Source organism: Mus musculus, chromosome 1 (assembly GCF_000001635.26).
Source record: "Mus musculus strain C57BL/6J chromosome 1, GRCm38.p6 C57BL/6J".
Taxonomy (NCBI): domain Eukaryota; kingdom Metazoa; phylum Chordata; class Mammalia; order Rodentia; family Muridae; genus Mus; species Mus musculus.
The window spans coordinates 133,381,606-133,452,353 of record NC_000067.6 but is presented as its reverse complement, the minus strand read 5'-3'; the positions used below and the strand labels follow the sequence as shown (position 1 = coordinate 133,452,353).

At 49.6% G+C, this 70,748-nt stretch overlaps 1 protein-coding gene across 5 annotated transcripts; it reads left to right on the top strand.

Moving 5' to 3' along the window:
- Positions 1-27,894: 27,894 nt before the first annotated feature.
- Sox13 (SRY (sex determining region Y)-box 13) lies at positions 27,895-70,054 on the top strand. Of its 5 annotated transcripts, none has more exons than XM_030252397.1 (14): positions 27,895-28,478; positions 59,083-59,281; positions 61,514-61,625; positions 61,709-61,795; positions 62,858-63,030; positions 63,357-63,425; positions 63,794-63,905; positions 65,188-65,270; positions 65,426-65,588; positions 66,060-66,169; positions 66,264-66,360; positions 66,745-66,888; positions 67,681-67,897; positions 68,430-70,054. In XM_030252397.1, exons 2-14 carry the CDS (start codon positions 59,084-59,086, stop codon positions 68,701-68,703), a joined length of 1,839 nt encoding a protein of 612 aa, XP_030108257.1. In that variant the 5' UTR covers positions 27,895-28,478; position 59,083; the 3' UTR covers positions 68,704-70,054. The 5 variants fall into 5 exon arrangements, with proteins under 5 accessions (XP_030108257.1, NP_035569.2, XP_011246247.1 ...); NM_011439.2 differs by having other exon boundaries at positions 28,142-28,478; positions 63,791-63,905; XM_011247945.3 differs by lacking the exon at positions 27,895-28,478 and adding an exon at positions 29,627-29,711 and having other exon boundaries at positions 62,840-63,030; positions 63,791-63,905.
- Positions 70,055-70,748: the final 694 nt, after the last annotated feature.

Sequence of the window (70,748 nt, the reverse complement as noted above, 5' to 3'; positions counted from 1 at the left end):
AATACACTGCTATTTCCTAGTGTCTGGGCGAACAGGAGGTGGACAACATCACTGCAAGCTACAGCCGACTTTTAGCTCTGTCCCTGGGGTGCAGAGGAGCGTCCGGGAAAGAAAGTAGATCTGCCTCCTGTGTGTCTCCAAGACTGCCCTGAGCCACAGAGGGCCACTGTATAGTTATCCGTGATAATCCCACGTTTTGTTTTGATAGTGCTGAGACATTTTGGTTGATTTCATTTTGCTCAGAAGCGTGATGACCTCATCTGTCCCGGGCGAGGAGGCAGCCCAGATAGGAGCTCCCCTTGGAAAACAAGGCAGGCTGCTACAGCACTTTCCCAGGTCAAAATCAGAACCTGTGCCTGGGAGCTGGATCAGCAAGTAAAAGTGCTAGCCTGGTGGCCCAAGTTCAGTGCCCAGAACCCATACAAAAAGCAGTATGTCACCGTACTCCCATTGTTCCCATTGTGAGATGGAAGGCAGAGACAGGAGAGTTGCCCAGAAGTTCACAGGGCTCCTAGTCTAGAGTACATAGCCCAGCTGCAGAAACCCTGCCCAGCAAGTTAGCAGGTAACTTGAAAGCTGTTCTCTGACCTCCACATATAGACCTAGGTATTTGTGCACCTTCCCACACACACACATACCAACATAAATATTCAAAACTAGGATCCCAGACCCCTGGCTAACATCGGAGTGTCTAGCTTTACTGAGACAGTACTGAGGTCTCATGGAGGGGGTGAAAGTGGTAGAATTTTTACTTGAAATCCCCAAGTAAGACCACCTCCCCCCCATGAGAGATCTGGGTCTCCTGACCTCTCACAGGTCCTTCTTGAGTCTGAGTGCTGTCTTGCTCAAGAGTGGTGCCTTCTGTAGAATGAAGGATGTTCTCGGTGGCCATCACTACCCCCTACTTTAAGCCAGATTCAGTGCTTAAGTAGCCTCAATTTCCAAGAACGCTGGGTAGAGGGCTCTCGGGTTACTCTTGTTTTAGGATGAGGTAATAGAATCAGAGGCGTTAACATGCCCTGAGTTGCACAGCTAATAAGAGGCAGGAAACAAGATTTGAGACCAGGACTTCCTGAACTCTGAAGCAAATGTCTTTAACTGCGAACAATGTACCTGCCGTGGTTGGATACCCTCCTGGAGGGAGGCACCCGCCTCCGTTTGGGCTGCTGTTGCAAAATGCATAGACAGGATTTGTCTGAAACAACGGGCCTACCTCACAGTCCAAGACCAGGGTGCTCGCTGCTTTCTCCACTAGCTTCACCATTTTACCCTCCCCGAGTCCCTCCTTTCCCCCTCGCCATGTCAAAGGTCAGCAGAATCTATGATGAGAACCCTTCCCCACCTGTAAAGAAACTTGTGCTAAAACAAATCTCTGAAACCAAGCAAGAAAACATTCATTAAGTCTCACAAGAGTTTTGTTTGTGTTTTTTTGTTTTTTTGTTTTTTGTTTTTTTTTTTTTGGTTTTTCAAGACAGGGTTTCTCTGTATAGCCCTGGCTGTCCTGGAACTCACTTGGTAGACCAGGCTGGCCTTGAACTCAGAAATCCTCCTGCCTCTGCCTTCCAAGTGCTGGGGTTAAAGGCGTGTGCCACCACTGCCAGGCATACGACCTTATCTTTTCTTAAAAAGTAGAGCAATAAGAAAGAGGAGCTGGGGCAATGGCTTAGGAGGCAAAGCTCTTGCCACTGAAGCTTGAGGACCTTAGCTGCGATCCCCAGCACCCCAGAAGCAGCACTGAGGGGGTAATTCCAGTGCTGTGGTGGCAGGGACAGGAGGATCTCTGGAGCTTGCTGGCCAGTCACACTAGCTGACTAGTGTGACTAGTCTAGTGAGGAAACCCATCTCAAAAACTAAAGTACAGAGTGGGAAGACACTAGATGTTGATAACTGGCTTTATGTGCACACAAATGCATACACACATATGAATTCATACACATGCATTCACCACACATATATGTGCACACACATATGATTGCATACATATGCATACACCACACATACATGTGCACACACATATGATTGCATACACATGCGTACACCACACATACATGTGCATACACATGAATGCATACACATACACACACCACACATATGAATGCATACACATGCATACACCACACATATGAATGCATACACATGCATACACCACACACATATGTGCACACACATGAATGTATACACATATACACACCACACACATGAATGCATACATATACATATACCACACATACATGTGCACACACATGAATGCATACACATGCATACACCACACACACATGTGCACACACGAATGCATACACATGCATACACCACACACACATATGAATGCATACACATGTGCACACACAAATGCATACACACACATGTGCATATATTCATTACAATAAGTAAAAAGGAAATAATAAGCAAGAGAAATGAACAAGGAGAGGGAGGAAGAAAAATGGTGTCCCCTGTCATCTGTTATCCTCAACTCAGGTGGCTTCCACCCTGTTCTCTTCATCTTCCAGTCATAATTCCTTTTCCCACTTCCTTTTGTGTTTGAACCAAGGCAAAGAATCCCCCAGAGCTATGGCCATCATAGCATCCAACATACAGCAGGGTCCTGAGCACATTATACTTGCAAGTTTCGAGGGTTGGTGTGTTGGCACACCAGTGTTGGGTCCTGTGTCTTCACTTTGGCTTCTTAATGTCCAGAACTCAGTATGGTACAAAAGAGAAAAGTTCTCTCTCCGGTCTCATGGCCGCCTCAGCTTACTGACTGGGTTAGCAGGCCTCTGGTCTCCTGGAGTCTGTGTCCAGAGGGCAGGTGAGTCACGCTTGGTTTGGGATTGCTCAGGGAGGCTCGGAAGGGATCCCAGCAGCCCCAGTGAAACTTCCAATGAGCCTGTCCCCACGCTATGCTAGGTCACCAGATCTCAGGTAACACAGAATTCCCTGATTTGTATAGTTTACTGACAGTGATGGAATTAAGACTTCTACAACCACCACTGACATGCCACCAGGAATTAAACTCTCCTGAGCTCATCACACTTGGGAGTTTCGAGAGTTTGTGCAGTGTCACACGGGTGTCCCTTCCAATGCACCTGTTGTAGCTCCCAGGTGCCTCTGATCCAGGAGCGGCGTTTGGCTTTGTCTCAGTCCCCGGCAGGTGTGTGATGAACAGTCTGGGAAAACCAGACCAGACGCTCCATCTCCCAAAGCACCCTGGTTCCAGCCACAGGGGAAAGGCGCAAACACTGGGAAGCCTTGATGTCTGAAAGGTTTTTTTTTTTTTTTTTTTTCTTTTAAGGAGTTCAAAGTAGTTCTATGTCTGATCTTCCCCTTAGCCTCCCGATACCCTGAGGAGGTGGGGGAGACAGCAAGAATGATCTCGGTATGCCCCTGAAAGATGGAGCCACTGAGGCCCAGAAGTCTCAGACAGTTAGTTCAAGGCCACTAGCAGTTGATAACAGAGGCTGCCCCACAGCTCCCTTCCCCCGCTCCACCTGCTCATGACCCACGGAAGGAAGCCTGGGTAAAGAAGCCTGAGAGCTCGCTGTGGTTTTTCCAGACAGAACCCAGGTCTCAACTTCTCAGCTCCCATAGTCTCAGACCACACACCCTTAGTGCCTCCAGGGGAGCTGGCCCGACAGGCTTCCCTTGGGGCGGAGCCAGCTCTGTCTCCGCTCATTAGCAGGTCTGTTTCCAGGTGGATCTAGCACTGGGTCATTAAAGCAATAAACAAGCTGCTGATTGTCGGGTGGGCTAGACCTGGCACCCACGCTCCCTGCATTGTGCTGAGTTCCAGCGGGCCCACACAGCCCCTGAAACAATGCCTCACTTCCTCCCAGGAAGCTGCAGACCCAAGCCAGCCTCCTGGGCTCGCCCACGTGCTCTGGCCAAGCCATTGTCTCGGAGTCCTACGGATCCAGCCATTCCCATGACCAGGGTAGTTGTATCCTCTTAGCAGTCCAAAAGGAGGGGATCAAGTGGCCAGGACAAAGAGCTGTCATTTCCCTGCGGGTGCTATTGCCAAATCTCCAGGTCCCTGGTCAGGCGTTCCAAAGCTCTGGCTATGCGGGGTCCATGACCCAGCTTCTCCCTGGAATATAGATACAAATTATGATTTAGAAACAAATGCAGTGAAGGAGCCCTGAGCAAGCCTCTTAGTCAATGGGTCTCAACCATCCTAATGCAGCGACTCTTATTTTTATTTATTTATTTTTTGTTTTTTTTTTTGTTTGTGTTTTTTTTTTTTTTTTTCTTCAAAACAGGGTTTCTCTGTGTAGCCCTGGCTGTCCTGGAACTCACTCTGTAGACCAGGATGGTCCCGAACTCATAAATCCTCTTGCCTCTGCCTCCCAAGTGCTGGGATTAAAGGCGTGCGCCACCACTGCCTGGCATGCAGCGACTCTTTAATACCGTTCCTCATGTTGTGGTGACTCACCAACCATAAAATTATTTTCTTTGCTACTTTTTAAGTGTAATTTGGCTACTGTTATATAAGCCCTAATGTAAATATCCCTGTTTTCCGATGGTTTTAGGCGACCCCTGTAAAAACCTTGGGTTGTGATCTACAGGTTAAGAAACAGTCTTCCAGACTCCTTTTCCTTAGGCTTGCTCCCTGTCACCAGAATGTTTCTGAGTGTATCCCCTTCACACACATACATACACACACATGCACATGCACACAAGCACACTGGAGACACATGCACACACACACACACACACACACACACACACACACACACACACACAGGTTGAGGGCTGATGCAGGCAGGGTTAGAAAGAGGAAAAGGAGGCTCACCCAGGTGTGCAGTCACCTGCCTGGTGCAGGAGGAAGACTGGCAAACTGGAAAACTCAGGGGTTTCTTTCTCAAAATATTCTAAGGGGCATCCTTTTCCTTATGTCCAGAATTGAGAGGAGGTGTGCTATGCGGGAGTCACAGAAAACCTAGGGGTATACCTTTCCCTCTTCCTTTCTCTTTCCTTCTTTTTTTCTCTCTCTTTCTCTCTCCTCCTTTCTTTCTCTCCCTTCCTCTCTCTCTCTCTCTCTTTCTTCCTTTCTTCCCTTTTTCTTTTTTTCCAGTGCTAGATATTGAATCCAGGCTGCTATGAGTTCTGTGAGTGACTTTCACCATTGATCCCCATCCACACGGTTTGGGTTATGGATTTGTTCTTTCTTTTTTTCTTTCTCTTCCTTCCTTCCTTTCTTCCTTCCTTCCTTCCTTCCCTTCCCTTCCCCTTCCTTCCTTCCTTCCTTCCTTCCTTTCTTTCTTTCTTTCTTTCTTTCTTTCTTCCTTTCTTCCTTTCTTCCTCTTTCTTTCTTTCTTTCTTTCTTTCTTTCTTTCTTTCTTTCTTTCTTTCTTTCTTTCTTTCTTTCTTTCTTTTTGAAATGGGACCTTACCATGGTAGCTCTGAACTCTGAACCATGGTGGCTCAGAACTCAATGTGTAGACCAGGCTAGCCTTGAAACCAAAGCGATGCACCTGCCTCCCACGTGCTGGATTAGAGGCGCACACTGCAATGCTTTGGAAGCGTTGCTTTATTGAGACAGGGTCTCCTGATACGCAGCTCAGACTCACTTAAACACCCCATACTGAATCCATCTCTTGGGTGCTGGGATTATAGGCATGTACCTACCATGGCTGACTTTTTCTTCTCAACATCTCCTTTTGGGATACCTTATAGAATGATGCCTTAAGGCACAGGCGGGGCTTGGGACAGCATGAACTTGGGTCTAAAAGAGGATGAGATTAGGGTGAGGAAACCAGAAAGCCACAGCCAGGTCTGTGGGAACCTATGTGCAGTCTAGGTAAGGCTGTGCCAGAGGCCCTTAGGGAAGCGTTGAGGGCTGAGGTAAATGTGCCAGAGACGCTGTGTGCAGTCTTCCCCTCTGCCAAGACCCGAAGGAGCAGAGGACCCTGCTGTGTTTGACTGAGGCCCAACTGTGTATCTGTCCAACACAATGCACTGTGCATAGCTTGGCCCAGAGCCCTGAGGTAACTTATCCTGAAGCCAGCTGTAGAGCTGAAGTAAAGCTGTAGCCTACTAGAGGCTCCTGATTATGGAGGCAGGTGAGGAAAGGTCTTGGCTGGGGGCAGTGGGGCAGGCAAAGAACCTTTCACAGGAAAAGGAGCCCAGATATGGATGGCTCTGGGGGGAAAGAAAATAAAAATATGTGAATGAGTGTGTGTGTGTGTGTGTGTGTGTGTGTTTGTGTGTTTGTGCATGTGCGCGCACATGCGCCCAAAGGTGAGTCTAAGACTTTCTTCACATTGCCTCAGTGTAGACCCAGTAAGGTTGCCTCCCTCCCTCCCCCACCCCTGATGTATCCTAGGCTGGCTTCAAACTGGATTTAAACTAGACAAATAGCTGAGGGTTGCCTTGAATTCCTCTTCTTCCTCCTTCCACCTCCGAAGTGCTACGATTACAGTTTTGTGCAACTAAACCTGACAAAAATCGTATCATTTTTATATTATTAGGTCTATGATTCATTTCTCTTTCCTTCTTGTGTTTATTGTGAGATCACTTGAAATGGGCATGGTGGTGTAAGGCCAGCACTTGGGTGGTGACAAAAAGGATCAGGAATTTAAGATTATTTATTAAGTTTGAAGCCAACTCCAACTACTTAAGGTCAAGTCTCAAAAGTAGAGCAAAACAAGCAAACAAAAAAAAAATGAAAAAAGAAAAAAGAAAAACCATCAGGAAGACATGTAGGTTTATTTCAAGACTCTCTTGCTACATGTTCTGTAGAGGAACCCTCCTCTGGCTACAATGTTGATGACAGAGTTTCACAACAAGTTGACATGAAAGCTACTCTCCTTTCTCAAGATAACTTTAGATATTCTAGGTCCTTTGAGTTTCCAATTTGCCAACTTTAGACTTCGTGTGTCACCTCTTGCAAAAATTACTGAGTAATTGTGATTGCATCTAGAGTTCAAATTTGGAAGAGTTAACATTTTTAAAAGACTTTATTACTTTATGTATCTGAGTATTTTGCTGAGTATTTTGTATGTATGTAAGCGCACCAAGTGCATGCCTGGTGCCTGTCGAGGTTAGAAGACGGTGTTGTTCCTCCAGAACTGGAGTTATAGAAGGTTGTCAGCCTCCATGTAGGTGTTGGGAATTGAACCTGGGTCCTCTGAATGTGCAACAAGTAGTCTTAACCACTGAGCCAATTCTACAGCCTGAGAATAAACATCTTAATAATATTGACTCTTCTTGCGGCTGGACAGAAAACTTAGCAGTTAAGAGTATGTTCTGCTCTTGCAAAGCACTAAAGTTTGATTCCTAAGAGCTCACATTTGCCTATAACTTCAGCCTGAGGAGATGGCGGGGATTGATATGTGTACCCTACACACGTGTGCATGTGATTTCAAAAAATATATTAGGGCTGGAAAGATGGCTTAGGGGTTAAGAGCACTTGCTGCTCTTCCAGAGGACAAGCATTCAGTTCTCAGAACCTTTCTTTTCCCCCAGAGCCATCCATATCTGGGCTCCTTTCCCTGTGAAAGGTTCTTTGCCTGCCCCGTTGCCCCCAGCCAAGACCTTTCCTCACCTGCCTCCACAATCAGGAGCCTCTAGTAGGCTACAGCTCTACTTCAGCTCTACAGCTGGCTTCAGGTAAGTTACCTCAGGGCTCTGGGCCAATAACCACCTTGTAATTCAGGAGAACAGATACTCTATTCAGATGTTCTGGTCCACACTGCAGCCTAAACCCATGTTGATGTCCGTGGTCCGGGCTGCCTCTGAGGGCCTCGTCTGTGTCCATGGTCCTACTGCAGCCTGGGGTGGTGTTTGTGTGGAAGCCCATGCTCCACGCTCCCGCTGACTGCTGTGATATCAGTGACTGCAGCTGCCTAGTCGAAGGGGAGGGACATGGAAGGCCTCTGTGAGAATCCTGACCTCCCCCCAACCCAAAGGAACAGCACTGGCAAGAAGCCACCAAAGAAAACACTTAAAAGTATGATGGGGATGCTGAAAAGTAGCTCTCCACAGTTGATGGTTTCTGGCGGGAGTGAGGAGGGGAACTCAGTTCTATTAAAGGGCAGGCTCGCGAGAGTTTGACCCTGCTCCCAGTGAGTATATAGATAACACAAATTGAACTTATTTGTTTCTATTTTTTTAAAAATAATTTTTATTTTTACTTTTTTGGGGAGGGTAGGTTGCAAGGGTTGGGGACAGACATGGAAGGACTGGAAAGTGAGTGTGATCAGGGTGCATGGTGTGAAGGTTCCAGAGAATCAATAAAAAAATGTTATATTGAAAAAATAAATCTTTAAAGGTTCATGGTGGCTCTCTGGAGGCAGAGGCAGGCTGGCTTTTGTGACTTGAAGGCCAGCCTGTTCTACTTAGTAAGTTCCAGACCAAAGTAACTGTGACTCACATATATATACTCTCTCTCTCTCTCTCTCTCTCTCTCTCTCTCTCTCTCTCTCTCACACACACACACACACACACACACACACACACACACACACACACGGATTCTTGCATGACTTTGGACTTAACCAGACTAGAGCAACAGGGGATGGAGAAACAACAGATACACATACAGAGAAACTGAGATCTGTTAGGCTGTGCACTCTGATGGAGATGCACAGGCCATCAGGATTCAGTGTAGTTATTACATAAGCTTAATGAGGAGGCAGGCTTATTATATACAGCTGAATGGCAAGCTAGCCAGTCTTGGTAGGGGAGTCTCTGTGGGGGAGCAGTTCCTGAAAAGGTCATCCAGAGGAGGGAACTGTGGTTGATGCCCTCGCCACACATGGTCAACATAAGTACTAGAGCCTGAAGGCCTGGCCATTCCTATGGGTCTGAGGCGTTAGGGTCCCTGATGTTGGCCATGCTCAGGTCAACAATATGCATTCGTACAAGATATACTCTGTGTGCCTAGACTCTCATCCTCCATGAATATGGTATATCTCTTCATATATTTAGATTTTTTCCAAGGACCAGCCTCAGCTTGGAGAGGGGTTCTTGAGAGGAGTGTCTGGGAGCAGGAAAACAAACAACTCAAAGTCAAATCATAGCAAGCTGATGGGCTATGTTCTGCTTAAGATAGCTTTCTAGATAGCGCTCTGCTCTGTGTTCTGCTTTTCTCTCGATATTCTTGGTTTTTGTTTTTTGGGGTTTTTTTTGTTTTGTTTTGTTTTTTGTTTTTGTTTTGTTATTGTTGTTGTTGTTTTGAGACAGGGTTTCTCTGTGTAGCCCTGGCTGTCCTGGAACTCACTTTGTAGACCAGGCTGGCCTCAAACTCAGAAATTCACCTGCCTCTGCCTCCCGAGTGCTAGGATTAAAGGCTTACACCACCATGCCCCCACTCTCGCTATTCTAAACATTCTGGATCAAAGGCCCAGTCTTATTTACATATCAATTCAGTCATAACGCACGTTCTCTTTTGATTATTCCATGAATCAACATCCCAAGATCCCAGTCCCTTTACTCTTAGAAAGAGACAGCAAATAAGATAGCTGGGTGGGATCCTGGTCTGAAATTACCATTCCTACCATGCCTAGGCCTGGACCTAAACTCTCTCTGTCCTAGGCTGACCTTGAACTACCTGCCTTTGTAGGCATAAACAAAAAACTTAGCTGGATGGGATCTTGATCTGCACCTGCGTTCACCACTCTCTAAATCTCTTTATCTCCTTCCTTAATACCTATCTGATGAGCTGGCTCGTAGTGCAGCTGCCTCTGTTCTTTCAATCTTTGACGCTCCTTATACAATTCATATTGCATCCTTATATTTTGCATAGTTGTGAAATATGTATTTTTGAACTCAAGTTTTCAGAGTTCTTTCCCATAGCCTTAAGGGCTGTCCTGAAGATCACAGCATTCTCTGATTATCATGGAATCATTAGCCTTGACAGAGAGGATATTCCTCAAAGGAGGAACATGAAGTAAAAGACGTGTGTATTGAAACTTGTGGAGGCCCATACCCTGCTGGTTTTGCTCCAAGGGCAGGAACCACGTCATGCCATCCCTTGCACATGGCCAAGCAGGACTCAGCAGACTTTTAATTTCTCTCAGAAATGTCTTCAGTGTAAATGTCTTACTGTTTGTTTATTAAATTTATCTCTAAATAGTCCATATTTGATAATGCTACTATAAATAGTACCTTATTTCATTTTTCAATGTATATAACTCATGTGTGTACATGTGTATGTAATGTCAAAACTGGGAACTTATGAATGCTAGGCAAGTACTCTACCACTGGGATGGGATGGGAGCCACATCCCCAGCCTCTTACAATTGATTATCGTACAGTGACCTTATATTCTACAACCTACTTGAGTCACTTACTGGGTCTCAAAATTTGTAATTTGCTGAAACACTCTTAGTGTTTTCCATGTGTACTATATTAACTGTAAATAAATTTAATAAAATAATACCAACAGTCAATTTCTTTGTTTTCCTGTTTCCTAGTTAAGCAAACTTCTATAAAGCCTGAATAGCATGAAGGAGACATTAAATTCAATCCTCACCACAAAACAAAACAAAACAAAACAAAACAAAACAAAACAAAAACTTACAACAAACAGGGATTTAAGATATGGCTCAGTGGGTAAGAGTATGTGTTCCACAAGTATGAGGATCTGAGTTCAAATCCCCAGCACCCATGGGTGCTGGTCTGGAATCAGCGTGGGTTCCTGGGGCTTGCTGGCTACCAGCTTAGCTACAGGTTCAGTGAGAGACCCTGTCTTAAAGGGATAAAATAGAGACCAGTAGCAAAAGGTATACAACATCCTCTCTGGTCTTTGTGAACATGCACACAGATGTACTTACCCACCCGGCCCCTTACACACATGAGCATACGTCACACACACACACGCACACACACACCACACACACACATCGCACACATACCAAACGAAGAAACAGTCATAACTATTTTTGAGCCCTGCCTTCCTGGATTATTCCCACTTGACCCTAATGTTTTACTCTTTTTATATATTTCTGAATTCAATTAAAAAACAGTAAAGGCTTTGTGTCTGTGCTCATGGGAGATGTTAGTCTGCAGTATGCTTTCCTTATGTCATTGGCTTCCTTACAGGGTATTGTCTCAGAATGAGGAGAAATGTTTCTCCTGTCTTGAAATGCTGTGTGATTGGAATTATTTTCAACGTCAACTGTTTGGTAGAATGGTGTGTTGCTTTGTTGTTGTTGGTTTTGGCGAGGGACAGTGAGACAGGGTCTCACTCTGTGTGTAGCTCAGGCTGACCTGGATGGAACTCACTATGTAGCCCAGCCTGGCTTCAAACTCATGGTAATCCTGTTGTGGTTATAGGCATGTGTCACCAGGCGCCACCAAGTTCTTATTGTGAGAACAAGCCTTAATAGGTAGAGAACTATTTAAATTTTCTAGTTTTTCTGGGGCCAGTTTTGATAATACATGTGTCCCAAGTAGTTTGTTCATTTCATCTAATTTGACAAATTTATTCCACAACATTACTAATAGTACCTCTCATTGTTTTAGCTTGGCTTGAGGTTTAGGTAGTTCTGAGACTGGGTCTTACGTAACCTAGGCTGTCCTAAGATTTGCTATGTAACCAAAGATGACCTTGAATTTCAAATCTTCCTGCCTCTACTTCTCAAGTGTTAGAATTACAAATATTCATTACTATGCTGGTGCTTCACAAATTCTAGGCAAACGCTCTGCACTGAGCTCTACGTACGCCTAGCCTCAACACACCTTTTTTATTCTCTCCGCTCCTGTAGGATCTGAAGGACTGGCACCCTGTCTTTTTATTGCTGATACTGAAAGTTTGTGTCGCTTTTTGTTGTCAATCAGTCTGGCTAGAGGATTATTGATCTAATCGATCTGGTCAAGGAACCAGCCTTGGGCTCATTGATTTTCTTTATTTTTAGTCTGTTTCTTTTTTCAGTGATTTCTGTTCTTTTCTTCCAGCATTACCTTGGGGAGGACATGGAAGGGGACCGGCTTGGATTGCCATCCCCAGTTATAAACCACCAAGAGTCTGCATGAAAAGTCAGCTCAGAGAGTTCTGTGCATCCTCTCTGTTTTATAGGGGAACACAAATCTAGAGGTGGAAATCAGTATTGTTCAGGTCCCTCAGCCATGTCAGTCCTCCTTCACTGATAGATTCTTGCAGGAAAACATGTAAGATATACTGTGCGCCAGAGGCTATCTTCTAATGGGGAGAAAAGATGCACAAACCACTCTCTTTGCTTTTAAATTCATTCCAGTAAAAACAAAATGAAGCAAACAAACAAAAGCAAAACCACATTCCAGTTTACGGGGGAAGACAAGAAGTTCCCAGCCAACTCCACCTAGGCCCCAGAACAGAGTCTTCTTGGGGTGACCTGAGAGCTCCGTGGAGGCCATGGAAACTCCGATGGCTGCTGTGGATGAGGGTGAGGATGGGAGAGAAGGATGGTCAAGGCACTTTAGAGAAGACTTTTGGAGTAGATCCACCAGCGGTGGATACCTCTGCAGTGTTAGCCTTTGGGAGGCAGAGGCAAGAAGGATCAGGAGTTCGAAGCCAGCCTGGACTAGTGAGACTATCTCAATAAATAAATACGAGCTGTGAGCTGCAGTTGGAGCACAGTTGGTAGAGTGCTTGTTTAGCATGCAAGAAGTCCTGGGTTCCATCCCCAGCGCTGTATAAACTGCCTCTGATTGGAACACTCCTGCAATCCCATCACTTGGGAGGTGGAGGCTGGAGGATAAGATGTTCAACGTCATCTTCAGCTGCAAAGTGAGCTTTAGGCCAGCTTGGAATGCATGAGACCCTGAGTAAATAAAACAGAGCCAGTAGTGTGGTACTTAATTCTCTTCATGCAGAGTGGCCTTGACTTACCTGGACTCTGTAATAAGGTCTTTCCCTGGGGCTCCAGTCTCTTGACTGGATTGGACTCCAAGCTCACTGTGGGCAGGTAGCTTCAGTCTTTCCACTGGGCTGTCTGACACAGCAGGTGACTCAAAAGCCATCCTCCATTTATGGTCTGGTCTGTCGTACATTGTAACTTCTGTCTGTTCTAGGTATTAGAAATGAGCCATTCGACCAACACACACTCACTGAGAAGAGATTATTTTTTTTTCCATTTTTTATTAGGTATTTAGCTCATTTACATTTCCAATGCTATACCAAAAGTCCCCCTTACCCACCCACCCCCACTCCCCTACCCACCCACTCCCCCCCTTTGGCCCTGGCGTTCCCCTGTACCGGGGCACACAAAGTCTGCGTGTCCAATGGGCCTCTCTTTCCAGTGATGGCCGACTAGGCCATCTTTTGATACATATGCAGCTAGAGTCAAGAGCTCAGGGGTAGAGAAGAGATTATTTTTGGGTGCTATTGTGAGCACCAATTGGCAGGGATCACTGGACACTTACTGCCACAATATTCTCATAGACTGACTACAGGTTTTAAGAATCTGGTCCAAGAAGCATTGCCTTATGCCTTTAGTCCCAGCACTCCAGAAACAAAAGTAAGAGGAACTTTGTGAGTTCAAGGGCAGCCTGATCTACAGAGTTAGTTCCAGGATAGTCAAGGCTACACACACACACACACACACACACACACACACACCAACCCTGTCTCAGAAAACAAAAGAATGAATGAATAAAAGAGAGAAAGGAATAAAAGGATGAATGAATCTGGGAGTTAGGCTGGGTGTGGTGGCTCACACCCTTCATCCCAGTATTCTGGAGGCAGAGGCAGGTGGATCTTTGTAAATTCAAGGCCAGCCTGGTCTGTGTATCGACTTCCAGGTCAACCATGCCTACATTATAAAACCCTGTCTTTAAGTAAACAGACAAATGAGCAAACGTGAAATTCCCAGAGAACAGGGCATGAGAAACAGAGCAGAACTGCATGGATTCAGAGGCCCAGTCACACAGAGGCCATATCATCCCCCATCAGGCACCCTGATGACCACAGAGGGCCCCTCCTTGCTTACAGTAACCCAGTAGGGACAGGGCTGATTATTTTCTAAACGTTGTCCGAGTGATATGACTCTAGGCTGGTCACTCTTTAGCTCTTAAAATTTCGGGCATTTTTGGGGGGAGAGAACTAGTGTCTGAGGGGATTGATTCTGCTGCTGCTGCTGGAACAAAGGCTCCTGTCACTCAGGCTTACACAACACCAGTTTATTGTCCTATGGTTGTTGAGGAGCAGGCCTTACAGAGCTTTATGAGGGCTCCCGTAGCAGGGCCCCGGCCAGACTCCTCGCTGATGGTCAATACTCTTCTTTTATCTCCTGGCCTGGGAAAACGGCTGTAGCTCCTGCTGCCATGCCTACATTCTAGCCGGTGACAGGAAAGGGAGAGGAGAGAACACCCCGTTTTCTTCTGTGAGACACGACCAGGAAGTTGCATGCATCTTTCGGCGCAGGGCTTGCTGGGCAAAACCAGGAAGTATGCATCTCTCAGCTTTACCTGGCAGAACCAGGAAGCTGTGTGTAGCTTCTGCCTAGGGCAGCAGACCCCAGCCAGGCACTTGCCCATCCTCAACAGCAAGAAAAGGCTGAGAAACGCAATCGTTTTATTGATAGTCATTTTCTCAGCTACACTTGTATTAGCCAAGAAAGGAAAAACTGATGTTGGGGAGACAACCAGCAGTATTTTACACAAGAACCCCCACAATCTTGCCTGGAAGAAAGATGAAGCGCTGACAACATAGTCGGGTACATAAACTTTTACTGGGCTATAACTTTATTATTTTTCACCGCTGGGACAGAGCCCAGGGTCTCACACATGTCAGGCAAGCGTTTCACCACCAAACCACAGGGACATCAGCCATTTGATGATGTGTAACGTGAGAGAGCTAGGCCAATTTAAGGGCTCTTTGTTTAGCTTTGAAACAGGATCTTTCTGTGTAGTCTGAGTTGACCCACACTATGAAGAGCTGGCTAGCCTCTAGTTCACTGCCATCTTCGTCCTGTCTCAGCCTCCCAGGTGCTGGGGATTATACATGTGAGTTTGAGACTGTGTCGGCTGAAGCTGATCTAGAGCTGACCTTTCTGCTTCTATCTCCCAAGGTGATTATAGGCATGTGTTACACCCAGCATCTGAGTAGCAGTCCTACTGTGTGGCACTATAAGCAAGCCTCCTATCTTCCTGAGGGAATTTTATCCTTTAGTGTCCTGTACCACAGGTGGGAGAGGCCAGCTTTGAGGCCAACGAGGCATTAGGGGTTTCTGCAGAGCCAGCTAGGAAGGCAGCCTCCTCAGCCTCTTTCTTCCCTCTGGCATCTGGGCTAGCCTTCATCTGGGCTAGCCTTCATCTGGGCTAGCCTTCATCTGGGCTAGCCTCGAAGCTTCTCCTGGGGGCTGTGTTTCCATCCTCTACATTTAATAAGCTGAGAGAATTGAAAACAGTTTTTAAAAAATGGCAGATAATACAACAGATAATAAAAAGATATACGCAAAAGAAATAAGGAGATGGTTAAAAACAGTTAAAGGGGAGAGGGGACATCAGGCAATAAAGAGGGAACTAAAAATAAGCCAAATAGACTAAGAAGAAATTAAAAGATACAACAAAGACACGATAAGGCAAGGGTTAGAAATAAAAGACAGTGAAAAAAGAGATAATATAATAACAATAAATCTAGACGATAAGAGGAGATAAAAAGAAATAATATGAAGCAGCTAGAAGAAAGACGCAACAGATTAAAAATGACAGAGATAAGTAAAATCATTAAAACTCCAACAATAAAAGACCAAAGAGATGAAAACAATAAAATGTATCCAAAGGCTAAGACGGCACAAGCTCCAGCAGGTGTGGTAGCCCACATCTCAACCTGAGCACTTGAGAGACGGAGGCAGGAAAATTAGGAGTCCACGGCCATCCTAAGGTACAAAAGAGACCCTGGTTAAACCGACCCCTCGAGATGCTGTTTCAAAAAACAAGACAAAATGTGTACATACCTGTGTATGCAGTATGTACATGTATATGCTAAAAAACTGGGTTGCAGGGGAGGTAACAGGGTAATAGTGTCCTTTCAAAGTAAAGGAATGCCGCAACACAAGTACACAGCCCGGGCTCCCAAGGACAAAGCCTGAGTCAAGGAAGGCTGCTTATGCAGACCAGAGCCTCTGAGCATCTGTAACATCTGCCAAGGCACCCCTGAAGGAGCAGCTTACATGACAGAAGTTAGCTGACTCCCAGTCCTGGAGGCTGGCAATCCTGGTCCAGGGGAGTGTGGGGCTCTGATGGACGATCTATCTCAGGCTTCTCATTGTCACTTGCAGATGGCCCGATGACTTTTGTATGCTATCAGCCCCCTACATGATTCTCCGTCCAGATATCCTGGTTTCGCAAAGACACCAGTCAAACTGAAGTAGGGCTTGCTGGAATGACCATGTTCTAACTAAATCACTCCTGTAGAGAATCCTATCCCTGCCTGGCATGGTGGTACATGCCTTTTATCTCAGAGGATCTCTGAGTTTGAGACCAACCTGGTCTACAGAGTGAGTTTTAGGACATTCAGAGTTACACAGAGAAACCCGGTCTAAAAAAAATTGAAAAAAGCCAAACAAACAACAACAAACAAATAAAAAAAAGAAAGAAAGAAAGAAAGAAAGAAGAAAATTTTTTTCTCTTGTTCCAAAGCAAACATGCCAATTTGTGTAGGGTGCCGGAACAAAATTCCAAAGACTAGGTAATTTATAAACAACAAAAATTCCTGAGTACAAGACCAGCCTGGTCTACAGTGCGAGTTCCAGGGCAGCCAGGGCTACACAAAGAAACCCTGTCTCTAAAGGATGGGAAGGAAGTCCAACATCCAAGCAGCAGCAAAGTAGGAACCAGGTAAGGGTTTGTTCCTCAAAATGGCGTCTTCTGTGTGTTCTGACCGTGAAACCTCAGCCCACACAACACAGCTTCCCAAGTAGTCACCTCTGCCAGCTGCTGCCCTGTAGCTTTTGGCATGTAAATTTGTGTATGGAGGGGTTGTGTGTGTGTGTGCATGGCACATCAGTCCATGAGCAGAAAGTGCTTTTTCACCTTGGAGAGCAGCTCAGAATGGGATCCTAAAGGAGGTCACCCGAAGGCCATGCAGTTCAATCTCCCCAGTGGCTGAGGAAACCAAAAATCCAGGCAGCCAACTTGGAGTGGTGGCTCACACCTGTACCCCTGGCACTCTAGAAACGGAAGCAGGAAGATCACCAAGTTCGAGGTCAGGCTGGACTCCGTAGTGAGTCCGTCAACGGCGAAAAGACTCACCCCCAACGCAGTGTCCCATTTATACCCCTCACTCAGACCAACTAGGCCATCAGAGCGCAGGCCCCAGGCTGCTTCCTGGAGAGTTGGCTTTCCCACTGGAAACCTCCCGCTTTGATTTTACAGTCTGCCGTCACCATTTAAAACTCCTCCTAATTCTTGATCCGGGGACTCTACACTTCATTTTGCTCTGGCCCCTACCAGTGCAGAGCTGGTTCCCTCGGCTGCCTCATCCTATGACAAATCTGGAGAAGGAAGGAGGAAGTCGGCGCCATCAAGGTGGCTTTGATCAGGCGCTGCTGCCTTTGGGTACAGTTCTTAGGACATAGTAAGCCCTTCAGAGGAGGGGCTCGGGTGACTTTGATTTGGTCGTCCTTAACTCCCAGCGGGCTCTCAGGGATCCAACCTTGGAGCCACTCTGCACAAATCTCTCCTCTCAAGACTTGGCCAGTCCTAGCCTTGCTCCCTTTAGGATCTCCCTGGTCTCCCTGGCAGAAACCCAAAGTGGTGCGAAAAGGGAGGGACGGAAAGAAAAGTGAAAGGATCAGCCTCTCTGGATGGCCCCTACTCCTCCTCCTCCTCCTCCCTTGCCACCCCCTCGTTGTCATGGAGACCGGAACAAAGCCTCTCTTTCCCCTCTTTTCTGGATTGTTAATTGTCTTTACTCCATGGTGCCTTTGTTAATTGTTGCCCGTCCCTCCCAGTATGAGGATCTAGGCTTCCTCTATACAGGAAAGAGGGGTTTTTAAAAAGTTAGGTGATGGGGGTGGGGCACTCTAAGCTTGGCTGGTGTGGCAGTGAAGGGCCCCTGAAGCAGACAGAGGCAGCTTTCCCTACAGTGCTCAGGATTCTGGGAGCAGAAGGCTTTTTTCACCGCCCGCCTTTTACCTCCCCCTCCCCCTCCCTCCTCCTTCGGATCAGCCGCCTTCTCAGGTGGGAGGAAGAGGTGGAAGAGGAGAAAGGAGAAATGCAATCCACCATGACCAGCATGCAAGTGGGCGTTTCTGGGTGCCCTCTCGGAGGCAGGAAAACATATACAGCCTGCTTGTTACCCCAGCATGACATTTGGATGTAAGTGGCTGGAGAGATGGCACCTTCATTAAGAGCATTTGCGGCTCTTGCAGGGGACCCAAGTTCAATTCCCAACACTTATGCTCACAAACATTTGTAAGACTAGTTCCAGGGAATCTGACCCCCTTTTCTGACACCTCTGTGCGCTCCAGGCATCCACGTGGGGTACACATATGCAGGCAAAATTAAACACATACATACACATAAACAATAAGTGTGATGTAAAAATGTACAGAGTTGTGTTTCGGTGGTGGGAGGCAGATGGGGGCGGGGGGAAGAGGGAGAGGGAGAGACAGAGAGAGAACAAACGAGAACACATGTACAGGTCACAGTCCAGGCCCTAAGAATGACCAACCCTCAGTTCTTCATAGCTTCATAGCGACTAAGATATGAAGGATAGGGTGGACGTTTTTTAGAAGTGGTGTGTGTGTGTGTGTGTGTGTGTGTGTGTGTGTGTGTAATGTGTTAGGGGGTGGTATGTGTTGGGTCGTCCCATTGGAAGACAGAGATGACTGTCACATGGAAAGCAGAGAGCTGTTTGTTTTTCTAGGGTCCAGGATAGGATGTGGGTGTTAGGAACACTCCAGGGCTGATTAATATGGTTCAAATCCTGTACTGATTTATTCAATGTGGCCTGTTTTGCTCACCATACCTGTACTAATCACTGCAACATCAAGTTTTGCAAAAAGAGTTTATTTGTGAGCGGCCACACAGGAGGTAGGAGCTTCCAAGTTTCCAGTATGCCTCCCCAAGGAGAGTTGGGGCATTTCCGTGGTCTGAAGCATGGAGAAATGTGACAGGTATGGTGCCCTTAGCAAGCATGCCTTTAATCCCAGCACTTAGGAGGCAGAGGCAGGCAGATTTCTGAGTTCAAGGCCAGCCTGGTCTACAAAGTGAGTTCCAGGACAGCCAGGGCTATACAGAGAAACCCTGTCTCGAAAAATAAAAAATAAAAGAAAGAAAGAAAGAAAGAGAGAAAGAAAGAAAGAAAGAAAGAAAGAAAGAAAGAAAGAAAGAAAGAAAAGAGAAAAAAAGAAAGAAAAGAAAAGAAAAGAAAAGAAAAGAAAAGAAAAGAAAAAGAAATCCTGATCTCCTGAGGTCAAAAGGTCACCAGCACAGGCCCAAGGGAAGGGAGGCAGGGGTGCCAATCCTTGTAAAACAAGACAACAGAGCATCTGTAATTCTCACCTCCAGGAGAGTATTTGTTTGGTCAGTATTAACAAGACCTGATATCATCAGATAAGCCCCTCTAGGTGGGCCTGCCCAATCTAACCCAACCTGCTTGGTGGCTCCCTCTGAGCTTAGACAGCAGAGGACCAGACAGGTGCTGGAAGCCGGCAGGGCAAAAGCAGACAAAAATCCCATCCTTCCTCCCCTTCCTGCTCCTCCCTTCGCTTTCTGTTTCAGCACTTTCTCAGGAAACTGCCCCTGACTAAGAAAAGCCATTCAGACTTTCTCTGCATTTAACCCTTTCATGCCTTCCAGCAGAGCTATTGGCTTGTGACATCACTAACCTCAGAAGTTAAAGAGAACATCCATCAGGAGCCTTGAATGCCTGGGTGGTGCAACTGCACCATTTTAGGAGCTAGCTGCATGCAAAGCACATTGGAGATTGGAGTGGTGGTCCACTCCGTAATCCCAGGATTTGGGAGGTGGAGGCTGGAGTGTTCACAATGGTCAGTAGGCTCTGGATTGGGTGTTTCCAGTATCTTGGCATCTTATTCAAATGATTGAAATAAAGCTGAGTGCTTGCTTTGGCAGCACATACAGTAAAACTGGAATGGAAAAAAAAAGGCAAACACAGATTGCAAAGTATTAAGGAAACAATTGAAAAGCAAAAAGATAGTACAGACAGCTAAACTATGGCAGTCACTCAAAGTAAGAGACCACTCTATGGCTTGAAGTTACTACCTAGGGCTTCTTTTACGGGCCTCTTAGAGAAGGAGAGACTTAGTTGTTAAGGAGCATAGTTGGGTAGACTTCTTTATGACTGATAGCAAATGCCTGTTGCCAAAATGCATCTTTTGCTATTATAATAAGAACAGGAGATTCTTCCTAAAAGTTCCCTAAAAGTTCACAGTTTGCCTTGTGCATACATCTAAAACCAGTTCAGGCCAGATCAGCCAGCCCCTTACTACTGATATATTGAAATAGAAACTATACTAAAGTGAGGAGACAGCCTGCCTCGATTTTAGGCTTGAAAGCCATCTTATAGTAAAGACAAACTAGGTTCCCTCTTATTTATGATTAAAGATGTTTCTCAAGAATTGGGTTATGCCCCACCTATAACCTTAACTACAAATGACTCTGTACTGCCTGTTCCAGGACACGGCAACCATGACTTTGTTTCAAAAGGTTGTTATGAGCATCTACCTTTGTTTCAAGAAGTTATTATAGTCACCTGTTGTTATGACTACCTTGTTGTGACCACCCTGTTGTTCTGATACTGTAACCCCACCTATTTTGCCTGCCAAATCCCCCTTTTAGAACCCCTATCTCTGAGCTATAAAACCTTGTTTCCTTACACACAGTGCTGAACCCCACCTTAGGAGAGACAGCACATATACACATATAAAAAGCTTGTTTTAATTAATTTAGCCATGATGATTTGGGTCAGTGGTCTTTCTCCTTGCATCTTTGAGATTAACATTAGAAGACTCCTAAGTGGTTGTCAGGAACAGAGAGACATGTTCAAAGTGCTGCTCAATGCAGGTTGTTAAATATATTGTCAGGAAAGGGCATGTGTACATAGTACACGCAGGTGGAGATCCAAGGTTACCAAGTGAATTGTTAACCAAATGGAGTTCTAGGTTATTAAACCATGCCCTGTACTTCTCCGTCTTAGGAAGATCAGGAGTTCAAGGCCATTTTTAGCTACATAGAGAATTTGAGGCCAGTCTGAGCCATAAGAAACCCTGTTTCAAAAACAAAACTAAATAAACCAAATATACAAACACATTAGAAAAGGGCTTAATGCATGATTCACACCTTTAATTCTAACTCTTGAGAGGCTGAGGCAGAAGGATTGCCTCTAGTGTGAGACTAACCAGGGCTACACAGTAAGTTACAGACCAATCTAAACTATAGTAAGACACATTGTCTCAGAATTCTAAACCAAATGAGCAAAACAAAAACAAAACCAAACAAACAAAAAAACCTAAACCACAGCAGAGAGGTGCTCCCTGATGCCAACTTAAATCAACCCTTGAGTAATTATTATTTTTTAAAAGAGTTGTTCTGTTTTATTTATGTGTGCATATGCAGGTGCCCACAGAGGACAGAAGAGGATAACAGATCTCTTGCAGCCACTGGATGTGAGTCTGAATACTGTTCTCCTGGCAAGAACAGTAAGTACTTTTAACTGTTAAGGCATCTTTCCAGATTGGGTACTTATTTGTTTTAAAACTTTATTTATTTTATATATATACTGACACACATAAAATACATACACTGCAAAAGTGCCAGATCTCTTGGAGCTTGAGTTGTAGATAGTTGTGAACCACCATGTGGATGCTGGGAATGAAATCCAGGTTTTCTGCAAGAGTAGCTACTGCTCTTAACCACTGACCCATCTCTTCGACCCCCTTGGATTATTTCTTTGAGCATCTACTGTAGACTCTAGAAATTAAATGACACAGAGGGCAGATGAGATCCTCCTTCACAGAGCTTACAGTTTGAAGGGGAGCAGGAAAAGACAAAAACAAACCAGAAACAAAGTAAGTGCCCACTGTGGGCAACCTCTAGGGATGTCTTGTGCACTGTGTATTAAGATGCTGAGTTCTGTGCCCCAAGATCAGGTTGCAGTCTGGACATTGGCATTGTACTGACCAATGTGCACCCCAATAATCTCTGACTGGTAAATAAAAAGTTCGAGCCTGGGCCTGGGCAGGGGAGACAGAAGGCAAAACTTCAGATCAAGTGACAGGATCTCAGGTAGGGACCATGTGGAGAAAGAAGGACAGGAGAAAAGAAGGAGTTCACCATGAGGCAGGATGCACCATGAAGGTGAACCATAAGGACGGGCCATGAAGGTAAACCATAAGGATGGACCATGAGCATGTGGCCAAGAGAAGCTTGCCCTGAGGACACACATGAAACAGAACCATATTTAGAGGGCAAGTAATGGAACATTTATCTGATTATTAGTAGCCTAGCTGTATGAAAATAGCTCAGAACCTGATCAACATAGTGCCAACAGCTTGTTAATAAAATCTGATGTTTCTTTGTTTATTCAGGAGCTAAACAGGTTAGAGAGGAGCAGAAACCCTCTGTAGGTATTTGAGAGCAAAAGGTATAGCAACCCCCTCCCCCAATAATCCTACAATATTTGGCGCCCAATATGGGACGCCATTCCAGCAGTGCCACCAAAATATTGTAAGGAAAAGAGCCTTTTATTAGACTAATGGTAAGATGCAGAAATAGTTTCTTGTGCAATGTATGGAAGCTTCATCTGTCAATAAAAAGGCTTATGGCTGAGGCAGGATTAGAAGGTGGGACATCTGATAGAGAGAGATAGGATTTGGAGAAATCGTCAGGTGCGAAGATTTGCCTGAGCGCACTGGAGGAGACAGTCACATGAAACCGAGGACCAGGTAACCAACCTCATGGCACTCATAGAATAGAATAAATGGGTAATTAAGTTATGAGCTAGGCAGAGAACAATTATTGTTTGGTCTAGGCAATTATTCATAATGATTCAGTCTTAGAGCCGTTATTTCAGGTTAGGGTTAGGGTTAGGGGGAGGATGATAAAACTTTCAGTTATATCAGATGATGACAAGGAGTCTGATCTATAAAAGATGAAGTTTGGGGAAGCTCTGGTAAGAATAAATGTCTAGGGTTTGAAGTCAGTCATTTAGTCATCTTCCCATATGGCCCTCTGGTTGAGATTAAACATACATTGAGACATAACTGGATAGGATTAAAAGACACAAAGAGAGCTGGTAATAGTGGTATACACCTTTGATCCCGTCATTCAGGAGGTGGAGGCAGGAAGATCTCTGTAAGTTTGAGGCCAGCCTGGTCTATATAGCAAACTCCAGGAGTCCATAGAAATATCCTCTCTCAAAAATAAAGAAATAAGGAGAGAGAGAGAGAGAGAGAGAGAGAGAGAGAGAGAGAGAGAGAGAGAAAGAAAGAAAGAAAGAAAGGAAGAAAGGAAGGAAGGAAGAAGGAAAGAAAGAAGGAAGGAATAGAAGGCGTGAGAAGGGGAGATTAAGTCAGTTTTCATAGTAAAACAATTATTGAAAAAGGTGACATTTTATACAGTCAATTTTCAGGTCAATTATTTTCAAAAACTTACCGAAGCAAATAATGAAGTTACTTACCAGTTTGAGTGTTATCTTCTGGGACAAATATCAAAGTCAAGTGGAGGTAAGCAGGTGGCCGCAGAAGCAGGGAGACTGCTGGTTTATCCCTGCTAGGATGGGAAGGTGATAACAGAGAAATGGATGGGCTGGGATAGGTTTTTGGAGGAAGAACAATGCCACTCACTAAATCTGTGAGATGGGAAGACAGGAAGAAGGCAGGATGGTGGTTAGGTATTTGCCTTGAATCACACTGGGTGGGCTGTGGTACCATTAGTTGGTGTGGTGGCTATTGTCAACTTTACTACATCTAGAATGAACTATAATTCAGAAATGGAGGGCATACATGTGATCCAGATCTTGACATGGAATGACACATACTTTTGATCCAGATCATGAGGCATAGTGGCTATGAAAAGCTTAGGCTCAGGTAATGTAATATACACCTTTAATCCCAGGAGACAGAGGCAAACAGATTTGAGTTCAAGGCCAGCCTGGGATATCAAGTTCCAAATCCAAGTGTGGTGGTACACACTTTTTATGGGCCATATCTTCTGCTGGGAGCCTACATAAGAACAATTTTAAAAAATGAAGGGTTCATTTTTCTTTGCCTGCTTGCACTTACTGCCAGCACATCTGTTGGAACCTACTTCTTCAGGATTCCAGCTTTTACAGAAGACCAGCTGAAACACGTAGACTTGTGGGACTGAGCAAGTACTAGATTCTTGGACTTCCCATTCACAGCTGACCATTGTTGTGTTAGTTGGACTGAAGCCTGTAAGTCATTCCAATAATTTCCTTTAATATATAGAGGCATTCCATAACTTCTGTGATTCTAGATAACCCAAATATAATAGGTCTGTGGTGGTGGTAGAGTCAGTCTCTCTCTCTCTCTCTCTCTCTCTCTCTCTTCCCCGTGGTGTGTGTGTGTGTGTGTGTGTGTGTGTGTGTGTGTGTGTGTGAGAGAGAGAGAGAGAGAGAGAGAGAGAGAGAGATTGTCCTAGGAGGAGTTAGTAATCCTAGTTACTCTGATTATGAGGGAAAAGAGTCATGCATTCAAGGCCAGCCTGGGTAACTTAGTGTGACTTTGTCTCAAAATTAAAAACAAATACAAAAAAGGAATATAGTTAAGTAAGGGCAACTTTTGCTTGCCTAGCACACAAAAGCTTCTAAACCGTTTAATCACAGGTGGTGTGGAGAGGTTAGGTGAGTCATTGATACATTGTAATGTCGGGAATGAGTGAAAGGAACTTGTCCTAAGCACTGCCATTTTGTTTTTAGACTCCATTTTAATCATACAGTGAAACTAAGTTAAAGTTCCCAGGCCCTAGGAAAGCTGAGGACTTTCTAATAGCTGACCACTTTCCATTATTCATCTTTTACTCCCCCAAACATAATGACTGCTCCTAACTACAAAAGAACAAACAGACTTAATTGGTTGAACTGTAAAACCTACATTCTGCATTGGTTGACACAGACCAATCACATAAAGAAAACTCCATCCCTAAATCCTCATTGGTTGAAAAACGTAACTGTAACTCTGCTCAGATGTTTGTGGGTTTTCAGGCTTAAAAAGCTCTGAAGCATTGTGGCTCAGGGTCACAGTTCAGCTCCCCGAGTCAGTAGTGGCTTGATTTCAATTCATTTTTGTCACGTGGATTGACCTGGTGTTTGAGTTTGGACCCAATAACAGTACTCAACATTTTGAAAACAGATAAAATTTTGTCTTGGGGGGCTGGAGGTGTGGCTCAGTTGGTAGAGTGCTGCAATAGCATGCAGGAGGAACCTAGTTTCCATCCCCAGCCCCGCACAAACCTTCCCATGTTGTGATCCTCTTCTAATCTCAGCACTTGGGAGGCAGAAGCAGGAGTTCCAGAAATTCAAGTTCGGCCTATAGAGTTTGGGGATAACCTGGGCTATATGAGCCCTTGTCTCAAAATATTTTTTTTTCATCTTAGGATAGAAGGTAGACAGGCAGGAAAGTGGGGCATGGGAGAACACCTCAGAAGAACAGGCCCCTCGAGATGGTGCTTAGGGAAGACATAAACAAGGGAGGCTGAGAAAGAACATGCTGCAAGGCTGGAGAATATTCTGGAGTGTGGGGGTGCAGAATGAGTATTACAAGGTATGCATTTGATATTAGAGGTATACATTTGATGGTGTGGTCATAAGAAAGACCTAGCATCCTTCATTAGTTTCCTCCCTCCACTTACTGTCTCTAGCTGCCCACCCCCCACATCTAAAATGATGCCAAGGATACTGGTGCCACAAAGTCAGTAAGGTGGCACCAGACATTTTATGGGAAAACAGTGCCATGTCAGCAGCAGACACTTCATAGCTTAATTTGGTGGCAGTGACTGGGAGGGCTGTGTTAGAAATGAACTGCCAGGCGGTGAGTGATGGAGACAGGAGCATGCACTTCTAGGCTCCCTGTTGTTGTTTTTAGAGATGCCAAGGTTTTTATTTTGTCTTAACTTATTATGCTGTTATTATTGTTGATGATGATGATGACAGTGTCTCACTATGTAGATCAGGCTACTTCCAAACTCATAGAGATCTACCTGCCTCTGCTTCCTGAGGCTGGGGTTAAAGGAGAGTAACTGCACACCCAGTTCAAACTCCATTCTTGTCTGTCTCCATCTGCTGTAGCTAATGGCAGGGACAGGGAGGGGCCCACAGAGAAGTGCACCACTGAAGCTGACCAGGGGCCAGAGGGAAACCACAAGATATGGGTGCACAGACATGCTGTCTGGGAGGAGAGAAAGAAGGTGGCCCTTGGATAATTCTTTCCTGGCTTCTGAAATGATCCCACCCAGTCTCCCTAAAACCATACCCTCAACAGTTACCATTGGCCTTTCCCATCTGCTTTCCCACACTCTAGCCCTACCTTGGCTCAGGTCTTCATCCTTCCTTCTGAAGCTCCTCATTGGCCAACCTCTGTACCTCAGCTACACTGATTGCACCAGAGCCCTGCTTAGAACCCCTTTCTTTGTAAAGAGCTAACTGATAAACACGAATGTATTATGGGCCTCCTCTTTGCCAAGTCCCATCTAGACACATAGGATCTAACCATGAACAAGAGGCACATCCCTCCCTGTCCCAAAGAGTTTACCATCTCAATGTCACAGTGTAGACAGGCAAATGACCTGTGGGGTTCTCAGAGCCCATGGATGGAGCTCCTGGCCATGATTTGATCCTCAAAGATTGCCTGAGAAGCTGGTACCAGACAGAGACCCAAAAGACAGAAGACTATGGAAGAGTTGTCACCCAGGCAGGGAAGCAGGGACTGATGAAATGCATGCATCCTGTGGAAGCTTCCTGCTTGGCCACCACTCGAGAGGGAGAGGGTCATACAGTCCCACAATGGGCGTTCCTTCAACCAGCCCTGCTCCCACAGGTCTTCAAGACGTACTTCAAACTGTGGCCTTTCTAAGGAGACTCTGATCCAAGTCCCCATAGCTTAGCATCCTTGGTAGACCCTATGGCTCTAGCACTTTGTAGAATTAGAGTCTTCACAACATGGGAATCCAGAAAGGGCTGCCACTGTGTCATTCATCTTGGTGATCCCTGGCATCTGCTTGGGTCAGGTTTGGTGTAGACATTTAATAGATGGGCCGAATGAGGAGAAACCCTTCTTCAAACAAACCTTCCTCCTAAACGGGGCAGGAAGAAAGGAAGGACTTGTTGGAGAAATTCTAAAAAGGACAGGGCTAGGGAGTGGCTAGACATTAGGAAGCTGTCAGAGATCTGATCGCATCAAAGCAGGTCTCTCCTTGCCCTCAGGTTGGTTTCAAATTGAGATCCTCCTGCCTCAGCTTCCCAGGTATTATAGGCATGAGCCACTCCCAGCTCCAAGGGCAGTTCTCAAGGAGCATGCCTTTAATCCTAGCACCCTGGAGGCAGAGCCAAGCAGGTTTCTGTGAGTTCGAGGCCAGTCTGATTTACCAGTGAGAAAAATAAAGTTCAATCTCGGGTCTCTGGAGGAGGCTGTGAACTGGACTTGTTAAAAGGAATGAAAATTCCCCATAGTAACTCTCAAACCTGGGTCGAGGGGACTAGGCAGAATTCACCTTCCTCCCCCTATTTTCTCTATCCAGTGGGTCACTACATCTCCACAGGTCTCACTCTGGAGAACCTCTGCTGTCCCCTTCCCAGCACAGGTCTCCAGCTGTTGAGGCCTGGCTGGACCAGCTGCTGGGAGGAGGAGGAGGAGGAGGAGGAGGAGGAGGAGGAGGAGGAGGAGGAGGAGGAGGAGGAGGAGGAGGAGGAGGAGGAGGAAGCTCTGTCCCTCCCTCCTCCATCTCCACACCCTCCCTCCTCCCCCGCCCGCTCGCGCCCTCCCTCCCTCCCTCCCTCTTTCTCCTCGGAGGCTGTCGGAGTGGCTTTCGCAGAAGCGAGCGGCGAGCGCCCTGCTCCAGTCCCGCCTGGGAACTGAAGTGTACGAGCGCGGCTCCTGGAAGCCGAGCTCCGGAGCGGCCGGCGGAGGTCGAAGGCCGAGGCGGCGCGCTCAGCTTCGGAGGCCCTGGCTTTGGACCCAGCGGGCTCGGAGCTGCGCGGAGGAGCAGAGCGCACTGCCCGCCGGCCTGGCGGGCGCAGCGGCCGCGAGTCCGGGAGCCGGACTGCGGAAGGGAACACGGCGGCGGCCAGCCGGGGGCAGAGGGCAGAGTGCCGAGCGGCCTGGCTCGGAGGAGGGCGCCGCCCGACCCGTCCTCAGCTCGGCGACCGTGGCCAGCGGAGCCCGGCGGGCCGCGGGTCCTGAGCGCTTCCAGCCCACGGCGGGGGGCGTGCCTCCGCCCGGCCGCGCCGCCCCGGCCCGCTGCCCGCCGCGTTGCCGGGGCATGTGAGCGGGAAGGCCAGGCTGCTGGCTGCCGGGACGCACTGAGCAGAAGCCGGAGCGCGGAGTTGCGACCCCGGGCCCGCGCCCGACCGATTAGTAAGTGCGCCCCTTCGCGCCGCGCGCCCCATCACCCCAGCCTCGCGAAGTTTGACACGCGCGCCCCCGCGTTCCTAGGGACACGCTGGCTCTCTGCCGCGCGACTTTCCATCTTGGGCAAAGTTTTTGCCAGGCGGAGCCGATCCTACCAGACCCCTCACAACGCCGGCCGGTGGCGCCGCGCTGATCCCGCGTCCTTTTGGAGGGCAGTGGCTACAGGCCGTTGGGGGTGGCGTGCGCGCGCCACGCGAGCCGGGCTTCGGGGGTCCTCTACCCGCCCGCCCTTTGCGACCCGCCGGCCTTAGGTCTTTCGCCCCAGCCTGACCAACGCTCCCAGTTTAAGCACTCCCAGCCTGAGCTTAGATGTCCCCGTGCGAGCCCCACGTGGGGCTCGGGTACCCGCAACGCGGAGCTCCGGTCCCGGGGTGCATTGGGCAGCCGGGGTTCAGCGCGCGCCCTTCCCACGGCTCCGGTTCATTCCCCGCGGACCAGCCGGGCGCCGCCTCCCATTTTTTCAGCCCTTGCTGCTCTTCACTCCAGCCTGCCCCTTGCCACCCCTGCGTCCCACGGTGGAGTGTCGGAGAAGCGCCTTTCAGCCCCTTTCACTGTAGAAATAAATTGATCACAGGACTGATGGGATGGGGGTGGGGGGTGGTCGCGTAGTCCCAGCGGTTCGCCATTGTTTTCCCATCCCACGTTCGGTACGTAAACACACACTCACGCGAGTGTGTGTGTGTGTGCGTGCGTGTGTTTGCACGCGCCAGCTGCGGCTGCTCAGATTCCCCAGGAGCTCTAGGGTCGCCCGCGGGATCTCCCCGCAACCAACCTACATGTCCTGGCAGGAGGTGCCTCATTACTTGAAGCTGGGGGGGGAAAGGCACGGAGAGTGGGAGCTGTCCCAGAGTCCTTGGCGAGGCCGGGGGTCCGGCTTGGGCTGGACGTGAATTTTGAACTTCAGCCTTGGATCATTCCGGGAGGACCCCGGGCGCTTGAGCGGTGGCTCTAGCCTGGGAGGGTCCCCAGCAGCTGGCGCTCTTGGCAGCATCTCCGTGACAAGAGCTTAGAGGAAACTGAGGAGTTTTCCTGGGAAGTTTGCTTTAGCTCTGTGGGAATTTCCGGGCCCGGCGCCTTAGCGCTGGCGCTGGCAGAGGGGTCTGACCTAAGGCAGTCAGTCAGTGATGCTGCCACTCCGAGCAAGGTTCCCAGAGACCCTGTTTCCAACTTCTTGATGCGGTAGGAAGTCCCTCACTGTGTGCTAGATTCAACACACTTGGGTCTTGTTCTTGACCGAGATGGGTCGCTTGATCCTGGCGATGTCCAAACATCGCCTGTACTTTCTCAGTTTAAAAAAAGGGCGGATCTGTGCTTCTATCTTTGAAGCTGGTGTATGTTGATGGTTTGAAGGATGCTGGTTTGGAAGGCCTGTACCACGGAACGCCAGATAGCCTTGTAGTTAGAACCAGGAAGCTAAGCTGGAGTTGTACAGTAGTGCAGCCGCTGGTGGTGCCACCGAAGGCAATTTGACCCACCTCCCTTGCTCAGGTTACTTATCTGTATAGTGAGGTTAAATTCTGACAGTGGCCACCTCGTGGGGGTGGTCTTAAGGATGAAAAGTCTAAAGGCAATCTCAGCGCCATGCGGCACAAAGTAAATAAATGCTCGGCAACTGTTAGCTTTTGTTGTCGGGATGTAACTTAGTGGAAGAGCTCTAGCTCAACATGCAGGAAATCTTGGGTACTGTATTCAGTGTGTGCATTTGGGAAGTTAGCTGTTGTTTCTTATTACTAATCATATTTACGTCTATTATTGTTGTTACTATTAGTTTGTTTTCCAATACAGGGTCTCTGCGTAGCTCTGGCCGCTCTGGGACTTGTTTTGTAGACCAGGCTGGCCTCGAACTCAGATTCTTCTGCCTCTGTCTCCTGAGTGCTGGGATTAAAGGCACAGACACCATGCCCAGCTAGCTATTGTCCTTACTGTAATAACAGTATTATCAAGCCCAGGGCCTAGTTCATACTGGGGAAGTGACTACCACGGAGCAGTATCTCCAACCTGGGCCATTATAATTTAAAGGACCGTGTATAGAGCCCACAATCTTTGTGATTGTGTCCGTTTGATCGATTTTAGTAATTATCACTTATGGGGAGGAAGTGACCTCACTCTCCTTCCTACCTCTTCTGGATTCTGATCTACCCAAACTTACCTTCTTGTTACTTACCTGCTTCAACCTTTTTGAGTACTTTTTTCCTTCCTTCTTCCCTTCCTTCTTTCCTCTTAAAAATTAATCTTCACACCATGTAGCATTCTCCCTGGAAACAGCCCCAGGAAGGAAATGTCTTTGAAAGGGTATTCCCTGGACACCCTGGTCTGTGCTGCAGACCCAGGATTGGATGTGCATTTGTGTCTCAGAGAACTGGGTGGATTTTCACTAAGAGGATCCCAGGTGTCTGGGGCTCAGGGGAAGTCAGGTGGGCCAGGCAGACTGCCTGCCCTAGAGGGTTCTGTTCCCAGGGTAGGATCTGTTTCCTGTTGCTGGGGCTCACTTGAGAACCTAGCCTAGCTAGCCTGGCTGCCAAGCATACTGCATCTGAGACTTAGATAAATGAGAGCTGTCACCTCCAACTTTACAGTGACAGTTGGAGAGGCTACTCGGAATGTAGGGGAGACACAGGTTCTTGTCTTTATTGCGGCATAGCACAGGGAGGGGAGATCCAGGGGCACCCCTTTCTTCCTTCCCTGACCTTCTGACCCTTACCAGGCATGGGGGCTGGGGGTGGGTGGCCAGTGTGGGAAAACTTGGTGTTGGGAAGGTCCTGCAAGTAGGCGGTTTGCAGATGCAAAGTTTAAAACATCTGCTTCATTCCTTAACAGAAACTTGTGGAAGGAATATGCCAATCTCCTGCCGGGCCTGGGCTAGACAGTGTGATAGTAGGTGGACAAGTGGATTGCCTACCTGTTGTAGAGCGGCTGCTTTCTAATGGGGGTCCCGACCATTAGAGTACCAGACCATGAGAAAAAATACCCAATGTGGGGAGGTAGAGCACAGGGCAGAGGACTTGTTGGGAGGCCAGTGAAGACTGCCCTGGGAAGAACTCAGGATAGCATAGGCCTGAAGACAGAAGGATCCAGCTGCACACAGCTGGGAAGAGGAGCATTCCAGGCTGAGGCACCAGCAGATGCTCTCCTCCTCCCAGGTCAGAACCAAGTATGCGGCTTGGTGGTTGGAAAAGAGCCTGTAGGATCAGGAGGGTCAGAGCCTGGCTGGTGGCACCTGGTAGAGTGACTGGGGGTTGGGGTGGGCTGCATTTTACTGTCAGCTCCACAGGAAGCCGTTGGAGAGTAGAGTGATTTATGATTTTTTTAAGATGATTTGATACCAAAGAAAGTGATCCCGATTGCCCCAGGGCAGGAAATGATGGCTGAGGGAGGAGAGATTGTGTTTTTTTGTTGTTTATTTTGTTCTTTGTAAATTTAGTACATGTGCACACATATCAACAATGCCCCAACCCCCAAAATACTTTTAACAGAACACCTTAAAACCTGGAGAAAGTACAGGAAAAGCTGATATGTGTCCACACACTGATACATGTATGATACAATCTGGTGCAGTTAGATGTGTACATGTAGAAGGTTTTTTATGTTTGTTTAAAAATTTTTAATTACACTTATTTATTTAGTGTTTGTGTGTTAGTGGTAGGGACTTGTGGCACTGTATTTGTGTGGAGGTCAAAGAAAGAGATGGCCTCCACTTTACATATGTCCACATGGAGACATACTTGTAGGGAGGGGAGCATGGAACATGTGGAGTTCAGGAGAAACCAGAGGGGAGGGGTGTGTGTGTGTGTATAATTCAGAAGCACCAGGACCAGGAATCATGAAGAGATGTTGCCAACCTCAGGTCCACCCTGCAGCCTTATTTGCACATGGGAAGTAGCCCAACAGGGTCTTTTTGCTTTATAAACAAAGAAACAAAGAAACAAACAAATAAAAACAGATTTGGGAACTGTGTGTCGTATGAGAAGGACTTAGGTAGAGCAGATGTCCTGTTTCTGGTCCATGAGGTGAGACAACGGCCCAGAGAAGATCTGTCTCTTAGAGCTGCTGAGGCCCCTGGGCTGTAAGGCTGCTAGGTAGCTGTTGGTAGCTGCATGTGCTCCTCCTGGACACCCATGGGTCTTGCCCTTGAGGGCTCACACACTAAGGTTTTCTCTGGAGGTTTGGGGTGGCCTTTCTTGAGCTACCTTAGGTGTGCTTTCAGGAAGCTAATGCCGTGGTAAGGGGAATCCACACCCCTGTCCTGCACCCCTCTCCTCAGTACATTGATGGGTGAAGCTGAGTGTTTGCAAAGGCCTCTGTGCAGGGAGGGCTGCCACCTTGAATGGGAGTTATTTTCCTTTTGCTTAGGAGGGCCTGTTTCTGCCTGCACTTGCTGCCATTCCTACCCTTTGCTAGTCCCCTTCCTAAAATGCCCTGGGTTGCTGTCAGAACTCCTGTCACCAGATGAAGAACTAGCACCTACAGTCTCCCTGATGCAGGCAGCAGGCATGATCTGAATGCTGCTCCTTCTCTGTTGACCTTCGTGCTCCCAAAGACCTATCTTAGAGATTCATTATTTGCCATTTGGGCAAGGCCACCTCCACCCTCTGCCACTGTCCCTGAAGGGGATGTGTATCACCATGCTTTCTTACAATACAGATGCATCCTACATGACCCTGTTCTATGCCAACGAGACCCTGTTCCTCTGGACTTCTGGCCCTCATGACCCAGGCTTGGTACGAGGCTTTCCCAGTTTTAAGAAGACCTCTCTGCTTTGGTGGCTTTGGGTTGGCTTGGGGACCCCTAGGACTGTCGGGCTGTGATACTGTCAAGGACCCCAAGTCCCAGAGAAAGTGCTAGGTTGTAATCAGACCTATAGGCTGCGAGGGCAGGAGGGCAGGAGGGGAGGAAGTGGCTCCTTTCCCTGCTTCCATTCAAAAGCCAGCCACAGCTAAAGCTATGTAGTGTGTGGCCTGGTACCAGACCAGTTAGAAGAGTTCCAGATACTGAAGGGGCAGAAGCTTATGGGATACAAGACTAGGGAGAAGTGGGGACAATGTCTGCTGCCTTTTTCCTAAGTCATATTATCCAGCTAGGCCCTTCTGGTCTCTGAGAAGCTGCAAACCTGGCATTGGGAACCACAGAGAGAAACCCACATCCCACTCCCACTGGCCTTAGCAGTAAGCCTGGTAAACTGCCCGTGGGGATGGGGCAGGGATTGGAAAGGAGCATTGGGCTCTCCCTCTACGTTGCCCCTCTCCCGTGCTTTGTAAGGACAGGTCCTAGGTAAGGTTTCAGTGTTCTGGCTTGAAAGAAGAAAGGGAAGGGGCAGTCCAGGGCTCTCCGCTGGCGCCTGGCCCCTGGTGTTTGGGTCTGGAGTCCCCGCCAGGCCTGGCTCCCTGGGGACCCGCCCCAAGGCGGCCGGCCTGTCCTCCTAGCACCCCGCCTCCTGCCTGCGGAACCGGCCGGGCGGAGAACCGGTTCCTGTGGGCCGCCCCGCCCCTCGAGAGGACAAGGGGTCGGCGCCTGCGCGGAGTTGGGTCGAGGCAGGTGCCTTGGGGTCCAGGTGTGACCAGTGAAGGGGGCAGCTGATGTGGGGGCTCCCTTTGTCCCGATAGGCCCGGGGCACCGCAGGGAGAGCGGGAAGCCCCAGTATCCCGGTGGCCCTTCTGAGGCCCGCGGCCATTGCTGACTTCTTCCTTTTTTTTAAAGTTGTGGTTCATTTTATCTTTTTTTCTGTGCTGGGGAAGGACCCCAGTGCCTTGCTTGACCATGCTAGGCATAGCACTGAGCCACAGTGTCTAAAAGTAGCATTAGAAGTGTAGTTACTTTTTTAAAAATCAGAATGAAAGGATTTAAGATATATTGCAATTTGCCGGTGAGACAGAAAGGAATGGACCATTCCATGAGAGACCTGGAGGAGTTGGGTGCTGAAAGGGGCTTCCTGCCAGGCGGGTGACCATCACAGGACAAGGGGCCTTTGAGGCTGGGCCAGACCACTTTGTAACAGCCCAGGGGCCCCTGAAACACTCAACAGTACTGACTGAGGTGTAGTCAGGGACTTGCCAGCCTTATAGCTTTGGCCTTGGTGCAGTTTGATTAGACCAGAGGGATCTGGCTCTCCCTGCAAGTTTTCTGTGGGCCAAACCACCCCTCCCTCCTCAGAGCTCTACTGAAGAAGTCTGAAGTCATTCTACCAACCCAGGGAGGCCTGGGTTCTCAGCCTGTGTCTTGAGGGGTGGGGTGGGGTGGGGAAGGAAGGTTAAGAGGCTGGCAGGAAGCCTTGTGTGAAGGTACAGTGGGGCTCTGGGAGCAGGCTGGGTGTTGGGTGGGACAAGGCTAGGACGTTTTGAAGTCAAGGGGCTCATTTGTCTGGGTGGAGTAAGTGGGGAGTTTTATGTCTATTCACAGGGCCTGGGCCAGGTGGGGCATCTGAGAGCTCCAGGGAGACCCTGAGGATATCAGAGCAATATCCTCAAGGGAAGGGAAGAGTGACTGGAAGGGAAAGAACAGATCAGAGAAGAGCCCTTTGGGGAGGTGAGGTGGAGGAGAGTCCAATTGGGGTTTCACCTGTCTACTGGGGAGGGCCAGGCAGCAGGCACCCTCTTGCTCTCTGCTCCTGTCTTCTGCAATTCAGCAAGATAGCGTTGTGGAGCCCAGCAGGCCCCCCAGTAGGGGTAACGGGAGAGAGGTCTTTTCTGTAGGTTCAATATGTTCCCTAGCCAATAGTACTCTCCCCTACTGCTCATCCCATGGGGTGCAGGAGACAGGAGACAGAGGGAAGGGCTCTATGTTGTATCTTAGTGTGTAGTAGGAAACAGCAGCAGTTTCTCTTCCCTTCTCTTTGGTATGTGAGAAACAAGGCATGGATTGACTGCTGTCTGCCTGAGGACTGTTGAAATGAGTGTCCAACTCAAGGTGAGTGGTGCTTGGTGCTTGGGAGTTTTGCAGTGTGTAGTCCGCACGACTGTACACTTGACCCTGTTGCAATCGGCTGCTTCCGGGCCCTATCTAAACTAGGCGTTAGACTCTCTGGTAGGCAGATGAGAAGAGGGGCCTTGGCTAGATAGTCAAGATAGTGAACTTCCAGTATGGCCAGCTTCTTCGCCCAAAGCCTGACAGCTTGAAACAAAGGCCTTGTATGTAGGCTTTTGTCTCCCACCAGCAGGTCCCCTGCTGCTGGACTGGCTCAGCTAGTTGAGGCTGGATCAGTTTGTGTCACACAACAGTTTTCAAACTGGCTGCACGTTGACTTTCATATCGTTCCTTCCCTTTTCTTGAGTGCACACACGTGAGGACAACTTCCAAGAGTCAGTTCTTTCTGCCATGACCCTCTTTGATGGATCCAGGGATTGGACTCAGGTTCTCAGGCTTGGCGGGAAGCAGCCTTCCTCCTCAGCCACAGCTTGCCCTTACCTTTGCCTAGTTTTAGATCAGTGTTCTTCAGTGTGACACCTCAAATTGTGAGAGTGATTTGGGCTATTTGGCTTTTTGTTTCTTTTTTTGTTTTATTTTGTTTGAGACGGGGTTTTTCTGTGTAGTCCTGGAACTCACCCTGTAGACCAGGCTGGCCTCGAACTCACAGAGATCTGCCTGCCTCTGCCTCCTGAGTGCTGGGATTAAAGGCTGCACCACCATGCCTGGCCTGACTAGCTATATGGATTCTTCTTTCCTCGGCACTGATGTGAAATTGTGGGAGAGCAGAGCCGAGGGGAGGGCTTGTGTTCAAGTGTGGTACCTTTGGCGGTTTAAAGAGGGACCCTGGACTTCTGGCCCTCCTGGAGTGGTCGCAGGAGTAGACTCCTGGTGTCCAAGTCAAGGCTGATTGGCTAGGAATGCTTCGATGGGGCCCCAGCACAACGGAAGGAGAATGGGAGCTGAGGGGTTTTGCTTGCCTGCGTGGTCTCAGCACACGGATCTTGGCACCAGATCCTTCCTGCCTTCACCCATCATTGAAAGTTACCCATCCGTGTCCTTCATGGGGAGCGAGCCACTGTGTCATGGCATCTAAGGAGGTGACTGTCTGGTCAGATAGAACCTGTCTAGGCACATGGGGTGGTGGTAGCTTTAAAGGTTACACCCTAATAAGGTCTTAACCTGGAAGTCAGCTGGGGCCTCATGAATGCAAAGAATGATGTTAAAGGGAATCACGGCCAGGGTGGGGCTGCCTTTTACTGTGTGTGATACGCATAGGAACTAGGGGGGAGCTGCCTTCCTTTCTAGCAGAGCTTGGGCACCAGGTGACTGGATGCCTGGTCCACTCTCTCCCAGGCAGCCCAGGGATAGGATTGTCATAGTCAAGCTGGCGTAAAATGCTTGCGTTACTTGCCCACCCTTTGCTGCCCTCCCCAAACCTAGCAGTGGTGTCAGTGCGGGTAATCCGTGTTCGACTGGAGCCTCTTTGGACTGCCAGGACCAGGCAGGCAGGTGCTGGCCGGGGCTGCGGAGCCCCATTGCAGGAGTCAAGCTGCCAGTGCCAACACTGCAGGATAAACAAGGCTGCTCAGAGGTTGGGGGAGGGAGGCTACCAAAAGCAGGAGGGAACAGGTGTCTCAGGAGCTGCTGACACAAAGGGCTTCTTGTTCCATCTTCCCATCTCAAGGGGCACCCTGCTCCCTCCCTTCTGCCTGCCCAGAGTCCAATGACCAGGTCAACTGAGGTGTTGTCTTTCGGCCTGTGTTTATGCTTGCTTAGAACAGATCGTGCAGGTACACCCCAGGAGGAAGGGAACCTGCCTCTCATAATCCCATAGCTCAGCGGTCTCCATGGGTCTGAGGTTTGCCTTGTTGGGGCAGCGAGCCCAAGAGGCATAGGAGAGGAGAGAGCCTGGAGCTTGGCAGAGGACAGGGTATAGTGAGTACGGGAGTGGGGGATCACAAGGAATCCGTGGGCCTGGAGTAGCCAAGTGTGACAACACCCTCTCCTCCTTCATAATCATTCGTGAGAGACCTGTGGTAACCTTTGTTGTAGGGACTGGGGACAGTGCCAGCCGTCAGGAAGCCTCTGCAGCCAGACTAAGCCTTATTTCCTCATCTGTAAAATGGGGTGATAACAGGACTGTCTGCCTCACGCTCTTGATGGCTCACCTGTGGAGAGGTTTGAAATCCACACAGGATTTGTGTGAGGACAGGGAGGGAGCATGGGCAGGTATATAGTACCCGACAGGTGAGGGTGCTCCCTAAGATACACTTGCAGCACAGACCTGTCATGTCCATCAAAGGAAACAATGGTCTCTGTCTTTTCTTTGGCTTTCTAGAGTTGATGGCTAGGCTGTCCGTGGCCTGCGTGGATGGGTGAGGCTGGGAGATCCAGGACCTCTGGCTTTGTTGAGGATTCTGCCATTGTGCAGGACTGAACGGGGGAAGCCTGTACTCATGAGTGGGCATCACCAGGTGTGCGTCTCTGCTCGGGCTGCCTAGAGTTGCTCCTGTGCCTTTCTTATGAGGGAGGAGCCCCCTCCCCACCCCCCTCCCCAGCATCTCCTCTGATAGCTCTATGTGTTGCGGGTGGAGTGTGGGACTGTGGACACTCTGGGGTTTGTGGGCATGTGAGTTTAGGACTGTTGCCTGGTCTCTTGGAGGTTTACTTTGGAAGGCATAGGAGTATATAGAACCTTCTGGGCTCCAGGGGGCTCCACCCCAATGGCAAAGACCCAGACCAGCCCCCAGCAGACCCAGGCAGGGTCTAAGACCTAAAGTTGCCCACCCATGGGGGCAGGTCATTCATCATCCATCCTGTCTGGGTGACAGGGCCCTTTGGGTCATGGCTGTGTCCTAACAGCCACAGACAGCTCTTCCCAGACATCTGGAAGGCCGTGCTTGGCACGGGCTGTTGTTCTCTCCTGGCCTTTGTCACTTGCCACCATGGTCATGTCCAGTGTGAATATATGGCTCTTTCTCTTCCTCCCCTGAGTCATGTTTCCTAGGTGTCCCCAAGGTAGACAGAGACCAACGAGACGAGTTGCTCTGAGGGCAAATACTGGGGCATAGGGTGGGAACACGGCTCTGGGTTCACACAGCCAGGTGGTCAAGATGGCTTTGTAGGAACTCTGGACAAGCAAGAGAAAGGAAGGAGCAGCAGGCCCCTGGTCTTTCCACAGGACTTTGTCCATATTTAATGTAGTTAAGAGTACAGACAGTACATAGAACTCGAATTTACAGCCTTCGTCCAGTCACTTGGGTGTGATTCTCACTGTTTTTCTCAAGGTGGGTGCTTCTGGTCCTGCCTGTGACTTTCACTCTTGCTCTCCTCCCCTCTACCCCCCCCCCCCCGGCCCCATTACAGAACATAGGTGCTCCACCCCTCCCCATTACATTACAGAACATAGGTGCCCAGCCTCTCCCCCTACTAATAATGGCCATCTCTTTGCTGGGGTCAGGGCACCTTCAGGCTGTACTCAGCAGGTACTCAGTACATGTGGCATAAAGCAGGGTGACAAGGACCAAACTTACAGGGTTCCTTGGCCTGCCTCGCACCCATGAAGGAAGGCTTCGTGGTGAGGGGTAGCCACTAGAAGGGAGAGTCGGAGGCAGAGGTGAGCCAGCAGGAACCGGTTTCTCTGGAAGTGACTGGCCTAAGGGAGCCTTTCTCTCCCTGGCCTCTCAGAGACTCATGTTGAGGAGCAGAAAGGAAGAGGCCCGTGGTTTTGTTTTTCAGACTGAGTCTGTTAATAGCAATTTATTGCATCCGGGTCTCCAGCCAAGCACATTCTGTTCCCCACTTGGACATGGCAGGGCTAGACAGGAAGGAGGAAGGGATCAACAGTTGTGATTGACGACGGTGTCTTGGGCTATGAAGGAGGCGCCAGTTTCACCACAGGCTAGCTTGAGCCTGGCCTGGCCCATGTCGGGAGATAGATGCACGGGGAGGCTGGGAAGCAGAGTGGGCAGCTCCTGCCCTGCACCATGCCGGAGGGGCCTCGCACGTTCCACTTTCTGTTTGTCAAATGGAGTTTGGGCTATGTGATGTTGACCAGACCTGAAGTGTTTTCTTGAGCACCCTGGAAAGACCCCTATAAGGAAAAGGAGGGCAATCATGCAAGAGACCTCCAGAAGAGGGGGAGCGGGCAAGATGGCCGCCCCCGTGGAAAGAATGGCGCACGAGCAAAACACCCCCCCTTTTTGCAATGTGCTGAGCTGGTGGAATTTCACTCAGTGGGTGCAAGATCGGGCAGCAGATAGAGATCTGTGGGCTCCTGGGCTGTGTGTGTGTGTATGTGTGTGCAGACTGTCATGTGGGGGTCCAGGATGGAGAAAGCAGGGCTGGCACCCGGGGTACCCCATCTTCCCAGCTGCTCTCCATGGTTCCTGGGATGCATAACTGATCCCCACTCCTGGAGGCAAGCCCCCCACCTCTCTCTCAGGTAAGCGAACGTCCCCCTTCCTTTCTCCATCGTTCTCCCAGATGTTCGGCACTGACAACAGGCCATCTCCTCACTTATTCAAGCCCACTCCTAGAAACCATACTCGGGTGAGGAACCTCAGCTCAGGAAAGAAAGGTGGAGCCTGACCCCAAGGGTTGGGACAGTGGTGCCCTCTTGCGCGCCAGCTTCATCCCAAGCATGGTACCACTCAGTGGTTGTTGAAGATCAGGTTCACTTTTTGGTAAACACGGTGTGTGTTAGGCACCAGGCGCCTGGACATGCTTTCTACTTGTGAGGTTTGGCCCATTGTTGTTCCTAGGGACAGCTAGTGGCCTCTTAGACCTGTTGTTTGATCTCTCTTCTCTGGACTGAGAATCATCTTTCTCAGAGCTCAAGGCTCCTGCCTGAGGCTCACCAAAAGGCAGACTCAGCTCACCACACCCAGGCTTCATAGCTTCCCTAGTGCCCTTCACATCAGCGTATGTGGGACACTGTTGGGCCAGGGACTGTGAGGGCCAGTCCAGAGGCTCCGGAGGGAGCCGGGGACAAGGAGCAGTGGGCAGAAACATAGCCTGCACTTAGACAGAGTCCACCTGGTTCAGCCAAACGTTGGACCCAGGTCACAATGCTGGGACTTCGTTAACAATGGGGAAACAGAGGCTGTTTCAGAGAACTTTGAGAATGGGTGGCTGGTTCATTCAGGCTGAAGTGTCTCTCATTGTCCCAGGAAAATTCCCAGCAGTCTCTGTTCTTTTCCTTTCCATTTGAAGCCATTGTTGCTGCCTTCCCATTGTGTGAATGGCTGGTGACTGAAGGAGGGCCTTGCCTTTACTTGCCAAGGCTCAAGGGTGTGGGCTCAGGCTAGCAGCTTCGGAGCCATGTTGCGCTCCCATCCGCCCAACCCATGGTGCCCAAGGGTTTTAGGGTGTCACCACCTTGACTAAGATCCCTGCATGTGTAGGCTTTCTGACTCTGGCCTTTTTAGAAGGTAATGATTTGGTGGCTAGCATTTTTGAGACAGGGTCTTGGGTATCCCAGACTGATTTTGAGCTGTGATTGAGGGTGGCAGCGAACTCCTGACTCTGCCTCCACCTCTTGAGTGCTTTCAGGACAGGTGTGTGCTACCATGCCCTGCTTGGTTTGATGTATATTTTTTAAATGAATGACATTGCTAGAAACTTTAATCATTAATTAAACATAATCAAGACCTCATTGTGTAGGAATGATTGAATGTGGTGGGAGACGAGGCAGCCATGCTCAACTCTCTGGAGACTGTGTTCTGTGGGACCTGACAGAAGGGGGCTACAGCCAGGTCTCATGCCAGTGTTCCTGGACAGTGAGATGGAGTGGGATGCCTGAACTATGATTTCTGGCCAGTATTGGAATGGATCTCGCTGTCTCTGTCTCTGTTTCTTTCTCTCTCAGACAGATTTATTAGATTTTAAAAGTGAAAGCTCTGGACAGGTAAGCTGTGACTCTCAGCAGCTGCTCAGGGGAGGAGAATGGAGGAGCGAAGGGAAATGCTGTGCGACATGAGTTAAGCCATCATGGATGTCAGCTAGGCCCATGGCGGACAAGCAAACTTGCGGCAGGGAGGGTGGCTTTTGAGGAAAAAAATAAAGGACCCCAAAGAATCCGAGAAATCTTGCTTACAACGGAGACAGAAGAAAAGGAAATTGTTAACACTTTTTTGCGTGATTCAAGCAGGCACACTTAGAAGCTGAAGCCGTGCGGCCGCCAGCCTGGAAACTGTTTCCTTAGAGTAGAGTTTTCTCACAGTAGAAGAGGGAATCACAAAAGATAAAAGGATTCAGCGAAGGGATACCTATGTTCTCACTCTTCATCTGTGGCGAGTGTGGAGCTGGCTGACCACTGGCCTCGTCCTGAGCAGGGATAGAACTACCCTGGGCCCTGACAGGATGCCGCCCGGTACCCTGATCATGCTCTCTGGAAGATCTAGTGAGAGAGGTGTGCCTCTGCAGGGATGGTGGGCACAGACATTGCATCTCCAGTGTCGTCTTCAGCTTCCCACGGCCTTCTTCCTTTGGATGCAGTGCTGGCCACCAGGGCAGGCATGGGGAGGGTTCTTCAACAGGCGAATGTGAAAAGTGCCCACGTAGAGCCTGGCCTGGAGGGGTCTCATCAAGGTTTGCTGCTGTTACCCATTTGCTGCTGTGCCCATTGTGTTATTGATGATCATTTCACCCAGAGCCACCAAGGTGAGGCCTGCTATCCTGGGCATCTCCAGCAGGGCTGGGGTGTGGACCCTGAAAGAATAAACTTGCAGGGTAGGCATAACAAAAAATGACAGATTGACTCAGAGGACATTGCCTTGTCCGTCTCCTTTAGTTCTCGCCAGGTAGAAACCAGTGGAGGCTCATAGGCACGCTGGAAGCTGGGCCGTGCATTTTAAGAAGTTTCAATGGTCAACAGCCTATAGCTAACCTTTGGACCCTGATGCTGGATGCTGCAAGAGACGGCTTCCTCTTCAGACCATGGCTGCAGGGAGGAGTCTTGCTGGGTCACTGTCCCTGATACATGCAGGTTCCACCGATGGCAACTGGGGCCTGGAGAGTCAATAAGAAGTGACCTCTTCCAAGAGGGTCCTGGTCTGTGGTTTGGGATTTGGAGTTAGTCTCGTCGATTTCCTTGTCTGTGAAATGGGTCTGGCTCGAAAACCAGCCCTGTTCAAGATTCCAGGGATGTCCAAGGGCTGCATGCCACTGAGGACGGCTGTGATGGGGACAGACACAAAGTCATAAGCTTACTGAAAACGACGTGGATGTTTTGTTTCCTCTTGTAAGTTGGTTGTGTGGTTCCTTAGCTGACATGACAGTGAGCGGAGCCCTTTTCGATCACCCAGGAGACTGCCGTGCCTGCTATGCCTGCTGAGTCCTTTCCCCACGTGGCCTGCTTCTGGTAGAAGTTAGGGCCTTAGCACACTATCTTCACCCACCCCTTCCCTGCCTTTGCATCAAAGGCTGGAGCCCCCTCACCTATAATTTAATCATCTGGAGAAGTAATAACTGACTCGTTGTGCAAATGTCTGGGTGATGTGCGCCATGCCTCTGAGCTGAAGGTATCCAGATGACTGGGGGTGCATAGGGCCGTGTAAATCATTTGATGTATCAAGTACTTGGACAGAAAATAAGTGGGCTGAGCCCCTCCCCCACCCCTGCCTCAGGCAGGGAAGGGTCTTTTGACTACTTTTGTGTGGAAGGGGGAAAGCCAGGACTTGAAGACCTTAAGAGGTAAGGCCAGAATTGTATCCATCCGGAGGGGGCTCACATCTGGGCAGGCTCTCTCTAAACTAGAATGCTCACCAGTCAGGGCTGTCAGGGTGGATAGTCCCGAGCCGGGAAGAAGAGGGTTAAATTCTTCCTAAGTGCAGAGCCTGGCTTTTCCAGTGACCCCACCAATGACCCCCTGCCCTCCCCTGGGTCAGGTCTGCAGACTGTTGGGGGAGGGGAGCCACAGGAGGAGCTTCAGCACTCTGATGGATAAGAAATGCCCCAGGGTTGCCTACTCTCTCTTTCATCAAACAGGGATGGATGAAGGTGCTGGTGGCTTTCCAGTCAGCATAGGAAGTCCCTAGGGTCGTTGGGGTGGGCTGCCATCGGAAGGGCCTGCACTTTAATCAAGCTACAGAATGCAGGCTGTGGACATGGCAGACTCTTAGATGTGTTCTTAGCAAGGTGGGAATGAACATTGTATTTTGTCAGTAAAATACTAGATAAAAAAAATTAGAAAATGAAACTTCAGATGGCCCTCAGGGCTAGCGGGACTTGAGGGCCAGCTTGTGATTTGTTGAGGAGGAAAAGAGTTCAGGGGTAGCCGACGGAAGCTAGTGTACATGACCTCAAGTGGACTATTCCCTGAAAATTGGGACAGTAGCGGTCTGTCCTCCCCGGTGGCTCTTCCACACAGGGCAGCTGTGGTGTCACTTCACTGTCCCGTGTCCTCTGTAGACAGTGGGGCACCCGGAGGTAATGTTATTTCACAGCCCAGCGTGTGCAGCAAAGTCCACAACGGAGCTGTCTGGAAATCAGGGGTCCAGCTTCCAAAAGGCTGCCCTGTTTCAGAAGGGGTTTCCAGGAAAGGCAGCTTCCTGCCCCCCAGCTGGAGGACCTAAGTACACCTGTGTCTGTGTTGCAGGTCGAAGCCTTTAATCTTTCTTAGAGACAGCAGGGAGAGACCTGGATGGCAGAGCTGGGCGCACTCTGTCTGGCTCTGACCATTTCTAGACTCTTCAATTAGTGGCTTTAATTATGGCCTTCTGAGCAGCCTGCTGCCCTTCTGATGCTGTGTCAGAGGCTAGTCACCAGTCTGTGGAGCTCTTGCCTCGGCCTATATGTGGATTAAAGGTGTGTGAAATACAGTTAATAGAGTGTGTTAACTGTGAGCACACGTGTGCATATGGAAAGGGGTACAAGGTATGGAACCCAGGGCCTCAACACATACTATAAGGGGGTAAGGGGCGGGACATAATCCCAGTGCTTGAGAAACTGAGGCAGGAGGATTACTATGACTTTAACGCCATTTAATCTGGACTACAGATTAAAGCCTTGTCTCTACAAAGCATAAAAAGTATGTTAAAATACACATAGCATCAACGTTACCGCTACACATTATAAAATTGTAGTTCTCTGCCTTTACATTGTTATACAACAGTCACTAACTCCCTCATCCCTCCCCTGAATAGATACCCAGAAACGGCTGTTCATGGAATTCTCCATTATGCTCCTCCCTGTCCCTTTGACCCCTGCATTCCTAGTCCCTCACAAGTGACAGCATACGGTGATTTGTCCTTTACATGTGTAGCTTTTTTCACTTAGCGTGTTCCATGGTTCATTCAAGCTGCAGTGTGTCATTTCCTTCCTTTCTAAGGCCAAGAATCCGTTGTATCTATAAACTGCGTATTGTTGGTTTGCTTCCGCCTTTTGGTTGTCACAGTGTTGCTCTAGAGGAAGAGCTTTCTTTCAGTTCTTGGGGCTGTATATACCTGGGAGGGATTGCTGGATCAGATGGGAATTCTGTGTCCATGTATTTGTTGTGCATTTCTGTAACCCCAGCTCTGGGTGGTCTCCCCACTGTCTACCCGTGTGAAAACAGCCTTCCCAATGCCTGCTGCCTGCCAGTCTATTTCAAGATGGGGGCCAGGGCAGTCCCATGCCCTTCATTGGCCAGGAAGATATTGTGGATACAATTGGGGCTTGTTGCTTGACCCTGCAAGAGCTGTGAACAGGTCACAGAACTCCTCACCTGTACTGATCTGGGCTCCATGGTCTGGGAACCTTTTCTGCCAGGCTTGCTGTGAGCATCCCTAAGCTGGGGAGCAGTACTGGTCACACAGGAGTGGGGCTGGTTCCGGCTCTCTAAAGCAGCTCTCCTCGGCCCCTTTAGAGAGGGGCTCCATCAGCCAGTCTGTGGGCTCAGCCTCTGAGTTGCCATTGGCTGTGATTTTTGCCTCCTATCTTGTGTCTCATCAGTCGGGTGATTGATAGGAACTGTTTCACAGGGCTGATGAGTGACATGACAGGGCTGAAGCTGACACTCCACATTGTTAGTCAGTTCCTGTTTCCGGGTTGAGAGGCTGCCTGGCCTCAGATCTCCTGAGTGTCTGCTTCTTTCTCCTTAACAGAGGTGCCCACCTCAAACAATTCCTCTGAAGAATAAGGAAGTTAATAGGAGTAAAAACAATTTAAGTAATGCTGGGCATGAAGTAAACACTCAAGGAAAGTTAGCTATGGTTGGAGGTCCTCAGCCGCACATGCCAGGGTGACTCAACCTCTCACTGGAGCTGCAAACTTGCCCGATAGCCCAATACTCGCGGTTCTAGAAAACGTTTTGGATGTCAACACTACAGGTGTCTTTCTTCTTGGTGCTGCCTCAGGGTCCCTCCCGTGCTCACTAGTCATCCCACCCCTTTGCCTCGGTTTCCAAAGAGTGTCAGTGGTCGAAGCAGAGCCTGGGGCTAAAGCTCTGGGCCAGCAGAGTACACACTTCATCCAGTTCGTTCTTAGGTTCATTCGTTCATTTGTTCGTTTGTTCAACCAACCAACACTAAAGTACGAAGTTTTACTCTGTCTTCTGCAGACTTGTGCTGAGCGCTTTATATACAGCAACTTGAAAGCTCTCCAGCCTGCCTTCAAGAAGGTGGTGTGAGCTCCACCACAGGTGGAGACTCGAACTGTAAAGACTGGCAGTCTCAGTGTTCAGCAGGCAAGGTGGGCAGTTCCCCACTCCTGCCCTCAAGCCTCCTAATCTATCCAGTTGCTGTGGTAACAGTCATGACAGCAACCACCTACACAGCCCAAGAACCTTGGGTGCAGTAGTGGCACACGTACCTTGGTGGTTACCAACAGCTCTTTAATGAGATTTAAGAAGGCTCAGTAAGAGAGAAAATCATGCCTGGTACTAGAAATCTAGATGACTAAGCTAGTGAAGTCATGGATTTGGAATATTCATTCATTCTTTCTTTCTTTCTTTCTTTCTTTCTTTCTTTCTTTCTTTCTTTCTTTCTATCTATCTATCTATCTATCTATCTATCTATCTATCTATCTATCTACCTATCTATCTAGTGTATGTGAGTATACTGTTGCTGTCTTCAGATATAGCAGAAGAAGGCATCAGACCCCATCACAGATGATTGTGAGCTACTGTGTAGTTGCTGGGAATTGAACTGAGGACCTCTGGAAGAGCAGTCAGTACTCTAACCACTGAGCCATCTCTGCAGCTTTTTTTTTTCTGTCATGGATTTTGAAAGGAGAACCTCCAACTACCAGTCTACTAAACCAGTATAATCCCTGACTACATTCTAAATACCTATCCTTACACTCACAGATAGGTGTTCCTTTATCAAGGAAACTTCTCTTTGCAACAGATGGGAACCGGTAAAGAAAACTACAACTGATCAAAATGTGGAGTTGTGGAGCCCAGCCCTAGTGGATAGATACATTTACAACTCCTGCACCTAAGGTTTGGGGATCATTTCCAGAAGAGGGGTTGGAAAGATTGTAAAAGCCAGAAGAATAGGAAATGTACTGTAAGATTTTGTCTCCTAGAAATGTTAGAAACCACAGCCATGACGTCTCAGCAACATGGCTGCCTCATGTGAACTGAATAGAGATGACACTGACAGACATGCCAGTGTGGAAAGGAGAAAGCTCACAAGGCCTCAGCCAGCCCACACATGGTAGAAGGTCTGTGTAGCAAAGATGAAATTCTTCTTGGATGATGGGTAAACACAGCTTATTGCAGATTGTCTCGATCATTCCCCTCTGTGGCCATCCTTTTGTCTCCATGTTCCCCTTGTTCTTGGGCTTGGCATGCCGCTGCCTGGGTTAATAGAATGGCGATTCACGCTGATGGGAGGCAAATGAGGCTCTTCTGAGGAGCTGGTGAGTTCTGACATGATGTGTCATCCCAGGCAGGGAAGATGCAGTAGTTCATGCTCGGTGCAGTGATTGGTCTGGATAAGCAGGCCTTCTGCTTACTTGGGCTTCCTTCACAAATCTGTATCCTGCCTGTCCCCACTGTGGGTATCTGAGGCCTCAAAGTACTTGTCAGAGAGATATTACATTGTTGGGGATACCAAAAGGACATTTAGGGCACCAGTTCTGGGGGTACTCCTGTTACATCAGTCACTAAAGAGGCAGGAGTATCAAGGCCAGCCTGAGGTCTTACCTTAAAACTATAAAGGGCTAGGGGGTGCTTTGACCAGAACAGGATTAAACAGAGAGAGGAAGTATAAGAAGGAATAGCTAAAATTAAGGGCCCTTTGAGGGGTACTGTGGAAACCTACTATAGTAGAAGTGTTTGTTTGTCTGTTGAGTCAGGGTTTCTCTGTGTAGCCCTGGCTGTCCTGGAACTCTGTAGACCAGGCTGACCTCAAACTCAAATCTGCCTGCCTCTGCCTCCCAAGTGCTGGGATTAAAGGCATGTGCTACCACTGCCTGGCTAGAAGTGTCTTAAAAAGACACACACACACACACACACACACACACACACACACACACACACACACGGAATCACCAAATAATAGAGAGACAAAGCCCCAATTAGACATCTCCTTGCCACCAAATGAAACCTCCAGAGTCTAGTTGCATTGTTGGCCAAAGAGGCACCATGGAAACCCCAGACAACCTAGGCCTTTAGCTGTTGTCCAGAGTGGTAAAGCACTGTTGCTGAAGACAGCACCTACAGAACTCACTGACCACAGGGAAGTAGGGCTGGTGCCTCCCTAGAGCCCTCACCCTACTGACTCACGTTCACAGTACTGAACACTACTCTGCACTCTATCAGGGGAGAAAGGTAAACACCAACGTAGATACAAACCCTTCATCTAAAATGGTGACCTGCCCACAAGATACACCGTGCAGTCATGACCCAGTTTGTGTGACTAGCCAGCTATCTCATGAGAATCCACGCTCCACACTGCTTGGGGTGGCAGAGGACCTGAGGCTTGTAGGCCATGAGCCTGAGGGAAGCCAAACACCACGTTCTGCTTAAGCAATAAAAAGACTCCTAAGGACATGGTTTTCTTAGCCATCGTCAGAGAAGTTTCCTCCTGCAGTAGATACAAAATACAGAGACCCAGAACTGGACAATGTGCAGAGAGCGAGACCTTGGAACCTTCAGTCCTCAATGACTCCATCAGATCGCTCCCCCTCAGGGTTCAGGGGACTCTGAAGAAGAGGAGGCAGAGAGTGTAAGAGCCAGTGGGGATGGAAGACATCAAGGGAGCAAGGCCTTCTAGACACAGCTGGACTGATGCACGTATGAACTCAGAGACTGTGGCAGCGTGCACAGGTCTGTGCCAGGAGGGATCCCAGCGCTGAGAGGGAAGTGGGCGCAAGACCCCATCCCTAATCCGGAAGCTATCTGTAGTTGATAAACTGCTTGCAAGGGAAACGCTAGTTCTCTTCAGCTGCGTCCCACTGGATGTGCAAACCGGCCTTAAGGGTAGGCCCTGTGTCCAGTAGTAGATGGCCCACACTAAGTGAACTAACTGGTATTTTTTGGAGTGGTTTTTGGTTTTGTTTTGTTTTTCCTTACAGGTCCTTTACTTACATATACTTTTCAATTTTGCGTTTTCACGAGATTTCTGTATATGCAGAGTGGTTTTTCTCTGTGTATATGTTTCTTGTGCCTTTTTTAGCTCTTTGTTTTCTGCTAAACAGGTTTTGTCCTATTATAGTTTGTTTTTATTTTATTATTTATTTTAGATGCCTGTTTTCTAATGAGAACGAGAGAGAGGATGTGGGTTTGGGTGGGTGGGAAGATGGGGAGGTAAACTTAGGAGGAGGACAAATTGATTAGAATATATGCTACAAAAAAAGTCTCTTCAGTTTAAAAAAAGAAAAAAATTACAAAAATAATACAAACCTAAACTCAAAAACCAAAACAAAACAAAAGGGCAACAAAAAAAACCCAAAAACCCAAGGGCTGGGATGCTACAGCTTACTAACGGAGCTCTTGCAAGCATGCATTAAACCCTGGGTTCCATCCTTGGCATTGCCTCTGTGTGTGTGTGTGTGTGTGTGTGTGTGTGTGTGAGAGAGAGAGAGAGAGAGAGAGAGAACAGGGATGGGGGAATGGATACGTTGACAGAAGTCATCTTGAGTAAGGGTGTGAGATAGAACCAAAGGATGAGAACCCACGTGGTGAAGCCAGACTTGTATCTTTGCTTATCTGATCATCTAAGGATAGCCTTTATTCCCTTTTATCTTTTCATTTTCTTGCAGTGTCAAGTCTGGAACCTCATACCTCGAGGGCCAGTGCTCTACCAGTGAGGTCCAGAGGTTGGGGATGGAGAGTCTAAAACTGTTCCATTCTTGCTGCTTAGGGGCCAGAAGCCCCCACCCAGATCTCTAGCATATAAATGGGGGGAGGGGGGACGTCTTGGAGAGTGCAAGGATCTTAGGAGTCATGTGCCTGGAGACTGAAAAGACCAAATATTCATCTCAATTCCAGGGAAGGTCTAGGGAGCCCTTCTCACTTCTCTTACTCTCGGGTCCCCAACCATGCATGTTGCCAGATTCTTGAAGGATATATCACTCTTGTAACCACAAAGCAGGTATTAGATACTCTGTGTACAGGAAGAAGCAGAGGGGTTTTTGTTGTTTTAAAAAGGGATTTCGGGTAGCCCAGGGTAGCCTGGAACTTCTAATCCTTCAGCTCCGCCTCCAAAGTGTTCTGTTAATACTGTCTGATTGAAACTGGGGTTTTGAGAAATAGTCTTCCCTCCAAGTTCCTTTCCCCTCCCCCCTCCTCCTCTTCCTCCTCCTCCTTGAAGAGAGTTTAAGCAGCCTTGGCTGTCCAGGAACTTGCTCTGTTGACCAGGTTATCCTTGAACTCATGGAGATCCCCCTGCCTCTGCTTCCTGAGTGCTGGGATTAAAGGTACATGTCACTAACCATCCAAGTGTCTTGGCTTCTTTCTTTCTCTCTCTCTCTCTCTCTCTCTCTCTCTCTCTTTCTTTCCTTTGTTCTTTTGTTCTTTCATGACTTATTTCATTTTATGTGCATTGGTGTTAGCGTGTCAGATCCTTTGGAACTGGAGTTACAGACAGTTGTGAGCTGCCATATGGGTGCTGGGAATTGGACCTAGGTCCTTTGGAAGAGCAGCAGTGCTCTTAACCACTAAGCCATCTTTCCAGCCCCAGCCTTGGTTTCTTTTGATCACCTTTTCCTTACCCAGAACTTATCAAGACCGACCTTGTGAACCTGGAACATAGTGGTCAGTTTGTCTTTATTGGGTTAAAACATAGGGGTAGTGGGAGAATGAGTGGGCACCAACCAGAGGATGTAAGATGTAGGCTTGGTGTTAATGAGTGACTTCAGACATCCCTCCTTTGCCAGATAGGATGTCCCAGACTCTGGCTTCTGTAGTGTTCTTTTAAGAAAGAGATTGCAGCATCCTGTAGTGCTTGTGGCCAAGTAAAGGTATACTGTGACTGCTCACATTTTAAAAAAAAGATTTTATATTTATATGAATATACTGTTGCTGTCTTCAGACACACCAGAGAGGGCATTAGAACCCATTACAGATGGTTGTGAGTGACCATGTGGTTGCTGGGAATTGAACTCAGGACGTTGGGAAGAATAGTCAGTGCTCTTAGCCTCTGAGCCATCTCTCCAGCTTGACTGCTCACATTTTGTTTCTCCTTCCTTTGGCTAATACCCAGGCCTGTTCCTGGTGAACTTGTGATAAGGTTGACCAGTCCCTGCTGCAACAGCCTAGAATTCTTCCCTTCCTGGGAGACAAGAATGGCCCAGTCAAATTCTTGGTTCTGTTGGAATGACGCACACCTGAAGATACATACCGTCAGCTCTTCAGAGAAGATCTCTTGGGGACGGATGCATCACAGTATCAGCCCCAGCAGCACCTCTCTCTTGGGTCTAACTTTGTATTGATTGACAATGCTTTGGCGCCTTTCTGTTGCTGGAAGACCATGTGGCGGTTGGGGGAACCACCTCAAGTACTGACTCTTCCAGGCCACTGCTCTCCACTCTATGGGACTTGTATCCCTCAGAAAGCCCAGTGCTGAGTTGGGTTCTGAGCTAGAGGCACTTGCTGGGTGGCCACCACCTTTCTCAGGCTCTGGGCAGGGGCTAGAGTTTCACTGAGCCTCCATCTGCCGATGTGGATAGATACCACTTGGCCAGCCAGTGGGATCCATCAGTCCTGGGGCTGGAGTATTGTCTGTTCATAGCCAGCTGAGAGACTTAAAACAGCCACAGCTGGACCTCATCCACCATAGGTCTGCTGCAAGGGGCACGGGGACCATCAGGAAAGGGTTGCCCTCAGCCTGCAGCCTGCCCAGCTCCCAGCCCTGAGTAAACACAGAGATAGGATCGGGTGGAGTCAGGAAGGGTGGCAGGGTGCGGCCTGTGGGAAGAATGGCAGGATGTGGCACGGGGCACCATTCTGGGCACCCACGCCTTGGGACCATTGTTCAGGGCAGCCCGAGGCTCTCAACTCTCTGGGGTTTCAGAGGAAGTGACATTCCCTTTGGGACCAGGGCCTGCCCCACCCATGTTACATGGATCTCTTTCCCTGACGATGCCCTTGGCACCAGCCACTCTTGACAAGCAGGGGGCGGGGAGGGCAGCCATGGAGGTTTGCTGTGCCCAAGTGGCCCTCTCTCTGAGGGTCTGCCTGCCTGTTGCATATGTCTTCCTGTGCCCTGGGTCTGAGTCACAGTCAGTCGACGATAACTTGAACCTCTCTCTGCATCTTGTGCGGAGGGAACGGGAACTGTGCATCTGGAGGGAGGAAGGGCTGAGAGTGAAGACTTTTCTTTGATCCCCATTCACCTGGGTCTGTGGCTGGGTGATTAGAAAAGGAAGTGGCTGGTGGCTTGTTTGGGGCAGAAGGGGGTTGGCAGAGAGTGGGAGTTGGAGTGGGGAAACCGGCTTGTGGGGAGAATGGGGGGGCAAAAAGGTGGCACTCTGCCCCTCCTCATCCTTGGAGGGGCTTCTCCACCCCTTTATCCAGACACTGGATTCAAAGTCCCAGGCAGCAGTTCAGAAACTCAAGGGAGAAGATGGCTGAAGCCCCCTCCTGTGAAGGGATGGCACCCTTTGAGGATGCTTAGTGAGATAAAGTTAAAGAGGAAGGAGTGGGAGACCTGCGAGGTGGGCTTCCTAGGAGAGAAGGAAGGTAGAGGAGGCGCTTACTGTTCAACCTCCTTGTTGGTGGAAGGCCTCTGACTGTAGTTCTGAAGTAGGGCTATCCCAAGGAGCACACACACTTGACTTCTCTAGGCCTCGCTATCTCCATTTATCTAAAAACTGGGATGCTGGACAGGAGGGAGGGCCACAGATAACACAGGAGAACTTCCACTGAGCTGGGTGCTGATGAGCGGTATCTGATTGATGGCTCCTGGCTAGGACTTGGGGTTACAGAATAGGGTAGAACTGGGGGATCCCATAGTTGTCTCCTGTGCACTGAGGGCTTTGGGTTTGGGGAATCTGGAAAGAGGGAAATCCCCTGAGAAGGCATGGCATGCGTTTTGCAAGGAAGGCGTTATTAAGGAGATTGATAGGGTCTTTAGCCCCTGGAGAAGAAGGGGCTTCAGGGAGGCTCCTATCAGGTCTATAAGAAAGCGCTTGTCCCAGCAGGGGAGAAAGAAGGAGGAATGAGCTCGCTCTGCTACTGCTGGTGTCCTTCACACAGAGGAAGTACAGGGAGCAGCATCAGTCTCCCTTGCTCCAGGCACTGTGCTAGGACCTGGGGCTACAGTGATAAGTGTAAGGTGCATGGGTCAGGTTCCCAGGCAATGGGGGAGAGCCAGAAACATCCTCAGGCATTCTGAGGCATCACCAGCTGTGATTGGTCCTTTGAAGACCAAGTTCAAGGTACCTTGAGAATGTAAAACAGGCACATTTGATAGGTTACCTCTTCATCTTGGGTTCTCTTATCCCCATTGTGCAGTGCAGGGAGTCCCAAGATGCCATTTCCTGATATCAGATAACCCTGTGTATGACCTGAAGGTATTGGGTGCGTATGGGAAAACTGGAAAAGGGCATCCACGGGAGAAGATGGCCTGAGGGACACGCTGGAACTCAAGTACGTGCTGCTGTGTCTATAGATAGATAGATAGATAGATAGATAGATAGATAGATAGATAGATAGAGATGAGATTGGCTGTGCTGCTCAGTGGTAGAGTACACACTAGGCTGGTGAGGTCCTGGGTACAATCCCCATCGAAACCCCAAACAAACAAAATGATAAAACGAATTAGGTGACTCTTGGGTGCTGAGGCAGGTGGATCTGAAGGTCAGTTTGCTCTACACCGTTAGGCCCTGTCTCAGGGAAAGATATTTTAAAAAAAGGTGAGCTCAATGTTTTGTCTAGTGCTAGGAAAATGGCTCAGAGATTGAGAGTGGTTACCGCTCTTGCCAAGGACAAGTGACCAGGTGGCTTACAACCACTCACAGTTCCAGCTGTAGCTCCAGGGGGATCTGATGCCTCTGCCTTCAGCATGCATTTATGAGTGCACACACACACACACACACACACACACACACACACACACACACAATTAAAAATAAAACAGATCTTTAAAAGATGTAAGAGAGGAACAAAAAGAGAGGATGTCCTATCTAACCTAACCCATCAGTTTGTACCCACAACTCGTTAGCTTTGGGACCCTTGGTGTGTTTGATACGGCACATTCCTACCGGCACTAGCTGCATTACTGGGGCTCAGTAGCTAAATGTAGCCAGTAGGGCTGGTTCTGGGCAGTCAGGACAGGCAGTGGACTCTTCTGTTTCCCCCTCAGTGGGGTGGATGGATGGTCACCACGTCCAGTGGGGCAGCACTTGGCCTCGGCGTTCATCTGACCGTGCTCTCTGGCTGCGGTGGCTGTGACTGCTTGCACTGAGGTAGGAGTTGGAAGCCCAGAGGCTGGGCCTAATGAAGAAGAAAAGCCCTTGGGATCCAAGTGTGGCCAGAGGAGGCGACCTGGTGGCAGCCAGTGGGTGTGGGACAGAGGTGGCTGAGAGCCGAGGGATCAGAAGCCCACAGGCCTTCATTGTGCGCCTGTCACACTTCCTCTGGCTTTATTGCTTTTGTCCAACACCCTATTGTCTGGTTTCCTTTTGTCCCGGCTTTCAGCACCACTGCCTTTTATTTTCCAGCCAGCCTGGTTGTTTTCATTTCTTTTGTCTGAAGTTCCTGAGAGGAAGGTTTTATTTTCAGCGGTTTGATTAATTCACAGCTTGAGCCCGGGTTTGTTTGTTATGTAATTGTTGCCCTCAGCTCCGGGGTAATACCCCGCCCCCACTCCTGCCCCCTGCGGGGCCTGGCTCCCAGCCCCTCCCCAGCCGGATGGGCTGAGCTGCCTGCTTTCTGCAGGTTCTCCAGGCACCCCCAGAACCCCTGGGCCTAACTGGGCTGGGGTCTCTTTTTTTCTCTTCATCCAGGTGAGATGGGGGACCTCTGAGGGTCCACTAGCCCGCTCTCGCCCTGCTCTCTCTCTTCTGGGTTGCTGAGGCACCAGGTGCTCAGAAAGTGGGTGGGGGAGTCTGCTGTGGTCTGATCTGAAGGGTGCAATCAAATACATACGTGTCAATTATAATATTCTTGTAACTGGTCTTAAGACACCTTATGTATGTGTTCTGTTGTATACAGAACTGTAACATTATATAATTGAGTCCACAGTGCCAGAGGGGTTGGTGTAAGCTATAGACTACAGTATACCCTGTACCGGGTTGATGTGATGGACAGATGCACTTGTCCCTTTATTTTCGCTCCACTGTGATCTGAAAGTATAAGATGGAAAATTCTACACGTAAATAATTCATAATGGGTTTTTCAGTTGTCTTGCTTTAAATGTGTTTGTTGTGTGTGTGACAGGGAGGAGGTATTTGGCGTGTATGGCAGTCAGGTGACAATTCTGGAGTGGTTCTTACCTTCGACATTTTTTGTTGCTCGAGCTCAGTCAGCCAGGCTTGCACTGTTGGGCAGCAAGCGCCTTTGCCTAGGAGGCTTCTTGATCTTGTTTTGGAGTTTTTAAAACAGCCTCATGAGCCCAGGCTGCCCCTTAACTGTTATGTAGCCAAGGATGACCTCAAACTTGTGACCTTCCTGTCTCTACCTCCTGAGGATCACAGGTGTGTACCACCAATTCCAGCTTTTGTGGTTGTTTCTTGAGATACTGTGTCTCCGTGTATAACCTTGGCTGTTCTGGAACTCACTCTGTAGACCAGGCTGGCCTTGAACTCAGAGATCCGCCTGCCTCTGCCTCCCAAGTGCTGGGATTAAAGGTGTGTGCCACCACCTGGCTGTTAGGTTTGTTTTGGCACACCCAGTTAGGTATAGTGCTGGGGACCGAGTTTAAAACTTTGTACATACTAGGCAAACACTCTACCCCTGAATTACATACACTCCTTTGTCATACTCAACAGCGGCCCCAACCTGAAGTCACAGGAATGCTGGAATCCCAGTGCTTGATTGGACAGTCTCATCAATTTAAGAACACTTAATTTGCCATGCAGAAAATCCGGGTTTGGTTCCCAGCACCCACACAGTGGCTCATATGACCTGTAATTCCACTTCAGGGGATCTGACGCCTTCTCTGGCTTCCGTGGGCACATGCATGTGCACAAAAATTCACTCAGGCATACATACATCCACATAAGAGGTGAAAGTTCTCCATAGAGGGAAAATTGTTTGCTAAAGTTGATAAAACCTAGTGAGAAGACACCGACTGTGGGATGGTGAAGAAAGGAAAAGGATTTTGTTGTTTTTTTTTTTTAAAGATTTATTTATTATAAAATAAATATGTGAGTGTACTGTCTCTCTCTTCAGACACACCAGAAGAGGGCATCAGATCCCACTACAGATGGTTGTGAGCCACCATATGGTTTCTGGGAATTGAACTCAGGACCTCTGGAAGAGCAGTCAGTGCTCTTAACCGCCGAGCCATCTCTCCAGCCCATGGTTTTGTCATTTTTGCTGCAACTCAGACTGCAAGTGAACAGCTTTGGTGTGGGACCATGGCTGGTTAAGCTGGGGAGTGGTACAGCGACAGGAATCTGCTGGGGACATACATGTCCCATACGTGGCAATCGTGTGTCGCACAGCCTCTTCTGTTTAAGGGTCTGTTACAGCATCTTATGGTTGCCCTCCGTCTGCTCTGAAAACTGAATCCCTGTGCATCTAAGTCCATTTTCTCCCATTGTAGAGAGTGGGATGACAACAAGTACCTCTGTCTGTGTTACCCACGGCAGGAGGCCACAGGAATACCAGTCAGCTAATAAGCCAATCAGTTCAATTGTCCAATAACACCACATGCACGCCTACCTCTCAGTGACGACATCAATCCATTTGTGAAGGCAGAGGGCTCCTGACCCAATCACCTCCAAAGAGGCCCCACCTCCCAATGTTTTTCCAAGAGGCCAGGTCCTTGTGTGCTACTGGAGCGCAGAGCACACCTCTGAGTGCTTGCCCCAGGAACTGGGGAGGGTGGGCAACTGCTGCTCTGGCCTTTCGCCTGCCGTGATCTTGGAAATGACATTGCAAAGTTCCTCTGATGCTCATCCTCTGGTGATGTTGAGCGGTCATGTGGTAGGAGAGGAGGCAGCTTTGCACGAGCGTCCACCAAGCATATTGCAGGTTGGGCATGGTGGCATAGGCCCGTGATCCCAGCACTGGCATGCAAGGCCATCCTCAGCTACATAGTTCAGTTCTAGCCTGGCTAAATGAGACCCTGTCTTGGAATACAAACAAATGTAAAAACCCAAGGGATAGGGATGGTAAGATGGCTCAGTGGTTAGGAACACTTGATGGTCTTCCAGAGGACCTGGATTCCGTTTCCAGCACCCATTGGTGGCTCACAGCCATCTGTAACTCAAGCTCTAGGGAATCCAATACCCTGCTCTGGGCTCTGAGGTTACCAGGCATAAATGTGAAATACATATTTACATATAGGCAAAATGCACATACAGATAAAATAAATATTAAAAAACGATTTTTGGAGGAAAAATAAAACCACAGAGCTGCACAGATGGCTTAGCAGTCGGAGTGCTTGCTGCTCTGTGGAGGACGGTTTCCAGCACCCACATCTGCTGGTGTAGCAGTTCCCAGTTAACTCTACTCAAATCCTCCCAGCAGTGGCTCCTTGCTGCCTGCGCCAGTGTTCTAGGTTCTGAAATGAAAGACACACTCAACACTCACACACAGTCTTATATTTTAATATGCCTTAAACAGCTCAGTGACTGGGCTATTTTCAAACCTCCACATGGCTAACACAATCCCCTCTGATATTCCGGAGTTATTACTCACTAAAACCTAAAACCTGTATTCCATCTTGGCTGCTGGAACCCAGACCTGCAGCCCCCAACCCCAACCCCCCCACGGCGAGTCCCCAGCACCTACATGACAGCTATGTTCTCTGTCTTGCAATACCTCAGGCGTGGCTTCTATTCCTTTCCTGGGGTGGCAGCTATCTCCCTGACTGCTCTTCCTTAGTCCCTTGTCCCGGAATCCTAAAGTCTCGCCTTTGTCTCCATGCCCAGCCATTGACAACTTTATTTACCAATCAAAACCAATGGGGGGGGGGGGGTTGGGCAGGGTCTTCCGTGCTGATGGTGGCTCACTTCCACCTTGACTCCTCCACCTTCAGGAGAGCTGATGCCCTCCTCTAGCCTCTCGGCATCCCCCTGCACATATCCACGCACATAACACGTAATTAAAAATTAAGAATAAATCTTAAAAAAACAAAAAAACAAAAAACTCCTCAGCAAATCCCCAAGTTTGGCATTACAAGTATCAGTGCCAGCAGGGGCAGACTCCACTAGCGATGCTGAGCTAGAGAGCAGAACAGAATGCCATTCATCTGTATTTTACAATGAGGCATGTGATATACAGACATGTAAATATAAGAAATATTTCACTTTGACTTGTCCCTGCAGTGAGAAGAATGACTGGCTGTAGGTTCGTCGTAGAGCAGATGCGTAACTTGTGTGGAGTTCTAGGTTTGATCCTCAAGTCCATTAAAAAAATAAATGTCTTGTACTAGGGAGATGGTTCTTGGCTTTCTTTTGGTCAAATTGGGAACTAAGGCATCTCTGTATGCTGTGTGTGCAGGCTCCTGCCGATTCTAGCCATGTTGGTCATTGAATTGGAAGTTCTAATCCAATTATTTTGGGGGATAGAGTCTCACTGGCTAACTGTGGCTATTCTTTGAACTCACTTTGTAGATGAGGCTGGCCTCCAACTCACAGACATCTGCCTGCCTCTGCTTCCCAACTGCTGGGATTAAAGGTGTGGGCCACACGTGGCCGTCAAATTCAGGCTCTTATAATGCTGACTCTCGGTCTGAATCTGTAGTCGCTACATCCAGGGCACACATACAGTGTTCAGTTCTCTTGGGTTCAGAAGCAGCCAGTTAGCCACGCTGGCTTCCTCTGGTGAGCCCCTCAGCTCACTAGACACAACGTTGCAAGTACCGGTGGCCTGAGGCCGCAGCTCGGCTGGGTTCACTCTGCCATGTGCGAGGCCCTGGCACTGGGAAAGAAAAAGGAGAAAGCCAGTCCTAAAGCAGGCTTGTGTAGGCGTATGGATCTTTGAGCAGGGCTGGGAGGTGCTTTGTTGGGGAAACAAAGGGTGGAGGTACTTCCTGGCGGGCAGAGTGGGTTTATAACTGGGCCATGGGCCTCATTCACTCAGTGTCCTCTGTCCCTCCTTCTGCAGGATGTCCATGCAGAGCCCCGTCTCTGTGCAGCTGGCCCCAGACAGCGCTAGCACCATGGTGAACTGCACCATCAAGTCTGAGGAGAAGAAGGAGCCTTGCCACGAGGCTCCCCAAGGTGCAGCCCCTGCAGTGGAGACCCAGCCTGGAGACCCGGCCCTGGCCTCTCAGGATGCCACCAACGCTAAAGCTCCTCCTCAGGTGCCTAGCACTCTCCAGGGACCCCCGGGGTCAGTGTGCCCACTCCGCCGGCTTTGTGGCTTCACAACTGAGGCCAAGTCACTCATTTCTAACAGGCCTGCATGTTCTTGCCTAGCTCTTGTGTGCAGCTCTTCTCTGCAAGGGCATTGTGGGGCCTAGGTGCGCAGAGGGGAGGAGCCACTGTGGTCAGGGCTACAAACTGAGTCACCTGTCAGAGCAGGACAGGGGCTAAATGCGTTCATCCCTCCCTGTGTGACATTCTCAGAGGCCAGAGTCCTTGTACCTGATGACTAGTTGGGGACGAGATACACGTGACCTGGGAAAGATAGTCTCATGGAGTTGGAGTAAAACTGCTGCTCCAAGAATGATTTCCCTAAGATGAGGGGACTCAGGTTGGAGAGATGATTCAGGGGGTGAAGTGCTTGCTGCACTGTGTGAGCCTGGAAGTTTGGGTTCCTAGAACCCTTGTGAAAAAGCCAGGAAAGTGTGGCCGCTACCTGGAGCCGGAGATTGGGAGCCCCTGGAACAAGAGACCGGGAGACCCGACCCAGTAAATAAATAGTAGTGCTTGTCAAATGTGGGCCTACAGACAGACAGACAGACACACACACACACACACTCTCAAATATACTTGCCTCAGTAAATAAATGAGTGTTGTCAAATGTGGGCCTCCAGACACACACACACACACACACACACACACACACACACACACAAAAATGCATCTGCATCAGTAAATAAATGACAGGTGCTTGTCAAGTGTGGGCCGACAGATGAGGACACACACACACACACACACACACACACACACACACACGAAAGGGAATTGAAGTATATGGTAGGGACCTCTGCAGGTCTACAGGAAATTTATTTTGATAACTCTAAAGAGGAGCCCAGTTTGGAAGAGTGAGTGGGAAGGTCAGTCCTAGAGGACTGAGGGCCTTAGGCACAGGAGGCGTGGGGCTTCCGTTAGATGTGACACGGGACACTGCTGCTGCTTCTGCAGCGGCATGGCTGTGGTGCCACCGCCGCCGCCTCCTCTTGTTTTTGTTTTTTGTTTTGTTTTTTGTTTCTTTATGATCAGGCTGGCTAGGAACTCACAGAGATTCCCCTGCCTCTGCCCCTTGAGCTCTGGGATTAAAGGTGTGTGCCACCATGTCTGTTTGAATGCTTCTTCTAATATAATGAGGGTTTTTCTTGCCTGAATGTGTGTAAGTGTTCTACGTGCGTGCCTGGTGCCACAGAGGTCAGAAGAGAGTGTCAGATCCCCTGGAACCGGAGTGGTTGTGAACCACCATGTGGGCACAGGGACCTGAACCTGGGTTTTCTGCAAGAGCAACAAATACTCTGAATTGCTGAGCCATCTCATCAGGCCCAAATTTTTTGTTTGTTTGTTTTTTGGGGTTTTGTTTTATTTTTATTTATTTTATTTTTTGGTATGTATCTGTCTAGGAGTATGTGCACGTTGAGTGCAGTTGCCCTCAGTGACCAGAAGAGGGTGTTGGATCTTCTGGAGCTGGGTGTGGGTGCTGGGAACTAAACTCTGGTTCTCTAGGGCTTTGTTCCAGCTCCAGGGACCACTTAGGGAAGCCACAGTGGGTACCTTTAAGCAAGTAAGCAGCCTGCTGGAGCAGCATGTGGGTTCATAGTAACGACTAGCTGAGGGTGAGCTCTGTGTTAGCTCCTTCTCTAGTGCTGGGACAGATGTCTGAACAACCTACAGAAGGATTTACTACAGTTCGAGGGTAAATATCGTGGAGAAGACATGATGGCCAGGAACTTGAGGCCTCTGGCCACGGTGCGTCTGTAGTCTGGTAGGGGGCAGGTAAAACAGTCCAGGGTCCCACATTCAGAATGAATCTCCCCTTATCAGTTAAACCACCCTCATAGACAAACCTAGCAGTGTGTTTCCATGGTAATCCAGTCCCATGATCGGCCCCTCCTGAAGTACTGGCCTCTTTCAGATACTTTAGTACCAAGATTTTAGAGACAGGCCTGACTTTCAGAGTTGTCAGGGGCTTGTGTGAGATCCAGCCCAGCCTGGAGTGAAACGCAGGTCTCTTGCTGTCCCCAAGTCCCTGTTCATGTCACTGTGTCATTTATCAGGTCCTATGAGCAGGGGTTGGGAATGCTTTAGGGTTCCTCAGAAAGGACACCTTTGTGCTGCTTAGCCCTCTGTACCACGTGCTTTCTATCTTGGGAGTGGCAGTGATAATTCTGTGTCTCTTACAGGACTGTGCCTCACCAGAGAGCAGTGGGTCCCCAGAACCCAAGAGACCAGCAGCTTCCGAGGCTGCTTCGGGAAGCCAGGAGCGCCTGGACTTCAACCGCAACTTACAGGAGGGTAGGCAGGATACCTGTCGGGTCAGAGGTGAGGTCTAGACTAGTCTCTGCTGGCCCTCACCCTGCCCTTCCCTGCCCTTCCAGTTGTGCCAGCCATTGAGAAGCTGCTGTCCAGTGACTGGAAGGAGAGGTTTCTGGGAAGAAGCAATGTGGAAGCTAAGGATGTCAAAGGTGCGTACAGGCCTGCGTACAGAGGGCAGGGAGGGCATCTTAGAGCCTTTCCCTTCTGGTCTGGTCTCGAACGCTAGGTAAACTGAGCCGTACCTCATGCACCTGTCCTGTGTCTTTGATCCCACCTGGTCCCACCTGAGGGTCCTCACTATGAAGGGTCCTCGCCTAGAAGACTCTGAGCAGTAGTCTGGTCCATTCCCAGATGGGGAGGCCTAGATGGATCCATTCCTGGGATCCATCCCAGCTTTCCTTCAGGACCCTTGGGGCTAGAGGCTCAGCAGTCACCTTCCAGCTCTCAGCCTACCTTGTAAGGGAGCTGACAGTTTGTACTCACTGTTACTGTTGGAGTTGAGGCTGGGCTTTCGGGATGGTAGGGAGAGCTGCTGCTTACCTCAGTGATCATTTTGTCAGTGTTCTCGACCACACCCACAGTGGGAGCTTTACATCAATGCTTCTGCTCCCCTCCCCTCTCTCCCCCCTCCCCCATTCACTGACTGGGAGTCCCAGGGATGAGGGCCTGAGCTGCATCTTCCAGAGGCATCCTGGGTATAAATGGTCCCCAGTTCAGCTGTTAGGACCAAACTGCCATATCAGACAGCCAGGTTGAAATGGAAGGTGGGGACATGAGCACACATTGCTGTCCCCAAGCCAAACAAATATCACACATTAGCACATTCATCCTCATACTAACCCTGTCAAGTGACTGTCATTGTGCCAACCAGTAGATTAAAAAAGAAAAATCCCAGGGCTGGAGAGATGGCTCAGCAGTTAAGAGCACTGACTGCTCTTCCAAAGGTCCTGAGTTCAATTCCCAGCAGCCACAATAGTGGCTCACAACCATCTGTAAAGATATCCGATGCCCTTTTCTGGTGTGTCTGGAAACAACTACAGTGTACTCATATAAATAAAATAAATCTTTTTTTAAAAAATCCCCTAAAGCACAGAGAGGTTGAAGACTGGGCTGGCAGGACCCTGAGACAGAGCACTTGTCAGATGGGTGGGTGGGCAGATAGACAGGTGAACTAACAAGAACTCCCACAGCAGCATTTCTCTGTGGAACAGGGACCCAAGAGAGCCTGGCTGAGAAGGAACTCCAGCTTTTGGTCATGATCCATCAGCTCTCTGCCCTTCGGGACCAGCTCCTTACGGCCCACTCTGAGCAGAAGAACATGGCCGCCATGCTGTTTGAGAAGCAGCAGCAACAGATGGAACTGGCCAGGCAGCAGCAGGAGCAGGTGTGCCTGGGTTGGGGCTTCAGAGTCCTCCATGGGGAAGGGTGACTGCTGAAGAGAAAACCAGGCTCTGAGAACTGGCGCCCACTCGGCTGTGCCCCCTGGCACTAGGCTCTGTCCCCTGGTGCTCTGCTCTGTCTCCTGGCACTCGCCTATGTCCCCTGGAGCTCAGCTCTGTCCCCTGGCTCTCTGCTCTGTCCCCTGGCTCTCTGCTCTGTCCCCTTGCTCTCTACTTGGCCTCCTGGGGGAAGTCAGGGGTAAGCTGGGACAGGCGCCCGAGGAGGGCCTGGGCCGTCCGTGATCCCCTTGTCAACTCCATGCCTCCCCAGATCGCCAAGCAGCAGCAGCAGCTGATTCAACAGCAGCACAAGATCAACCTCCTGCAGCAGCAGATCCAGGTGCTGATGGGAGGGGCGCAGGCCAAGGGTGGCACTGGCCCGGGGAACCATCGGGAAAGGGGTGTGGAGCAATCCCTCCTCCATGCACTGAGCCTGATGAAGAGACCATACTTTTGCTCCAGTTCCCTCCGATTCTATTGTCCTGTTTTTAGAGGGTGACCCAGGATGTCTTCCCCTGGTCCCCATTGAGATGTAAGGACAAGGAGATGGGTTCACAGATGTGATATGGTAGACAGAACCATTGGAAAACTGTTCCCACTCTGTACCCTGTGTGTACTCACCCCCCCCCCCAGGTCCTGGGCTGACCCCCCAGCTGGACAGCTCTTTGGTGCCCAGGGACTTACAGTGGGTTTCTTTGCCTTCAGCAGGTTAACATGCCTTACGTCATGATCCCAGCCTTCCCCCCAAGCCACCAGCCTTTGCCTGTCACTCCTGACTCCCAGCTGGCTTTACCTATTCAGCCCATTCCCTGCAAGCCAGGTGAGTGGGGCGGGCGGGAGGCCACAGAGGCAGCTTCCTTGACTTGAGGGAAGGAGTCCGGGGCCACAGTTTGGGATCTGCCCAGTGGAAGAACAAGTCCTTTCTGAACTTAGTCAGGAGAATGAAAAGGAAGAGTGTGCCGCCAAGCTCTCAGGAGACTCAGAAGGCTCTCTGAGGAGGTGGCGCTTGATGGTTGGGTCCTGGAGAAGGGTGATAGGATCCGTGAGGGAGAAACTGGAACTGAGGTGCGAGGCTCAGCGGGAAGGGCTTGCGTGTGAGCGGTGTGAGAGCGACAGGGATCCGGGAGGAGGCTGTGGAGGATTGGAAGGGAGTGCCTTGGAACACTTGAGCAGGGAGTGTGTTCTCTCTGGCGGCGGGGGATGGGAATGAAGGTGACAGATGGAAGGATCGCAGTGAGTTCTGGTGACAGTGCCCACAGACAGAGTTGGGACAGGGCGGACATGCTGCCTGTAAATGCCACACAGGATAAGTAGCAGTGAAAACAACTCGTAATCTACCCTCCCTGTTCCACGTGACCGAGACAGTACAGGCTCCCAGCCACAGAGCCAACCAGGCTTGCTAGCCTGAGTTCATCATCCTCAAATATCCTCCATCTTACTACCCCAACTCCACCCTGGCTGAAACTGAGTGTCCTCCTCTGAGCCCTTATCACTACCTGCTGTGCTGCTAGTGATTGATACACAGTCTTATCTCTGCTGCTTTCCTTCTTGATTCTAAGCCCAGTGAGGTAAAGTAGATAGGAGGGAGAGAACTGTCTAGGCCAAGGGATGGGTTATGGAGTCTAGACCTGGGTTCAAATCCTGCCGCCGCCGCCATTTAATTTGTTTGTGGACAGCCCGCTGAATTTACAAGGTCTGTTTCCTTACCTGTTAGGTTGTATAGAGAGCCCTGACTAATACACCTGTAAGATGAGGCTGTTGCTTTGAGTAACCCTTACGTACCATACATTTTATCTTAGAGGGGAAGCACACGCAGTAGCTTTGCCCCCTACACACAGCAGGGACAAGACCCGAGGGTGCCGTCCCTTGTGTGTGCATGGGGAGCTCTTTAGAGTGGGTTGGAAAGGGCAGGCAAGGCCATCAGCCTGCAGGGGCCATATGGGAAGAGGGATAGATGGTTCCCTGCACTACCTTAGCCTGACAACAACAGGAAAGGTTGGACCAGCTCTACACTCTGCCCTGTGGTCCTGGGGCCTGTCACTTGGTGCCTGCTATTCTGGGCTCACCTGGGACTTTGTCCCTTGCCGCTTTTCTTTCCCCAGTGGAATACCCACTGCAGCTGCTGCACAGCCCGCCTGCCCCTGTGGTGAAGAGGTCGGGGGTGGCCGCCCACCACCCCCTGCAGGTACTCCTTTGCCTACCTTTGCTGCCTGGGAGCCCCTCCCTTGCGGAGCCAATGTCCCTCTTTGCTCTTGGCTCACTCGCCTTGAGTCCTGTCTGTCCTGTGATGGGGTGGTCCTCCTTGGGTGTTTCTCATTCTCTGTCTTTTTGGGTCGGCAGGAGCCCCCACAACCACTGAACCTCACAGCCAAGCCCAAGGTACCTGAGCTGCCCAACACCTCCAGCTCTCCCAGCCTGAAGATGAACAGTTGTGGGCCTCGCCCCGCCAGCCATGGGGCTCCCACAAGGGACCTGCAATCCAGCCCCCCCAGCCTGCCTCTGGGTAAGCCTTTTCATCTGCTCTCACCTTAGACGACAGTGAGTCGTCTCACCTTAGACAGTTGAGCCAGACGCCACCTTGGGCACGGTCCTTCCCTTTCTCCGTTCTAGTTTGGGGTTTTTAAACAGTTCTAAGGTACTCCCATCACCGAGCTCCACCCCAGCCTCTGCTTTCTTAAAGCCGGGGATGAGGCTTGCTCTGAGGACGCCTCCTTCCATGGCGCCTTTGTTCTCCAGGATCAGATTAGACAGCATGGGGTCAGGCCACTGAGCTGCGCATCTGAGAGAGTTGCCTCATTCCCGACCCTTGGCACCCTGCAGCAGGCAGTCCTCAGGGAGGTGTGGGGATGGGCAGGGAGTGTACTGCCACAAGGAGACCCTTAGGTGTGACGTGGCAGGAAGCATAAATATGTGGGCTGCTCCTGGGACAAAGCCCTCGGGTCCCTGCCCTTCACTTTGTTCCCTCTCCAAACAGGCTTCCTCGGTGAAGGGGACGCCGTCACCAAAGCCATCCAGGATGCCCGGCAGCTGCTGCACAGCCACAGTGGGGCTTTGGAAAACTCCCCCAATACCCCATTCCGGAAGGTATGGGCCAATCTTCCTCTGCCCAGAGGACAGGAAGATGAAGACAGGATGACAGAGGAAGTACTCATGCCCACATTGTCTCTGTCACCTGCAGGACCTCATCAGCCTGGACTCCTCCCCGGCCAAGGAGCGGCTGGAGGAGAGCTGTGTGCATCCCCTGGAGGAAGCCATGCTGAGCTGTGACATGGATGGTGAGAGCTCTGGCGCTGGGCGCCACTTAACTCCACTAGGGCTGTGTCCGTCCCTGATTCCTTCCTCCCTCCTTTCTTGGGTCCTTCCTGGCATGTGTCTCCATTGTTCCCTGGTGTCTCTATCCGTGGGTCGTCTTCTGGTATCTTGTAACAACTCTGTGGAGCCCTGCTTCTCTGGATCTTTGCTGTGCCTGTTCTCTGGCCGTGGTGGGCCTCTGCTTACCGCTGGCCTTCGCTTCCCTCCTCATCCTCTACTTCCTGCCTTGCTAGGCCTGAGCTGACTTCTCTATGAGCCTCATCAGTGCCTCCTGGTGGCCATGCAAGGGATATCTCTGCCAGCCCCAAAGCTGTTGCCTGCCTGACTCTTACCTACCCATCCTCCAGGCTCCCGTCATTTTTCCGAGTCTCGGAACAGCAGCCACATCAAGAGACCCATGAATGCCTTCATGGTGTGGGCCAAGGATGAACGGAGGAAAATTCTCCAGGCCTTCCCAGACATGCATAACTCCAGCATCAGCAAGATCCTTGGTAAGGGCCAGGGCGTGGGTCCTCTGCAGCTCAGGGTGTTGAGCCCAGGGGACATAGCTCAGTAGGACTGGGTCTGTTTGGAGTTTTCATGCCTTATTGAATCCTGGTAGAATCTTACCAGGTGTAGCAGTTGAGATGTTCTTGGCAGCTGGATCCTAGGACCTTGTACCAGCGCAGGGCTCTTTTGGTTGTCCCTCCCCTTGGGATTTTGTGTATTCTTTACCACCTCCAAACACCCGGTGCCTCTTATGGCCTGTGCTTTGGCAGAAAATAGAGACTAGCATTGTGGACCATTGGTATAGAGACTTTGTGTCAGAGGCTGAGGAGCGGGCAGGGCCGACAAGTCTGAATAAGGGTGGTGTTTTCATGGCTGAGTCCCCTCCAGTAACTGCGCGGGTTTCTTGTCTGGAACACCAGGGTTGTTTTCGGCTTTCCCATGTCTACCCTGGCCCATGCTCTACCACTGAGCTACACCCCAGATTCACATCGGATACTTGATGGCTTGGAGTGGCTGCTCTTTCGTGAATGCCTTTGGGGCGGAGACCTCTCAGGGGTGCCGAGTTGTTTGACATGAGAATGGTACAGACTCCCCGTCATTGCCAGCCTCATCTCTTCCTGGCCCAGCATCCAGGGAGCATCCACACTTGGCCAGGCCCTTGATGAGTGCTTATGCCTTATCATTTTTGATCCCAATTGAAGACCAGGGTCCAATCAGGACTTCTAGCTAGGGCTTGGAACCTGGTGGGGTACCACGAGAGTCTGGCCCTTAGTTTTTGCCTGGTATTGGATCAGGTTCTCGCTGGAAGTCCATGACCAACCAGGAGAAACAGCCGTACTACGAGGAGCAGGCCCGTCTGAGCCGGCAGCACCTGGAGAAATACCCTGACTATAAGTACAAGCCAAGGCCTAAGCGTACCTGTGTCGTGGAGGGCCGGCGGCTGCGAGTGGGCGAGTACAAGGCCTTGATGAGGACACGGCGCCAGGGTGCTCGCCAAAGCTACACCATCCCGTGAGCAGGCCCTCCCTGGTGGCCAGAGGCGGCTTGTGGCTGCTGTGAGAGACTGGGGTTGTGTGTGTGTCTGGTCTTTGTGTGAGGCAGGCAGAGCAGCCAGCAAGGATCTGGGAGCAGAGTTGTGTGCCATCTGCCTGTGTGTGACCCCTGATGGATAATGACTGTGTGCGAGACTGGTGACTGGGAGTTGGGTATAAGACCTAAACTGGGGCACCTGCAGCCTGACAAACGCAGGGCAAATTGAGAACACCACAGGTATTCATCCCGTAGGAAGGCCCCTTATTTGACCATGACAGGCACTAGGGTAGAGTTCTGTGGTCAATGACACTAAAACAAAATAATATTCACGTGCCACCGTCCAACATACCCTCGACTCTGAGCTTTCGAGCTATAGCTGGCAGTGAATTTGGCCATCAGGAAGCACACGCAAGGGCCAGAGTATGCCGGTTACCCAGCCTGCAGGGAGGGCTGGAAGGGCTGGGAGGGCACATGGGTACATCTGTAATTGCGAATTTTCTCTGCCTCTCAGCCCGCAGGCTGGCCAGGCACAGGTGAGCTCAGATATCCTGTTCCCTCGGGCAGCGGGCTTGCCCCTGGCACGTCCACTGGTGGAGCACTATGACCCCCAGGGCCTGGACCCCAACATGCCTGTCATCATCAATACCTGCAGTCTCCGGGAGGAAGGGGAGGGCACAGATGACAGGCACTCGGTGGCCGATGGAGAGATGTACCGGTACAGCGAGGACGAGGACTCAGAGGGTGACGAGAAGAGTGATGAGGAGCTGGTGGTACTCACAGACTGATCCCCAGCTCGCTGGGCCCGGCCCGTCACCGCTGGGGGAAAGACCTTGTTCCCATCCGGACAGGCACAGCCAGCCTTCCTGAACTATCTTGGTACTTGGACTTGGGTGTGGCCAGGTGATGGGTGAAACTGCACTTGTAGATACATTCCCAAGATGGGGGTCCTCCTCTTCATCACACCTCTGGGCCCATCGGAGGAGCCAATGGCCTGGCTGGGTGGGAGTCATGTGGCCGTGGTGGACAAAGCTTGCTGAGGGTTTTAGCCCTTGGGGACAATGGCCAGGGACCACTGGATGTACTTCCTCCTGTCTGCCCACCCACTCAAGGGGATGACAGGGACACACCTGCCCCCCTGAGGTCACATGCTTTGTTTCCATTTCTTCTTGGTCCAGACCAGCCATTGTGGGACAACACACCTGCCCTACAAGCTCCCAGGTCACCCCTCTGCCACCTGGGTTACTTTGAACTCTGCAGTCTGGCTGTGCTGTCTTTTGTCTTCCAAGTCCATGTGCCTCTGGCTACTGTGTGTCTGTGCGCGGCCCACACATGTTCATCACGCCACTCTTGGCAGAAGGCATTTGCTGAGTGTCACTGTGAGCCAGGCACGCCCGTGAGCTCTGTGATGTGTGTCTTGATGCTTCTCTGGGGGCTGCTTCTGTGTTCCTTTGTCCCCACATTGCTACCTCTTTGTCAGTCTGGTGTCTCAGGTTCTGCGTATTTTCTCCCCATGTACACTTCTCCCTCTTCCTCCTCCGTCTGTCCCTGTCCCACCACACCCGCTGTATCCTCTGGGTGTTTGTAGGGCCCAGCCTGCCCCTGGGACTGGCAGTTCCTGACCCCCATGACCCCTTCCCTCCCTTCAGACTCTGCCAGTCAGTTCCCACGGAGCCATTTTTAGCTCCCAGGGCCGTGAGAGCCAGCCCAGGCCTCCAAGGGGGCTCTGCCCTGATTCCCAACGTGTGTGCCGCAGTCATGAGGATCTTTTTCTCAGTGACAGCCCTGCAGAGGGGACCCCATGGCAGCTGGTCTCCATCCCTTCTTCATGAGCTTAGGGTGGCTTCTTCCCTCCCCCCCCCCTTTCCTCCTAAATTAGCTTCCTGGTTGTATCCCAAGGAAATCATTAGCACCTAGTCAAAGATCTGGAGCTGCCCTGGGGCAGGGAAAGACCCCAAACCCCACAAGGCCAGGTGCTTCCCTCCCCACCGCTGTTGACCCTATTTCTCTCCAGACTGTTTCTTTTTATGACTGTAAACATAGATAGTGCTTTATTTTGTTACTAAGAAGATAATGATGAATAACTTAACCAGCATATTTGTTTTCTGATGGGTGTAATAAAGACCGACCATTTCAGGACGTGCCCTTTCTCTGCTGGGAGGCTGGCCTGGCCGAATTCTCGAGTCTAGCGCCAGCCAGTCGCTGCTGCCCCCTGGTGGCAGCATGTGGGAGCATCAGGCAAAGTGTCTGAAAGTAATGGCTTTGACCGGACGGAGACCTAGGACAGGCCTGTGACAGACACACTGCTGAGGGAGGCACTGCAGCAGCCTGGAGGGACAGTGGCTCAGCTCCCCCCTTCACTGAAAGGAATAAGTCTTAAAACTTCCTCATGAATCTTACCGTCTGGGAGAGGGAGTCACTTGGATCCATTGAAAGCTGTGGGCTCATTCCGCAACAGGGTTCACACACAGACACTCAGGAGGGCTCCCTGCCATACTTATCTAGTGATGGTCTTCAAAACTCCATGACCCAACACTTAGAATGGGGATCTCAAAGCCATAGTTGTGACAGAATCGTCACTGGAGGAAAGGACAGAATTCCTCAAAATTAATGGGGTTCTGTAAAGACAGGTCTTGGTTACACTCATACCATCAACATGGTATGGAGGAACAGCAGCTCTTGTAAAAGAAATGGTCCAGGTTAACAAAGGCTCTGTCCTCCATGAGGCGCGGGTGTGTGTGTGTGTGTGTGTGTGTGTGTGTGCGCGCGCGCGCGCGTGCATAGTGTATGTTCCTCACAGAGCTTGGGTTCCAAGTCCAAACCCCTTCTTTAG

Coding starts and splice junctions, on each gene's coding strand:
- Sox13 (XM_011247945.3), top strand. Junction 61,626..61,708: donor CAACCGCAACTTACAGGAGG/GTAGGCAGGATA, acceptor CTGCCCTTCCAG/TTGTGCCAGCCATTGAGAAG. Junction 67,898..68,429: donor CGCCAAAGCTACACCATCCC/GTGAGCAGGCCC, acceptor TCTGCCTCTCAG/CCCGCAGGCTGGCCAGGCAC.